Below are 60948 nucleotides of genomic sequence, written 5' to 3' on the forward strand. Positions count from 1 at the left end.
ACAAGTGGCTTTCTGAAAGATGGCATTAGAAAATGCATGAAGTTGCCTGAACTAAGTTTAAGGTAATATTCAGATGTCCCTCTCATCTTTCTGCACAGAATGCTGCAGATTGCTCCGCGTTCTCCTGCAAATAAAGCCAAAGAACCGAATTCAACTGGAGGAAATCCTTTCCCACAAGTGGTTTACGGTACTAAACCTAAGATCACCTTAAAATAATTTGACATATTTAAAATTTTTCTTTTCAAATTTACATTTTCAAACCAAGTTTTCTTGCGTTTATTACTAGATAGGTTGTATGTTTTACCTTATAAAATGTCATTTGTAGTGTATTTTTACACATGTAATAATGGTGAGCGTGATTTCACCAAGTACAACATGTTCCTGGATCAACATCCTTGTTGATTCTGGAACAACATTCCAATCAACCAATCAGAATTGAGATATAACTTTTCAGGAAATATCTGTTTTAGGCTTAAAATCAGGGTTAGGTGCTTCTACACTCTTGTTAATCAGCTATCATTTCCAACTGATTTAAGGAATAAATTATGGGTAGGGTTAGGTTTAGGGGTAGGGATTGGGTTAAAGGTACAATTTGTAAGATATTTGCAGTAAAATATCCAAAAACCAATAGGCTAGTGTTATATATTTTGTCCAGCTGATTACTAACAATATCTCTAATGTTTTCAACTACTTGTAAATCATGAGAAAATTCCCATTTTAAACAGTGACACGGGGCAGTGCAGTCGCCTGTCAATGACATTAGTTACCCTTTGTTACTGCCTTTACTGACGTAGAAACCACATGACAACAGTGTTGTGGACAAATGCGCAAGTAGCTTCACGACAAACTTCAACTAGAAAGAGATGCCGATCACGCTTGTGTTTTACTCGACAGGTGAGTTGGTTTGATTTGTATCTTTACAGAAAACGTATGCTATTATAACGATCAACAAGATTAGTATGATGGGGCATACACGCCAAACGTGGGACATCGCGTTTCTAGACCCGCGCGAGGACGCGTATGTAATCTACTTGCCCAAATCGTTGAACTCGTTTTAAATGCATGATTTATCTTTCCGTCTGATTGATGGCTGTCAGCGGTTGGGTAGAAGACAACAAATCCCATCATTCCAAGCTCCTTCTTAGCGTCAGCAAACCACGCGATTGTTATTGTTTTGATAGTGCGCTCTCTTGTGGCAGGTCCTACAACCGTTACCTTTAAGTCTATATTTTTGGACAATAATGTTGATCCAGGATCAACAAAAGATGTTTAATAATAAAAGACATTTAATAATACTGTATTTATTTCTGTTTTGTTTCAGGTCACCACATAAGACCACCTCAGAAGTTGTTGTATCTTCAGCTCTCCAATGGTTCCTGCAATAGTTGCACCAGTATCAGAGGCCCAGTCTACGACCATGTCTATCCTGTGCAGTTCAAAATGTCCCAGAAAAGTAGTTTAAACCTAGAATATATATTAATTTTAGGGCTGGGCAAGTTAATGCGTTATTAACGCGTTATTATCGTATTATTGCATTAGATGATTAACGCCAACAATTATTTTATCGCCCATTAATAGTTTTTGTTATTATGAAAGTCCATTGCTCACTGGCTCTGAATACACATACAGTCAAAGCATGGGTCACAGGAGGGGTGGGATGTTGATTAGTACTGGCTTGGGATGGGTGTCATCACGCGTCTCAACCAATGAGAGCATTTGTGGTGGGCCTAAGACTGCCGCAGCTCACATGAAGTGCTCAGGACTTCATAAGTGGGAAACACAAAGTTTCCGTTTACATGTAAAGGCAGCAGAGAAGCGCTCTCGCTCAGCTCAGTGGAGTGCATCGATTTGTTTTGAGTCTTTTGTGAAGCGGTAAAACACTGCCCTCTCACAATACACAGAAATCAGCTGAAATCATCCGTGAAGCAGTTTTCTGTGTAGCATATCTGCACATCATCTGAGTAGAAGTTTAATATATTGTGTATATTTATTTTTCTTATTTTTGGCACAGTTTATAAAGAGTATGCCAGACCTACAATTCACTGCTTTTTGTATGTTATATAACTTTTATATGAAAAATAAAATCTTGAATCTTGAATATATTGCTTTACAGATCTATCACATTTGCTGCTCAGAAATGTTCACGCTATCACGCTGCATGTGTTAGAAGTTTTGCGGTCCGCTCACACTACATGTGCACCGCACCCGAGCCCAACTGAACCATGCTCTGACCCACCTCTTCCAACTGAGCCGGGGCCAGCTAAACGAACCGCGGCACAGAGCGATCACACTAGTCAAACGAACCGGGCATGATTAAGATTACCTAGTGTGATACAACCTTATTCTCCCGCATCCCGCAGACACGAGTCTCTACTCGCCCATCAAGTGTCCCGCACTGCACTCGATAGTGCAGGTCTCCAATCTTAAGGCGTCTGTTATAATCATATGATGGAGGCTCTGAACTCTGAGCATAACTTTATTTTCTATAACAAACTATAAAATATTTTTAAATAAAGTAAAAAAAAAAAAACAATAAAGTAAAACCACAGACTGCAACACACTGTAAAATACCATCTGAACATGTTAAAAGCTATAGACACCAGGAGAAATAAACAACTTGATTCATATAATACACTATAGGCTATATCAGATACATAAAGACAGCACACACACACACACACACACACGCACAGAGAGAGAGAGAAAGAAATCCTGATTTGGAAGAAGCCTGCAGACAAATGAAAATGTAAACTAGCCACAAGTTATTAAAGCAAAAGTCATGCCTTTATTAGTATTTTATATAAAATATATTTATTGAATTGTCATTAAACTGGACAATACATACATACTCCTGTGAAAGTAATGCATCGGATTTGTTGTGCATTAAATTTTTGTATATAAAATCGATTGAAACACTGAGACACTGTGTTTATATATGCACTTTATATTAGGGTGACCAGATGTCCCCGTTCAAAACAACCTGCGAATACACTGGAAAAGCTAGACCAATTTAGTCAGCTGGCTATCATATGATTGCAACTATTGCGATTACTTGGTCGCAACATGCAAGCCGTTACTGTAGCCATGAAAAGCTTGGACAAGAGCATAGCGCTATTATCATCAGTTATCAAAAGAGACTGCATTATATACATATTTGTCACAGTGTCTGGGTTGTGTTCTCTGGGGTTCCACTAGATGTCCTCCTTTCTCACAGTGTCTGTCACCTTATCACTTCCTGTTCCCTTATTTGGTCACCTTCCTCCTTGTTGAGTAATTGATTGTTCCCCACCTGTCTCCTGTTCCCTCATTATCCTTCTGTGTATTTATACCCGGTCTGTCTGAGTCTGTGTTATGGAGTCCTTGTTTAATGTCTTATGATTATTCATGTCCGTCAAATCAGTCTTGCCCTTGCCTTGTCTTCTTGTCTTGTTTTCATGTTTGGATTATGTTTGGTTTTAACCCCTGCCTGGACTGTTAACCCCTTTGGATTACCCTGTAATAAATGACTTACCTGCAATTGGTTCCCTCTCCTGTGTTTCCTGTAACACTGTACGTGACAGAAGGACTCCGTCATGCAAGGAACCAGCGGTATGTCTTCTTCCCGCTCCCCAGCCAGGATGGCGGAGCGGAGGGCGAAGTATCTGAGGTTGATCGCCCTCCGCCAAGAGGGCAATGAGGTGGGTGCCCTGGCACAGGTGTTCTGGTCCCTGGCCGAGGGCATGGGATACAATGACGCAGCCCTTAAAGATTATTTTAACAGCGGGCTGGATGATCCAGTTTCTCAGGAGGAGATGGCGCATTTAGAAACTTTGGAGTTCTGGGAGTTTGTGTACTATTTGCAGCTTCGGCTTCTGTGGGATGCCCCAGCCACTCCTGTCTCTTCTGGCGGGGTGGTAGTCAGCCCAGCACCACTGCCCAGGATGGCAACCAGCCAAGCGCCACAACCCAAGATGGCCGCCAGTCCAGCACCACTGCCCAGGATGGCTACCAGCCAAGCGCCACAGCCCAAGATGGCCGTCAGCCCAGCGCCACAGCACAAGATGGCTGTCAGTCCAGCACCAGAGTACAAGATGGCCGCCTGTCCAGAGTCATGGCCCAAGATGGCTACTTGCCCAGCGCCGCTGCACAGGATGAGAGTCTCAGCTGACCCTCCGGAGTCGAGTCAGGTTCCAGTGGACCCTCCAGAGTCGAGTCAGGTTCCAGTGGACCCTCCAGAGTCGAGTCAGGTTCCAGTGGACCCTCCAGAGTCGAGTCAGGTGCCAGTGGACCCTCCAGAGTCGAGTCAGGTGCCAGTGAACTCTCCAGAGTCGAGTCAGGTGCCAGCGAACTCTCCAGAGTCGAGTCAGGTGCCAGTGAACTCTCCAGAGTCGAGTCAGGTGCCAGTGAACTCTCCAGAGTCGAGTCAGGTGCCAGTGAACTCTCCAGAGTTGAGTCAGGTGCCAGTGAACTCTCCAGAGTCGAGTCAGGTGCCAGTGAACTCTCCAGAGTCGAGTCAGGTGCCAGTGAACTCTCCAGAATCGAGTCAGGTGCCAGTGAACTCTCCAGAGTCAGGGCTAGTCACCGCTGATCCTCCAGAGTCAGGGCTAGTCACCGCTGATCCTCCAGAGTCAGGGCTAGTCACCGCTGATCCTCCAGAGTCAGGGCTAGTCACCGGTGATCTTCAAGGACTGAGTCAAGTCACCGGTGATCTTCAAGGACTGAGTCAAGTCATCGGTGATCTTCAAGGACTGAGTCAAGTCCCCGGTGATCTATAAGGACTGAGTCAAGTCACTGATGATCTTCAAGGACTGAGTCAAGTCACCGGTGATCTTCAAGGACTGAGTCAAGTCACCTCTGATCTTCATGAACAAAGGCAAGTCACCTCTGATCTTCATGAGCAAATACAAGTCACCAATGATCTTCATGAGCAGTGTCAGGCCAGCACCAATCTTCTGGAGTCCAGTAAGGACACCAGGGATTTACCAGAGTTTCGTCGTCCCGTTGGTCCAGCCGCACGGAGGTCTGCTCCGCCTTGGGGGGCTCTGGTCCTGACCACATGGCTGTGGTGGTCTTCTGCTCCGCCCTGGGGGCCTTCCGCCCTGACCACACGGCTGTGGGGGTCTTCGGCTCCGCCCTGGAGGACTCTGGCTTCGTCCACAAGGACGTGGTGGTCTTCTGCTCCGCCCTGGGGGGCTTCCGCCCTGACCACACGGCTGTGGTTGTCTTCTGCTCTGCCCTGGTGGGCGCCACATGATGTCCTTCATGGACTTCTGTTTTTTGTTTCTTGGTTTCTGTTATGTTTCTGTCTGTTCCCCTCAGTGAGTCTGGCCCTCCGTCCCTCCCCCTGAGCCTCCACCTGTCCGCCTCCCTCCTGGTCTCTGTTTTGTGTCTGTCATGGAGCGTCTGGGAGCCGCTCCGTAGAGGGGGGGTACTGTCACAGTGTCTGGGTTGTGTTCTCTGGGGTTCCACTAGATGTCCTCCTTTCTCACGGTGTCTGTCACCTTATCACTTCCTGTTCCCTTATTTGGTCACCTTCCTCCTTGTTGAGTAATTGATTGTTCCCCACCTGTCTCCTGTTCCCTCATTATCATTCTGTGTATTTATACCCGGTCTGTCTGAGTCTGTGTTACGGAGTCCTTGTTTAATGTCTTATGATTATTCATGTCCGTCAAATCAGTCTTGCCCTTGCCTTGTCTTCTTGTCTTGTTTTCATGTTTGGATTATGTTTGGTTTTGACCCCTGCCTGGACTGTTTACCCCTTTGGATTACCCTGTAATAAATGACTTACCTGCAATTGGTTCCCTCTCCTGTGTTTCCTGTAACACTGTACGTGACACATATTAAAACAAAGTAATACTGTGGTGCAGTGTATAACAAGACATGTAGGTTGCGGGATTGTTTTGCACAATAGGCCTATTAAACATTCCTGAAACTCTGCGTCACAACTCTGAAGTCTCTTAAAGGAATGATATAAAAAATAATAAACTAATCAGTTACATTTCCACAATTACATTTGCAGAAAGCACATACTTTGTAGTCAATATGAGCCTGAAATGCAAAATATTAACCCTGATTAGGGATAAACAAATAAACAATATTTGAAAGGTTTTCGACAGTTGTGAAAATGTTAAATACAGTTAGAAAATAACATATTTGTTGTTTTATTTATCATATGTTATCATATTTATTTTATTTTAATGTGTTTTTGTAAAGCCATAATTTTGTTATAATACCAGCCTGTTTTGAGATGTTTGCTGTTTGCAGGGGTGTAAAATATGCTACTTGAGTAATTTTACTTGATTACTGTACTTAAAGATTATTTTGGGGGTATTTGGACTTTATTCATGTAAAATGTAAACTGATTACTTGTACTTTTACTTAATTACATATCTGAAGAAAAATACTGTACTTTTTACTCCATTCAATTTTATATTAACTTCAGAAGTACTCATTCATTTTTTTGCATTTTTATTTTATCTCATGTACATTAAATATGGTAAACAGAAATTCAAATGTGCCTTTTGATCTGCAAAATCCAATGAGGTTTGTTTTCACACATCAAGCACACACATTTCAGCTTCAGTTAAACTTTAACCAGGTACATTTCTGGCATCAAAAGTTGTCGAATCTGAGGAAGAATTTCGAGGTAGCAAAGTTGCTGTTTTTTCCCTCAAAAAATAAATAAATAAATAAAATAAAATCTCTCTCTCTCTATATGAATATTGTTCATTTTGATGTATTTTTAAGCTGTATATATTGGCTGAAATACTATCAGTGACAAAAATTTAAATACAATTCATGTTTTGGTATAGAGATGACAGCTTTTTTAAACACATTTCCAAAACGTGTTTAAATGAGCCTTGTATGTTATATTTATTATAAATCATGTGTAGTGATGTTCTTACCAGAGTGGACTTTTTACACCCCAGTATATTTGCGATGGTTATTATTTTTCAGTGTGAATTTTGGTGAATTGTATATATATATATAAATAAAAAAAAACCTGGTATATTAGGTTTGATCCTCAAACACCACTCTATCAATTATGATATTAATGTATGCAACCAACAACAATCAAATAAAAAACACAAAAACATACTGTCGTATGTAAATTAGTAGATAATGACAAGTGAGATTTCAGTGATATTTTGACCACTGAAGTAGGAACTGCCCCCGGTTTTAATTTCAGAAATCTGGTCACCTTACTCTATCTATCTAGACAGATAGGCCTAGATAATTATAAGAGTTGCATTTATATGAAATTTAAATATTTAAATTCATAAAATACATTTAATAGATAGATTTTGTTTCATGGCGGGCAACATGTTTTTCTTTACTACTTAAATTGTGAATTGTTTAACAATTTTTTAATCTGGGTCTTTTAGGTAAGCTATAGTTTACTCTTCTCATTTAATGATAGGACACTGGGATTCATTATGATCCCAGTTTAAAATATTAAAATCAGGGGTCTCATTCACGAAAATCATCTTAAGAAATATGTAAGAAAAATAGCCTACGTTAAGAAATGTCCTAAGATAAATTCCAAGAAGTTCTTAAGAAATGCGATTCTTGTAAAAAAAAATTCTGATGAAGAAAATGACATGCATTATTGAATCAGAGCTGGTTGTTGCTCAAGACTCGCTGAAAAACTCAATGAAAAACACTTAATAATCACAATAAACGCGCATGTTTTTGAATTAAGAGCCTGTCAGGAGATGAAGTGTGCGCGCGCTGCACGTGTGCTTAATACCGCCAAAGATTATTTATTTATTTGTTGGCTAAAATTTAAAATGAACTCCCTGTCTGACTTGTTTTGTAAAAAAAATAAAAATTCGTGGAAATGCAAAAAAATTGCATACCTTTTATCCCCTTTAGTTAGAAGGAGAACATGGCAGTTAAGAAAAAAAAATTCTTACGAATGCTTGGTGAATCAGGCCCCAGCGGCGTCAAAAAAAAGGACGCGCGGGTTATCGTGACGTCACAGAAAGAATTCGATTTCGTAGAACTTATAAGGCCATGAAATCATTTTGTTGGTTTAGTAGCAGCGGTGAGTGGAACTGAGCAGTTATTTTCAGCGATTGTTATCGATTTTGACAACAATGTTTCAGCGACCTTGTCGAGTTCATCCGTTGACGGAGAGTCAGGTGTGTGATCTCAACACCCCCCCAAACCCCAGCAGCAGCACAGAGGAACAACATCATCACGAGAGCACTGCTGATGCTGCTGAGGGAAACGACCAGGAGAGGAAGGTGATGGAGAAAGGGAAGAAGAAAAAGAAGTGGTGGAGGTTGTCTTCTTTGTTTGGAGCTGTGAAGAAACATCTGAAGGGCAGCTCGAACCCAGTTCAGGGTGAAGTAGAGCTGCAGCAAGAGCAAGAGCAGAGTGAGGGAGTGAAGAACCAGAACCAGTGTAAAGACAGATGCAGTGATGGTAAATCAATGATCAGCTCATAAGAATATGTTGCACAGTTTACTGAAGCTCTGTACGTTGCATCAAAAAGTCATCATTTATTCCTGGATATCCATTTGTAGTAAATTAATCTAGAGGATAGATAATAATAGCTTTTTTATTTAGTCTTCAATACCCTTTTCCTATCTTTTTAATGTTTCCTCAATATAGAGAAGTCAAATCAGGGGAATCTTAAATAAAAACATTCACATAAGCACAATAATAAATAAAGAAACTTGTAGACTGATCAAGGGCAAGATCCAGGATATGTTTTAAAATAATTCTATGAGATTATATATGAAATAAAATTGAATAATACAAATATTTGAACTTTTAGGTTAACTGCAGTTGTTTCATCTTTTAACAGACTACACTGTCAGACACAACCTCGTGAGTGATCAGCTGTGTGAAGGTGGATTTGATGCTGAGGCGACACATTTGAAGGATGACCCTGAAGTAAGTAAAAGATGAATGAAAACTTGCCTAGCTAGCAAATACATTTAGTCCTGTCTTATCTTCATCATTTGGTTATATAATTATATTGTTAGCAAGGCCTCTCAGTGTATCTTTTTGTCCAGGTTGGGTTTAAATTAAATCAAACTTTACAAAATGTAGCATAGATTTTATGACAGGAATGATGAGGTCTCTACACATGAGGTAAGTTGTTCATTTTCTTGATCAGGTGTCTGTGAAACATCTTAACAAGACTGATGAAGACGTGGAAGGTTTATACACTGTAAGTAGGATGCACTTCTCCTCTGTTTTAAAACAAACAAACAAACAAACAGTAATTTATTTCAGTAGAGTAGCTAAATCCTCATTTGGAAAACAACTTTCACCTTACCATTGTAAAAACTGTCTCTCTTAAAGTTTGGATCTCCACACCGTCTTCCAGAGGAGAAGGATCTCAACATCCTGGCAAATAGAGGCCCAGATAGCCACGGATGTGATCTCAGCACACCCCCAAAACCCAGCAGCAGCACAGAGGAACAACATCCTCACGAGAGCACTGCTGATGCTGCTGAGGGAAACGACCAGGAGAGGAAGGTGATGGAGAAAGTGAAGAAGAAAAAGAAGTGGTGGAGGGTGGCCTCTTTGTTTGGAGCTGTGAAGAAACATCTGAAGCGCAGCTCGAACCCAGTTCAGGGTGAAGAAGAGCTGCAGCAAGAGCAAGAGCAGAGTGAGGGAGTGAAGAACCAGAAAGAACAGAAAGCCAGATACAGTGATGGTAAATGTCATGACCATGACCAGTCATCATTCATACCTACACATCCATTACTAGGACATTCATTAATCACTCAGTTGAATCATTCTAGTTTTAAATTAAGATAATAATAGCTTTTAAGCATCTTGTTTGGTCTCTAATTGGTCTAATTTGGTCTAATTTTTAAGGTTTCCTCAATGAAGAATTGATAAAATGTGTTAAATCGGAAATTTTAAATAAATAAAATCCACATCAACACATATAAATCAACTTCAAAATGGATTAAGGTCATGATCAGATCTTTCATCTAGGAAATGTAAAAAAAAAATAGTTTTTGTTATTTTATATGCACATAGTTTAGGGGTGACAAATAATAACATGAACATATTCAGTGTCTACTGATGAAAATATTATCACTAAATCTGTAATTTAAGATTGTATATAAAATCAAATGGAATAATAACTATAACAAATGTTTAAAACTGCAGTTGTTTTATCTTGTAACAGACTTCATTTCCAGCCACTACCAGCTGGGTGATCTGCTGGGTGAAGGTGGATTTGGTTCTGTGTATGAGGCGAGACGTTTGGAGGATGACCTTAAAGTAAGTGAAAACTTGATGAAAACTTATCTAGCGAAGTGATTTTGCCCCGTCTCATCTTTATACTTCTGTGATGTCATGCTATTGTTTGCAAGGCCTCTCAGTGTATCTTTTTGTCCTGGTTGGACTTAAATTCAATTCAACTTTACAAAACTTGTCTGTTTAGATTTAATGGTGGCCTCTTCACAAGTTAATTGTTTGTTTTCTTGATCAGGTGGCGGTCAAATATGTTAATAAGACCAAAAACTACAGGGAAAGTTTATACATTGTAAGTAAGATGCACTCTCTCTCTGTTCTCCTCTCACTAACTAGTAGGAAAACTGGACTAAGTGGACTTATTTGGAAAATAACTTCTATCTTACCAACGTCTTTCTTTTAGCCTGGATTTCAGCAACTTGTTCCACTGGAGATCGCCCTCACAATCCTGGCAAATAAAGGCCCCAGAGTGCCAGAGATCATCCAGCTGCTGGACTGGAAGGACTACGATGACCATTTCGTCATGATCCTTGAATGTCCCTCTCCTTGCGAGACTTTGGAAGACTTTGTGGGGCGTCAGGGTGGAAGTCTCAATGAGAGCGTAGCACGGCGAGTCATGATGCAGGTGGCTCAGGCTGCGAACGTGTGCTGCCAGCGCCAAGTGTTCCACCGTGACATCAAACTGAACAACCTTCTCATCAACAACCAGACACTTGAAGTCAAACTAATTGACTTTGGGTGTGGGGATATTCTGAGGACAACAGTCTACATGTCATACTCTGGTATGTACTGTATCTAAAAGCTACAACTCTAGTGACGATTATATTATGAGTTGACCAGGCATGAATCACCAAAACAACAAGAAGCACCCGATATATATACAGTAGAATTACGACACTGTTACAGTCATGGATCTCGTCACCGTTGTGAACCGAACTTGCGCATCTAACAAAATCTTTTTCTTCCAGGCACAGCAACATACTCCCCTCCTGAGTTTCACATAAAGGGAAAGTACCACGGCAAGCCTGCGACGGTTTGGTCACTGGGGGTTCTGTTATTTAAAATAGTGGCTGGATATTATCCAAGTTTCTTAGATCTGCACATACTCAAACTGAACCTCTGGTCCAAAACTGGTCTGTCAAACGGTAAGAGTTCAGTTATCATTTTAAATACAAAACAGAGACAAGTGGCTTTCTGAAAGATGGCATTAGAAAATGCATGAAGTTGCCTGAACTAAGTTTAAGGTAATATTCAGATGTCCCTCTCATCTTTCTGCACAGAATGCTGCAGATTGCTCCGCGTTCTCCTGCAAATAAAGCCAAAGAACCGAATTCAACTGGAGGAAATCCTTTCCCACAAGTGGTTTACGGTACTAAACCTAAGATCACCTTAAAATAATTTGACATATTTAAAATTTTTCTTTTCAAATTTACATTTTCAAACCAAGTTTTCTTGCGTTTATTACTAGATAGGTTGTATGTTTTACCTTATAAAATGTCATTTGTAGTGTATTTTTACACATGTAATAATGGTGAGCGTGATTTCACCAAGTACAACATGTTCCTGGATCAACATCCTTGTTGATTCTGGAACAACATTCCAATCAACCAATCAGAATTGAGATATAACTTTTCAGGAAATATCTGTTTTAGGCTTAAAATCAGGGTTAGGTGCTTCTACACTCTTGTTAATCAGCTATCATTTCCAACTGATTTAAGGAATAAATTATGGGTAGGGTTAGGTTTAGGGGTAGGGATTGGGTTAAAGGTACAATTTGTAAGATATTTGCAGTAAAATATCCAAAAACCAATAGGCTAGTGTTATATATTTTGTCCAGCTGATTACTAACAATATCTCTAATGTTTTCAACTACTTGTAAATCATGAGAAAATTCCCATTTTAAACAGTGACACGGGGCAGTGCAGTCGCCTGTCAATGACATTAGTTACCCTTTGTTACTGCCTTTACTGACGTAGAAACCACATGACAACAGTGTTGTGGACAAATGCGCAAGTAGCTTCACGACAAACTTCAACTAGAAAGAGATGCCGATCACGCTTGTGTTTTACTCGACAGGTGAGTTGGTTTGATTTGTATCTTTACAGAAAACGTATGCTATTATAACGATCAACAAGATTAGTATGATGGGGCATACACGCCAAACGTGGGACATCGCGTTTCTAGACCCGCGCGAGGACGCGTATGTAATCTACTTGCCCAAATCGTTGAACTCGTTTTAAATGCATGATTTATCTTTCCGTCTGATTGATGGCTGTCAGCGGTTGGGTAGAAGACAACAAATCCCATCATTCCAAGCTCCTTCTTAGCGTCAGCAAACCACGCGATTGTTATTGTTTTGATAGTGCGCTCTCTTGTGGCAGGTCCTACAACCGTTACCTTTAAGTCTATATTTTTGGACAATAATGTTGATCCAGGATCAACAAAAGATGTTTAATAATAAAAGACATTTAATAATACTGTATTTATTTCTGTTTTGTTTCAGGTCACCACATAAGACCACCTCAGAAGTTGTTGTATCTTCAGCTCTCCAATGGTTCCTGCAATAGTTGCACCAGTATCAGAGGCCCAGTCTACGACCATGTCTATCCTGTGCAGTTCAAAATGTCCCAGAAAAGTAGTTTAAACCTAGAATATATATTAATTTTAGGGCTGGGCAAGTTAATGCGTTATTAACGCGTTATTATCGTATTATTGCATTAGATGATTAACGCCAACAATTATTTTATCGCCCATTAATAGTTTTTGTTATTATGAAAGTCCATTGCTCACTGGCTCTGAATACACATACAGTCAAAGCATGGGTCACAGGAGGGGTGGGATGTTGATTAGTACTGGCTTGGGATGGGTGTCATCACGCGTCTCAACCAATGAGAGCATTTGTGGTGGGCCTAAGACTGCCGCAGCTCACATGAAGTGCTCAGGACTTCATAAGTGGGAAACACAAAGTTTCCGTTTACATGTAAAGGCAGCAGAGAAGCGCTCTCGCTCAGCTCAGTGGAGTGCATCTATTTGTTTTGAGTCTTTTGTGAAGCGGTAAAACACTGCCCTCTCACAATACACAGAAATCAGCTGAAATCATCCGTGAAGCAGTTTTCTGTGTAGCATATCTGCACATCATCTGAGTAGAAGTTTAATATATTGTGTATATTTATTTTTCTTATTTTTGGCACAGTTTATAAAGAGTATGCCAGACCTACAATTCACTGCTTTTTGTATGTTATATAACTTTTATATGAAAAATAAAATCTTGAATCTTGAATATATTGCTTTACAGATCTATCACATTTGCTGCTCAGAAATGTTCACGCTATCACGCTGCATGTGTTAGAAGTTTTGCGGTCCGCTCACACTACATGTGCACCGCACCCGAGCCCAACTGAACCATGCTCTGACCCACCTCTTCCAACTGAGCCGGGGCCAGCTAAACGAACCGCGGCACAGAGCGATCACACTAGTCAAACGAACCGGGCATGATTAAGATTACCTAGTGTGATACAACCTTATTCTCCCGCATCCCGCAGACACGAGTCTCTACTCGCCCATCAAGTGTCCCGCACTGCACTCGATAGTGCAGGTCTCCAATCTTAAGGCGTCTGTTATAATCATATGATGGAGGCTCTGAACTCTGAGCATAACTTTATTTTCTATAACAAACTATAAAATATTTTTAAATAAAGTAAAAAAAAAAAAACAATAAAGTAAAACCACAGACTGCAACACACTGTAAAATACCATCTGAACATGTTAAAAGCTATAGACACCAGGAGAAATAAACAACTTGATTCATATAATACACTATAGGCTATATCAGATACATAAAGACAGCACACACACACACACACACACACGCACAGAGAGAGAGAGAAAGAAATCCTGATTTGGAAGAAGCCTGCAGACAAATGAAAATGTAAACTAGCCACAAGTTATTAAAGCAAAAGTCATGCCTTTATTAGTATTTTATATAAAATATATTTATTGAATTGTCATTAAACTGGACAATACATACATACTCCTGTGAAAGTAATGCATCGGATTTGTTGTGCATTAAATTTTTGTATATAAAATCGATTGAAACACTGAGACACTGTGTTTATATATGCACTTTATATTAGGGTGACCAGATGTCCCCGTTCAAAACAACCTGCGAATACACTGGAAAAGCTAGACCAATTTAGCCAGCTGTCATATGATTATAAATCATATGATTGCAACTATTGCGATTACTTGGTCGCAACATGCAAGCCGTTACTGTAGCCATGAAAAGCTTGGACAAGAGCATAGCGCTATTATCATCAGTTATCAAAAGAGACTGCATTATATACATATTTGTCACAGTGTCTGGGTTGTGTTCTCTGGGGTTCCACTAGATGTCCTCCTTTCTCACGGTGTCTGTCACCTTATCACTTCCTGTTCCCTTATTTGGTCACCTTCCTCCTTGTTGAGTAATTGATTGTTCCCCCCCTGTCTCCTGTTCCCTCATTATCCTTCTGTGTATTTATACCCGGTCTGTCTGAGTCTGTGTTACGGAGTCCTTGTTTAATGTCTTATGATTATTCATGTCCGTCAAATCAGTCTTGCCCTTCCCTTGTCTTCTTGTCTTGTTTTCATGTTTGGATTATGTTTGGTTTTGACCCCTGCCTGGACTGTTTACCCCTTTGGATTACCCTGTAATAAATGACTTACCTGCAATTGGTTCCCTCTCCTGTGTTTCCTGTAACACTGTACGTGACAGAAGGACTCCGTCATGCAAGGAACCAGCGGTATGTCTTTTTCCCACTCCCCAGCCAGGATGGCGGAGCGGAGGGCGAAGTATCTGAAGTTGATCGCCCTCCGCCAAGAGGGCAATGAGGTGGGTGCCCTGGCACAGGTGTTCTGGTCCCTGGCCGAGGGCATGGGATACAATGACGCAGCCCTTAAAGATTATTTTAACAGTGGGCTGGATGATCCAGTTTCTCAGGAGGAGATGGCGCATTTCGAAACTTTGGAGTTCTGGTAGTTTGTGTACTATTTGCAGCATCGGCTTCTGTGGGATGCCCCAGCCACTCCTGTCTCTTCCGGCGGGGTGGTCGTCAGCCCAGCACCACTGCCCAGGATGGCAACAAGCCAAGCGCCACAACCCAAGATCGCCGCCAGTCCAGCACCACTGCCCAGGATGGCTACCGGCCAAGCGCCACAGCCCAAGATGGCCGTCAGCCCAGCGCCACAGCACAAGATGGCCGTCAGTCCAGCACCAGAGTACAAGCTGGCCGCCTGTCCAGAGTCATGGCCCAAGATGGCTACTTGCCCAGCGCCGCTGCACAGGATGAGAGTCTCAGCTGACCCTCCGGAGTCGAGTCAGGTTCCAGTTGACCCTCCAGAGTCGAGTCAGGTGCCAGTGGACCCTCCAGAGTCGAATCAGGTGCCAGTGGACCCTCCAGAGTCGAGTCAGGTGCCAGTGAACTCTCCAGAGTCGAGTCAGCTGCCAGTGGACTCTCCAGAGTCGAGTCAGGTGCCAGCGAACTCTCCAGAGTCGAGTCAGGTGCCAGCGAACTCTCCAGAGTCGAGTCAGGTGACAGCGAACTCTCCAGAGTCGAGTCAGGTGCCAGCGAACTCTCCAGAGTCGAGTCAGGTGCCAGCGAACTCTCCAGAGTCGAGTCAGGTGCCAGCGAACTCTCCAGAGTCGAGTCAGGTGCCAGTGAACTCTCCAGAGTCGAGTCAGGTGCCAGTGAACTCTCCAGAGTCAGGGCTAGTCACCGCTGATCCTCCAGAGTCAGGGCTAGTCACCGCTGATCCTCCAGAGTCAGGGCTAGTCACCGCTAATCCTCCAGAGTCAGGGCTAGTCACCGCTGATCCTCCAGAGTCAGGGCTAGTCACCGCTGATCCTCCAGAGTCAGGGCTAGTCACCGCTGATCCTCCAGAGTCAGGGCTAGTCACCGGTGATCTTCAAGGACTGAGTCAAGTCACCGGTGATCTTCAAGGACTGAGTCAAGTCACCGGTGATCTTCAAGGACTGAGTCAAGTCCCCGGTGATCTTCAAGGACTGAGTCAAGTCCCCGGTGATCTTCAAGGACTGAGTCAAGTCACCGGTGATCTTCAAGGACTGAGTCAAGTCACCTCTGATCTTCATGAACAAAGGCAAGTCACCTCTGATCTTCATGAGCAAATACAAGTCACCAATGATCTTCATGAGCAGTGTCAGGCCAGCACCAATCTTCTGGAGTCCAGTAAGGACACCAGGGAATTACCAGAGTTTCGTCGTCCCGTTGGTCCAGCCGCACGGAGGTCTGCTCCGCCTTGGGGGGCTCTGGTCCTGACCACATGGCTGTGGTGGTCTTCTGCTCCGCCCTGGGGGCCTTCCGCCCTGACCACACGGCTGTGGGGGTCTTCCGCTCCGCCCTGGAGGACTCTGGCTTCGTCCACAAGGACGTGGTGTTCTTCTGCTCCGCCCTGGGGGGCTTCCGCCCTGATCACACGGCTGTGGTGGTCTTCTGCTCCGCCCTGGTGGGCGCCACATGATGTCCTTCATGGACTTCTGTTTTTTGTTTCTTGGTTTCTGTTATGTTTCTGTCTGTTCCCCTCAGTGAGTCTGGCCCTCCGTCCCTCCCCCTGAACCTCCTCCGGTCCTCCTCCCTCCTGGTCTCCCTGTTTTGTATTTACATTCTGGTGCCTGTTCCCCATGTTTTTCTTTTCTGGCCCTCCGTCCCTCCCCCTGAGCCTCCACCTGTCCGCCTCCCTCCTGGTCTCTGTTTTGTGTCTGTCATGGAGCGTCTGGGAGCCGCTCCGTAGAGGGGGGGTACTGTCACAGTGTCTGGGTTGTGTTCTCTGGGGTTCCACTAGATGTCCTCCTTTCTCACGGTGTCTGTCACCTTATCACTTCCTTTTCCCTTATTTGGTCACCTTCCTCCTTGTTGAGTAATTGATTGTTCCCCACCTGTCTCCTGTTCCCTCATTATCCTTCCGTGTATTTATACCCGGTCTGTCTGAGTCCTTGTTTAATGTCTTATGATTATTCATGTCCGTCAAATCAGTCTTGCCCTTGCCTTGTCTTCTTGTCTTGTTTTCATGTTTGGATTATGTTTGGTTTTGACCCCTGCCTGGACTGTTTACCCCTTTGGATTACCCTGTAATAAATGACTTACCTGCAATTGGTTCCCTCTCCTGTGTTTCCTGTAACACTGTACGTGACACATATTAAAACAAAGTAATACTGTGGTGCAGTGTATAACAAGACATGTAGGTTGCGGGATTGTTTTGCACAATAGGCCTATTAAACATTCCTGAAACTCTGCGTCACAACTCTGAAGTCTTTTAAAGGAATGATATAAAAAATAATAAACTAATCAGTTACATTTGCACAATTACATTTGCAGAAAGCACATACTTTGTAGTCAATATGAGCCTGAAATGCAAAATATTAACCCTGATTAGGGATAAACAAATAAACAATATTCGAAAGGTTTTCGACAGTTGTGAAAATGTTAAATACAGTTAGAAAATAACATATTTGTTGTTTTATTTATCATATGTTATCATATTTATTTTATTTTAAAGCAGGGCTTAAAGTATTCCGGCACCGGATCTCCGGCGCGTGGCCGTGAGGAAAAAAATAATAATATAATATTCGAGAGCCTGCAGATGCAGTTTAATATTTTCGAGCCAATTTATTTCTTATACCAATCATATGAGAGGAACGCAGCTTTAGCTAACGTTACAAGCCTATCAGAAGCAGAGAAGGGCGTGTCCTTGCAACACAGGATGATTGACGCTCATACGTCAATGTCACGTTAGCGTTGTCGGAGAAAACAAAAATGGAGCGTAAGTTTATGAAGCCTTGGGATGATGTCCTAGACTCCTAGCAATAGATAAAGGACTCAAAAATAAATGGCGCTTTTTGGCAGTTGGTGCAAGAAACTGAGAGAGCCCGGGGCTTGTTTCTGCATGATTTGCTCGAGGAAGCTACTGTATGCCAGCAGCGGTAAGAAAGTGCTTGCTCGTTATGATTTATGTCGCGTTCCAGGCAACCCGTAACCCGTGTTTTTCCAACCTTAAACCTGTGAAAGTGCACTGGAACGGCAGTCAAACCCGTGACTTCCCACCCGTGAACTCGTACTAGATCGATGTACTCTGAGTTCTGACGTCACACAGCATGCGAAACAACAGCGCGTACGGATAATACTGCCTACGGATGCAGTGTTTATGCAAGTGGTACACGTTGAAAAATAGATTTTAGGACAATGTAACGTTGCAATAAAATTAATAATCTAGCAAAATTTCCTTTTTGCGCTCAGAAAGTTTGGCGTGACTTGCTTGGAACGGTACAAAGTCGTTAGTCGTGGTTTGAAATAGTGACTTGCGAGCTAAAACCTGCCTGTAACGCAGCACCAGACTCCGGTCATAGAGCCGCTGCCCGTGCACTCAAACTTACCACGACGTTGCCGGGAGTAGAGACCTGCGCGGGAGGGATTTTTCCGTCCTGCTCCCGCAAAAATATGTTATTTTCTCCCACTCCCGGCCGCAAACAATCAAGTTTCGTCCCGCTCCCGCCCGCAAAATCCCGCGGGTAAACGTATAGTAGTTTTTTTTTAATACATTGCATATTCTGCCTGCTACTCTTATTTTTTCACTTGCTCCCCTGTTGAATATAAATTTAAAAAGAAACGGAAAATAAACAAATGTTTAGTTTTATTTGCGTTTAATTAAAAGTATGAACATGAACAAGGCACTTAGAACATATAAATACAGTAAAAAAAAAGTAAGAAATGTAAATAAAAAATATATACCTATAATAATAAGGCTATATAGCCTAATAAATTATATAATAATAATAAACCTGGATTTATTTCAGTTTCAAAGGAAAAGTAGGCTAGCTTATGGGGCCTGAGCAATTCATTCAAACATTTAACAAAAAATATCCTTATTCCTCAATAACAAAATAGACCAATTTTAAATATTAAGCTAAATAAATAAATAAAAATAAACTGAATTGACTATCTCAGTCTGTTTACCATTTTTTAAGCACTTTAAGCTCTTGTTACTGTATTTTTGTTACTATCGTCAATATTTGAATTAAGTCTGTCTGTGGAGTTTCTCTCCAAACACCCCCCCCCCCCCAAAAGTTCAGGCTCAGGATTTGTTTCCAATTTAACCCCTGTTAATGTGTTTTTGTAAAGGCATAATTTTGTTATAATATCAGCCTGTTTTGAGATGTTTGCAGGGGTGTAAAATATGCTACTTGAGTAATTTTACTTGATTACTGTACTTAAAGATTATTTTGGGGGTATTTGGACTTTATTCATGTAAAATGTAAACTGATTACTTGTACTTTTACTTAATTACATATCTGAAGAAAAATAATGTACTTTTTTACTCTATTCAATTTTATATTAACTTCAGAAGTACTCATTCATTTTTTTGCATTTTTATTTTATCTCATGTACATTAAATATGGTAAACAGAAATTCAAATGTGCCTTTGATCTGCAAAATCCAATGAGGTTTGTTTTCACACATCAAGCACACACATTTCAGCTTCAGTTAAACTTTAACCAGGTACATTTCTGGCATCAAAAGTTGTCGAATCTGAGGAAGAATTTCGAGGTAGCAAAGTTGCTGTTTTTTCCCTCAAAAAATAAATAAATAAAATAAAATCTCTCTCTCTCTATATGAATATTGTTCATTTTGATGTATTTTTAAGCTGTATATATTGGCTGAAATACTATCAGTGACAAAAATTTAAATACAATTCATGTTTTGGTATAGATATGACAGCTTTTTTAAACACATTTCCAAAACGTGTTTAAATGAGCCTTGTATGTTATATTTATTATAAATCATGTGTAGTGATGTTCTTACCAGAGTGGACTTTTTACACCCCAGGATATTTGCGATGGTTATTATTTTTCAGTGTGAATTTTGGTGAATTGTATATATATATAAATAAAAAAAACTCTGGTATATTTGGTTTGATCCTCAAACACCACTCTATCAATTATGATATTAATGTATGCAACCAACAACAATCAAATAAAAAACACAAAAACATACTGTCGTATGTAAATTCGTAGATAATGACAAGTGAGATTTCAGTGATATTTTGACCACTGAAGTAGGAACTGCCCCCGGTTTTAATTTCAGAAATCTGGTCACCTTACTCTATCTATCTAGACAGATAGGCCTAGATAATTATAAGAGTTGAATTTATATGAAATGTAAATATTTAAATTAATAAAATACATTTAATAGATAGATTTTGTTTCATGGTGGGCAACATGTTTTTCTTTACTACTTAAATTGTGAATTGTTTAACAATTTTTTAATCTGGGTCTTTTAGGTAAGCTATAGTTTACTCTTGTCATTTAATGATAGGACACTGGGATTCATTATGATCCCAGTTTAAAATATTTAAATCAGGGGTCTCATTCACGAAAATCATCTTAAGAAATATGTAAGAAAAATACGTTAATTAATGTCCTAAGATAAATTCCAAGAAGTTCTTAAGAAATGTGATTCTTGTAAAAAAAATTCTGATGAAGAAAATGACATGCATTATTGAATCAGTGCTGGATGTATCGGGCGCCGTTTGTAAAGCTGCTCATGCTGAAAATAACAGCAACATTTTGTCACATTTAGCTTCAAACAATGTAAAAAAAATGGTATGAATTTTTTGACGGTCACTTTTTAGCACATATACAACAATATTTGTCAACTTAGAGATATTTTAAATAGTTAAATATAAATATCAAATGTTAAACCTAAATGTTAAATCTAAATGCTAAATATAAATATTAAATCTAAATCTAAATGTTAAATCTAAATCTAAATCTAAAATCTAAATGTTGAATATAAATCTAAATGTTAAATATAAATGTTAAATCTAAATCTTAAATCTAAATCTAAATATAAATGTTAAATCTAAATATTAAATCTACATCTAAATGTTAAATCTAAATGTTAAATCTAAATGTTGAATCTAAATGTTGAATCTAAATGTTAAATCTAAATCTAAATGTTAAATCTAAATCTAAATCTAAATGTTGAATCTAAATGTTTCGGTTGAAACTAAATATTTAGCTAATATGCAAATTCAAAATGCGGAAGTGACAAAATAAAAGCTCGATGAGGTCAGTGTGTGTTTATAGCATTGTGTTAAATAAGGAACGAATAAAAATCATCTCATCCGAGGAAATTGACTCTTGGACATGGATTATCTTGATAATGACTACCGTTTTTTCCGGACTATAAATCGCACTTTTTTCATAGTTTGGCTGGTCCTGCAACTTATTTATCAAAATTAATTTGACATGAACCAAGAGAAAACATGACCGTCTACAGCCACGAGAGGGCGATCTATGCTGCTCAATGCTCCTGTAGTTTTTATATTTTTAACTCCACTAATGTGATTTTTTTTTAATAGAATTAGAAAACCCCAAATCATTATCTCTCTAATATTTTTTCAATTATATTATGTGATTTTATTTTTCTTGTATAGGATCTCATATGATGAATACGTTAAATTTTTATTTACTGTTTTATGGCGTTATGATTGTTATTGTTAAATACAACCGTCTTACCCTGATCTTTTATGTTATAAGTTTGGCAATAATAATAAAAAGAGGTACAGGTGCACTACCACTTCACAGCATCACTAACTCCACAGTCCAGTACAGTTTCTCTCAGCGACTCTGCAATGTCTGCACACGTCGAACAGCTGCTCGAAGATCTCACCTTTGGAGAAGACTGATGATTTTATACTCTAAAAATGTAAGTATTACTACTCAACAATGAAGATTACCCCATAATGAACTGCATCCTTTGCCCACCCCAACACTTACTTGCAATAATAATGATAAATGCCAACCAATAATTATATACATTTTTTTCCCTTAAAATTACATTTTAGTAAAAGAAGCCAAATGTATTTTCTGTCGTGACATAGCTATCTATACATGAATATACACTAATGCAGTTGATGTGAATGCATCAGTTTTCAGTCAAGCAAATTAATACACGAATAGATAAAATATTTATATTTTATTTACTGACAACAAGAAACATGTTTAAATGATTAAAATAATGTATAAATGTTAGCATCACAATAAATGCATACATGTTCAAATCAACAACACATGAAACAAAGCTTCATTCAAACTTACTGTTCTAACAATCATGTATTTACAGATGGTGAACCCCACATCTTACTATCATCTCAACACAGCTGTTCTGATTCTGCTGCTGCGCTGTGCTTCACAGTCTCACTCTTCTCAACGGGGATGTCGTTGAGCAACAGGATGAGGAAGACCATGATGTCGGCTCTCTGAACCACACAACCTTGAAGCGAGAGCAGAAGAACACGTGCAGGACAATCTGACTGCTGCTGTGTCTGCTCCAAAACAATCGTGTGCCTGCTCTCCACGAGCACCACTACCTTTAAAACATTTACACATAGTTTACAAGTACATGCATTAATTTATTACTTTTGTAGTGGGCTAAACCACTGAACTGGTTCAAAACCACCAGTAAGTCTGTGAGCTCGGCTCTTTTCTCCAGGTGGATCAGAGGATTGTAGGCCCCTGTAATAAGAGCACTGTCAATGACTTCAGATAAAAGCTTTTGAAGCTTCTGAAAGTCATCCTTCATTGTATAAACAGAAACCAGCAGAACAAACTTTACCAAAATCAAATCCTCAGTGTCTTTTGGTCTTTCTCTAGATGCTCTCGCTGCTCTGGGGCCACCGATGAGGAAGAGACCACAGCAGCATCTGGTCCTGGTGAGAGCTGGTGAGAGCTGGAGTGATGGAGCGTCTCATCTATATCTCTGGACCATATCCGGATGCTGCAGTGGACTTCTCCATCCTCAGTGCACACACCAGTCTGCAGACATTTTCATAACCTACACAAATACACACACACACAATACAAAAAGTCATTCCTTTATTCTTTTGTTTCAGGTATTTCCTTTTTTCCCCTTTCCTTGCAGGTATTGCTCCACCACAAAAGATCTGCAGCAAATGCACAGAAATCAACAATAAGAAAAGTGCTGTTATAACTCTTTGAAATTACACTAATTAAAATGTTTCATTTATTTTTGTAGTGTTCTTACACAAATCCTTTAATGGCAGCATTCCTTCATCAGTCACTCTACAGCAGATAAACATAATCTGTTCCTGTAACATCCAGACAAGAGTCAGTCTCCTCTGTGATTTATCTGTGATATACTGCATCTGCATGTTGAGTTAGTAAATGATGTAACTCGCTTTTTATCCAACACAAATGTTCCTAAAATTATCAATATTGCAAATGGACAAATAAAATAGATAACCTGTGTTTAGTTACTGTATGTAGGTTTGTTTGATTACATGACTTACACTCATCTAAAGCAGTGTTGACAACAATGAGTGAACTCAGATGCCTGTTTCATGTCTGTTAAATGTGCTCATCTACAATACTTATCAAAGACTATCCTGTCAGATGATAGACATTTAGTAATAGTCTTCAAGATGTATATATGGTTTATGTAAATCCACTTTTGAGTCGTGTACTTAATGGAGCTCCCCTGTTAGTTATTCATTATAAAACGTGTTTTTACAGCACAATCACAAATATGCTATATTATGTAAGTAACAAACAGGGTTTAGATTAAGCCTGGATCAGGCCATGGCTCAATTAGTCTTGCCTGTGAAACCGGAGAATAGCGTCTTTACACCTTTTGCTTATATGTTGCTGACTTTACACCTCAGATTTAATAGATTATTAACTCCAAAATCAATACCACTGTATGAAAATAACTTGTACTCTTAAATTTAAATAATTATTTCGTGAAAAAAATATATTCTCACCATTGTAACACACAGCAAGCCGTCATATTCGTCTTCTTCCCAGTTTAACGGCGGTTGGCATCCAGCTTATTGGCGCAATACCGCCCTCTTCTGTTCCGGAGTGTGGATCAGATAATAAAACTAAACGTACACATCTCTCACATTGTTCCCTAACATTAATATCTACATACACTAGCGTACTCTTCAAATACAGTTTCTCCAAACGTGTTTATTACTTTAGGTAGTATTTATCAAGATAATCCATGTCCAAGAGTCAATTTCCTCGGATGAGATGATTTTTATTTGTTCCTTATTTAACACAATGCTATAAACACACACTGACCTCATCTAGCTTTTATTTAGGCACTTCCGGCATTTTGAATTTGCATATTAGCTAAATATTTAGTTTCAACCGAAACATTTAGATTCAACATTTAGATTTAGATTTAACATTTAGATTGAACATTTATATTTATATTTATATTTAACATTTATATTTATATTTAACATTTAGATTTAACATTTAGATTTAAATTTAACATTTAGATTTAAATTTAACATTTAGATTTAAATTTAACATTTAGATTTTATATTTAGATTTAACATTTAGATTTAACATTTAGATTTAGCATTTAGATTTAACATTTAACATTTAGGTGTAACATTTTATATTTATATTTAACTATTTAAAATATCTCTAAGTTGATAAATATTGTTGTAAATGTGCTAAAAAGTGTCCGTCAAAAATTCATACCAGTTTTTTAAACATTGTTTGAAGCTAAATGTGACAAAATGTTGCTGTTATTTTCAGCATGAGCAGCTTTACAAACGGCACCCGATAAGAAAATTTATAATTTTAAGAGAAAAATAGGTTGATTTAAAATTTCATGGCATCGATACATCTAAAAAAAGTTGTGACAAGGCCATTTTTACCACTGTATGGCATCCCCTCTTCTTTTTAAACAGTCTGCGAACGTCTGGGGACTGAGGAGACAAGTTGCCTTAAGTTTAGGAATAGGAATGTTGTCCCATTCTTGTCTAATACAAGTTTCTAGTTGCTCAACTGTCTTAGGTCTTCTTTGTTGCATCTTCCTCTTTATTGGCAGCCATATCACCCTGGAGCCCAAGACCGGTTTCCCACTGAAGCTAAGCAGGGCTGAGCCTGGTCAGTACCTGGATGGGAGACCTCCTGAGAAAACTAGGTTGCTGCTGGAAGAGGTGCTAGTGAGGCCAGCAGGGGGTGCTCACCCTGTGGTCTGTGTGGGTCCTAGCGCCCCAGTGTAGTGATGGGGACACTATACTGTCAACAAGCACCGTCCTTCGGATGAGACGTTAAACCGAGGTCCTGACTCTCTGTGGTCATTAAAAATCCCAGGATGTCTTTCGAAAAGAGTAGAGGTGTGTCCTCGGCATCCTGGCTAAATTCGCCCAGTGGCCTCTGACCATCATGGCCTCCTAACAATCCCCATATCTGCTGATCGGCTTCATCACTCTGTCTCCTCTCCACCAGTAAGCTGGTGTGTGGTGGGCGTTCTGGCGCACTATGTCTGCCGTTGCATCATCCAGGTGGATGCTGCACACTGGTGGTGGACGAGGAGATACCCCCTGACAATGTAAGTGCTTTGAGTGCCTAGAAAAGCGCTATATAAATGTAATGAATTATTATTATTATTATTATTATGATGCACCAAATATTTTAAATGGGTGAAAGATCTGGACTGCAGGCTGGCTGGCCATTTCAGTACCTGGATCAGAGGTGGGTAGTAACGAGTTACATTTACTTCGTTACATTTACTTGAGTAATTTTTTGGGGTAACTAATACTTTTCGGAGTATATTTAAAGATGGGTATTTCTACTCTTACTTGAGTAAATTTTTGGGGAAAAATCTGTAATTTTACTTCGTTACTGTGGGCGACGCTCCTCTCATTACTTTATCTTAATGCAATAAATGTTATAACTGCTTCAGTTTATTCCAAACGTGCCGTCTACTTTTCTCTGGACAATGAGCGATGCCCATTCGCGAATGATTCATTCTTTTGAGTCAATTCTGTTCAAAGGCTTGATCAAACCAATTGGCAAACGAGTAAATTGGTTCATGACTCAGTTTGAATGATTCGTTTAGTTCCCTGTCGCACGTCTGCACGTCTGAGCATCTGAAGTGGTTCACTCAGAGTTGTAACGTTTAACATCATCAGCGTTGAAAACGTGGCTATGGAACTGCACTGAATTGAAAGCAAATCTGCAAAGGCTATTATTTGCTAGCGATGGAGATCCTTATTAGATGAACACCGCGTGTGCTGTCTACTGTTTAACAGGTAATAACTTGGGCTACATTAGATTACAGTACACGATACCACTGTGTATTTTATCTCATGTACATTAAATATGGTAAACAGAAATTCAAATGTGCCTTTGATCTGCAAAATCCAATGAGGTTTGTTTTCACACATCAAGCACACACATTTCAGCTTCAGTTAAACTTTAACCAGGTACATTTCTGGCATCAAAAGTTGTCGAATCTGAGGAAGAATTTCGAGGTAGCAAAGTTGCTGTTTTTTCCCTCAAAAAATAAATAAAATAAAATCTCTCTCTCTCTATATGAATATTGTTCATTTTGATGTATTTTTAAGCTGTATATATTGGCTGAAATACTATCAGTGACAAAAATTTAAATACAATTCATGTTTTGGTATAGATATGACAGCTTTTTTAAACACATTTCCAAAACGTGTTTAAATGAGCCTTGTATGTTATATTTATTATAAATCATGTGTAGTGATGTTCTTACCAGAGTGCACTTTTTACACCCCAGGATATTTGCGATGGTTACTATTTTTCAGTGTGAATTTTGGTGAATTGTATATATATATAAATAAAAAAAACTCTGGTATATTAGGTTTGATCCTCAAACACCACTCTATCAATTATGATATTAATGTATGCAACCAACAACAATCAAATAAAAAACACAAAAACATACTGTTGTATGTAAATTCGTAGATAATGACAAGTGAGATTTCAGTGATATTTTGACCACTGAAGTAGGAACTGCCCCCGGTTTTAATTTCAGAAATCTGGTCACCTTACTCTATCTATCTAGACAGATAGGCCTAGATAATTATAAGAGTTGCATTTATATGAAATTTAAATATTTAAATTCATAAAATACATTTAATAGATAGATTTTGTTTCATGGTGGGCAACATGTTTTTCTTTACTACTTAAATTGTGAATTGTTTAACAATTTTTTAATCTGGGTCTTTTAGGTAAGCTATAGTTTACTCTTCTCATTTAATGATAGGATACTGGGATTCATTATGATCCCAGTTTAAAATATTAAAATCAGGGGTCTCATTCACGAAAATCATCTTAAGAAATATGTAAGAAAAATACGTTAAGAAATGTCCTAAGATAAATTCCAAGAAGTTCTTAAGAAATGCGATTTTTGTAAAAAAAAAATTCTGATGAAGAAAATGACATGCATTATTGAATCAGTGCTGATTGTTGCTGAAGACTCGCTGATAAACTCAATGAATAACACTTAATAATGTAAACGCGCATGTTTTTGAATTAAGAGCCTGTCAGGAGATGAAGTGTGCGCGCGCTGCACGTGTGCTTAATACCGCCAAAGATTATTTATTTATTTGTTGGCTAAAATTTAAAATGAACTCCCTGTCTGACTTGTTTTGTAAAAAAAAAAAAAAATTCGTGGAAATGCAAAAAAAATTGCATACCTTTTATCCCCTTTAGTTAGAAGGAGAACATGGCAGTTAAGAAAAAAAATTCTTACGAATGCTTGGTGAATCAGGCCCCAGCGGCGTCAAAAAAAAAGGCCGCGCGGGTTATCGTGACGTCACAGAAAGAATTCGATTTCGTAGAACTTATAAGGCCATGAAATCATTTTGTGGGTTTAGTAGCAGCGGTGAGTGAAACTGAGCAGTTATTTTCAGCGATTGCTATCGATTTTGACAACAATGTTTCAGCGACCTTGTCGAGTTCATCCGTTGACGGAGAGTCAGGTGTGTGATCTCAACACCGCCCCAAACCCCAGCAGCAGCACAGAGGAACAACATCCTCACGAGAGCACTGCTGATGCTGCTGAGGGAAACGACCAGGAGAGGAAGGTGATGGAGAAAGGGAAGAAGAAAAAGAAGTGGTGGAGGTTGTCTTCTTTGTTTGGAGCTGTGAAGAAACATCTGAAGCGCAGCTCGAACCCAGTTCAGGGTGAAGTAGAGCTGCAGCAAGAGCAAGAGCAGAGTGAGGGAGTGAAGAACCAGAACCAGTGTAAAGACAGATGCAGTGATGGTAAATCAATGATCAGCTCATAAGAATATGTTGCACAGTTTACTGAAGCTCTGTACGTTGCATCAAAAAGTCATCATTTATTCCTGGATATCCATTTGTAGTAAATTAATCTAGAGGATAGATAATAATAGCTTTTTTATTTAGTCTTCAATACCCTTTTCCTATCTTTTTAATGTTTCCTCAATATAGAGAAGTCAAATCAGGGGAATCTTAAATAAAAACATTCACATAAGCACAATAATAAATAAAGAAACTTGTAGACTGATCAAGGGCAAGATCCAGGATATGTTTTAAAATAATTCTATGAGATTATATATGAAATAAAATTGAATAATACAAATATTTGAACTTTTAGGTTAACTGCAGTTGTTTCATCTTTTAACAGACTACACTGTCAGACACAACCTCGTGAGTGATCAGCTGTGTGAAGGTGGATTTGATGCTGAGGCGACACATTTGAAGGATGACCCTGAAGTAAGTAAAAGATGAATGAAAACTTGCCTAGCTAGCAAATACATTTAGTCCTGTCTTATCTTCATCATTTGGTTATATAATTATATTGTTAGCAAGGCCTCTCAGTGTATCTTTTTGTCCAGGTTGGGTTTAAATTAAATCAAACTTTACAAAATGTAGCATAGATTTTATGACAGGAATGATGAGGTCTCTACACATGAGGTAAGTTGTTCATTTTCTTGATCAGGTGTCTGTGAAACATCTTAACAAGACTGATGAAGGCGTGGAAGGTTTATACACTGTTAGTAGGATGCACTTCTCCTCTGTTTTAAAACAAACAAACAAACAGTAATTTATTTCAGTAGAGTAACTAAATCCTCATTTGGAAAACAACTTTCACCTTACCATTGTAAAAACTGTCTCTCTTATAGTTTGGATCTCCACACCGTCTTCCAGAGGAGAAGGATCTCAACATCCTGGCAAATAGAGGCCCAGATAGCCACGGATGTGATCTCAGCACACCCCCAAAACCCAGCAGCAGCACAGAGGAACAACATCCTCACGAGAGCACTGCTGAGGGAAACGACCAGGAGAGGAAGGTGATGGAGAAAGTGAAGATGAAAAAGAAGTGGTGGAGGGTGGCCTCTTTGTTTGGAGCTGTGAAGAAACATCTGAAGCGCAGCTCGAACCCAGTTCAGGGTGAAGAAGAGCTGCAGCAAGAGCAAGAGCAGAGTGAGGGAGTGAAGAACCAGAAAGAACAGAAAGCCAGATACAGTGATGGTAAATGACATGACCATGACCAGTCATCATTCATACCTACACATCCATTACTAGGACATTCATTAATCACTCAGTTGAATCATTCTAGTTTTAAATTAAGATAATAATAGCTTTTAAGCATCTTGTTTGGTCTCTAATTGGTCTAATTTGGTCTAATTTTTAAGGTTTCCTCAATGAAGAATTGATAAAATGTGTTAAATCGGAAATTTTAAATAAATAAAATCCACATCAACACATATAAATCAACTTCAAAATGGATTAAGGTCATGATCAGATCTTTAATCCAGGAAATGTAAAAATAAATAGTTTTTGTTATTTTATATGCACATAGTTTAGGGGTGACAAATAATAACATGAACATATTCAGTGTCTACTGATGAAAATATTATCACTAAATCTGTAATTTAAGATTGTATATAAAATCAAATGGAATAATAACTATAACAAATGTTTAAAACTGCAGTTGTTTTATCTTGTAACAGACTTCATTTCCAGCCACTACCAGCTGGGTGATCTGCTGGGTGAAGGTGGATTTGGTTCTGTGTATGAGGCGAGACGTTTGGAGGATGACCTTAAAGTAAGTGAAAACTTGATGAAAACTTATCTAGCGAAGTGATTTTGCCCCGTCTCATCTTTATACTTCTGTGATGTCATGCTATTGTTTGCAAGGCCTCTCAGTGTATCTTTTTGTCCTGGTTGGACTTAAATTCAATTCAACTTTACAAAACTTGTCTGTTTAGATTTAATGGTGGCCTCTTCACAAGTTAATTGTTTGTTTTCTTGATCAGGTGGCGGTCAAATACGTTAATAAGACCAAAAACTACAGGGAAAGTTTATACATTGTAAGTAAGATGCACTCTCTCTCTGTTCTCCTCTCACTAACTAGTAGGAAAACTGGACTAAGTGGACTTATTTGGAAAATAACTTCTATCTTACCAACGTCTTTCTTTTAGCCTGGATATCAGCAACTTGTTCCACTGGAGATCGCCCTCACAATCCTGGCAAATAAAGGCCCCAGAGTGCCAGAGATCATCCAGCTGCTGGACTGGAAGGACTACGATGACCATTTCCTCATGATCCTTGAATGTCCCTCTCCTTGCGAGACTTTGGAAGACTTTGTGGGGCGTCAGGGTGGAAGTCTCAACGAGAGCGTAGCACGGCGAGTCATGATGCAGGTGGCTCAGGCTGCGAACGTGTGCTGCCAGCGCCAAGTGTTCCACCGTGACATCAAACTGAACAACCTTCTCATCAACAACCAGACACTTGAAGTCAAACTAATTGACTTTGGGTGTGGGGATATTCTGAGGACAACAGTCTACATGTCATACTCTGGTATGTACTGTATCTAAAAGCTACAACTCTAGTGACGATTATATTATGAGTTGACCAGGCATGAGTCACCAAAACAACAAGAAGCACCCGATATATATACAGTAGAATTACGACACTGTTACAGTCATGGATCTCGTCACCGTTGTGAACCGAACTTGCGCATCTAACAAAATCTTTTTCTTCCAGGCACAGCAACATACTCCCCTCCTGAGTTTCACATAAAGGGAAAGTACCACGGCAAGCCTGCGACGGTTTGGTCACTGGGGGTTCTGTTATTTAAAATAGTGGCTGGATATTATCCAAGTTTCTTAGATCTGCACATACTCAAACTGAACCTCTGGTCCAAAACTGGTCTGTCAAACGGTAAGAGTTCAGTTATCATTTTAAATACAAAACAGGGACAAGTGGCTTTCTGAAAGATGGCATTAGAAAATGCATGAAGTTGCCTGAACTAAGTTTAAGGTAATATTCAGATGTCCCTCTCATCTTTCTGCACAGAATGCTGCAGATTGCTCCGCGTTCTCCTGCAAATAAAGCCAAAGAACCGAATTCAACTGGAGGAAATCCTTTCCCACAAGTGGTTTACGGCAGGGGCGATTCTAGGGTCAGAGCTTTAGGGGTGCTGAGCACCCAATGAGCCCCAATGCCTCCACCCACCCTCTTTTCACACGAAAACAAAAAATATGTCTATTGAAAAATAACTATAATTTTAACATTGATTCAACTAACTCCAAAATCCAGTTTTATTTTTATTTTTTTTGAGACCTTTTCAAAACAACAGCTTAATTGTGAGAGTTCACACAGACAGCCCTCTGTAACAAACACAAAACCTTCTTCACTCAGCTGGTTTTCCTGACCGTTAACTCCATGTGCCTCCTTTTGTATCAACAGTCATCAGATTGGTTACATTAGATTCAACTTTATTGTCATTGAACAAAGTAACAGGTACTTGGACAACAAAATGTAATTCATCTTCTGTAAATTATTTACAAATGGCCATCTCTAACATATCTGGATGCACGCCTGTCTGAACTTTCATAAACCAATATGTCATCAATAAATAATAATAAAACAAGCTTCATATCAAGAGTCATTTTAAATGTCTTTATTAGTATTATTATTGGGCTTAGAAACACACACACACACACACACACACACACACAGACAGAGAGAGAGAGAGTAATGCTAGGAGTTCAGGAGTTAAGCCTGGTTCAGGTTAAATCCTGTGTGTGATGAATGAATAAATACAGCAAAAGAAAAACATGAAACTTTCTTTTATTGTCTAGTTTGATTGTCAGCCACAACTGAAAAATAACAGATATAAATCTAGGAATTAATAACAATTCTTTTAAAAAGCCACAGTGAGTGTGTTTCGCGCTGGATGACGGTCGTGCTGAGCGGTGCAGGTACACAGAAGTAGAAGAAGAGAAGAAGATGACACCATTTGCTATGCGGGAATGTTTTCATTTTCCTCCTTAACACATACATTTTAAACCACAAACTACGGAGTATGTTTTGGACAATATTTAACCGTGTAAAAGACGAACAAAAATTTTAGAATTACAAAATTTCTTACTCCAAGTTTTAGGGGTGCTGAGCTCCTTTTTTGGGGTGCTCCAGCACCCCTAAAAAGGGGCTAGCCTCGCCCATGGTTTACGGTACTAAACCTAAGATCACCTTAAAATAATTTGACATATTTAAAATTTTTCTTTTCAAATTTACATTTTCAAATCGAGTTTTCTTGCGTTTATTACTAGATAGGTTGTATGTTTTACCTTATAAAATGTCATTTGTAGTGTATTTTTACACATGTAATAATGGTGAGCGTGATTTCACCAAGTACAACATGTTCCTGGATCAACATCCTTGTTGATTCTGGAACAACATTCCAATCAACCAATCAGAATTGAGATATAACTTTTCAGGAAATATCTGTTTTAGGCTTAAAATCAGGGTTAGGTGCTTCTACACTCTTGTTAATCAGCTATCATTTCCAACTGATTTAAGGAATAAATTATGGGTAGGGTTAGGTTTAGGGGTAGGGATTGGGTTAAAGGTACAATTTGTAAGATATTTGCAGTAAAATATCCAAAAAGTGTTATATATTTTGTCCAGCTGATTACTAACAATATCTCTAATGTTTTCAACTACTTCATGTTGAAATACTTCGTAAATCATGAGTAAATTCCCATTTTAAACAGTGACACGGGGCAGTGCAGTCGCCTGTCAATGACATTAGTTACCCTTTGTTACTGCCTTTACTGACGTAGAAACCACATGACAACAGTGTTGTGGACAAATGCGCAAGTAGCTTCACGACAAACTTCAACTAGAAAGAGATGCCGATCTCGCTTGTGTTTTACTCGACAGGTGAGTTGGTTTGATTTGTATCTTTACAGAAAACGTATGCTATTATAACGATCAACAAGATTAGTATGATGGGGCATACACGCCAAACGTGGGACATCGCGTTTCTAGACCCGCGCGAGGACGCGTATGTAATCTACTTGCCCGAATCGTTAAACTCGTTTTAAATGCATGATTTATCTTTCCGTCTGATTGATGGCCGTCAGCGGATGGGTAGAAGACAACAAATCCCATCATTCCACGCTCCTTCTTAGCGTCAGCAAACCACGCGATTGTTATTGTTTTGATAGTGCGCCCTCTTGTGGCAGGTCCTACAATCGTTACCTTTAAGTCTATAGTTTTGGAAAATAATGTTGATCCAGGATCAACAAAAGATGTTGATCCAGGAACATGTCTTGGCAAAATCACGGTGACCATTTAATAATACTGTATTTATTTCTGTTTTGTTTCAGGTCACCACATAAGACCACCTCAGAAGTTGTTGTATCTTCAGCTCTCCAATGGTTCCTGCAATAGTTGCACCAGTATCAGAGGCCCAGTCTACGACCATGTCTATCCTGTGCAGTTCAAAATGTCCCAGAAAAGTAGTTTAAACCTAGAATATATATTAATTTTAGGGCTGGGCAAGTTAATGCGTTATTAACGCGTTATTATCGTATTATTGCATTAGATGATTAACGCCAACAATTATTTTATCGCCCATTAATAGTTTTTGTTATTATGAAAGTCCTCTCCAAAGTCCTTTGTTATTATGAAAGCGCTCTCGCTCAGCTCAGTGGAGTGCATCGATTTGTTTTGAGTCTTTTGTGAAGCGGTAAAACACGGCCCTCTCACAATACACAGAAATCAGCTGAAATCATCCGTGAAGCAGTTTTCTGTGTAGCATATCTGCACATCATCTGAGTAGAAGTTTAATATATTGTGTATATTTATTTTTCTTATTTTTGGCACAGTTTATAAAGAGTATGCCAGACCTACAATTCACTGCTTTTTGTATGTTATATAACTTTTATATGAAAAATAAAATCTTGAATCTTGAATATATTGCTTTACAGATCTATCACATTTGCTGCTCAGAAATGTTCACGCTATCACGCTGCATGTGTTAGAAGTTTTGCGGTCCGCTCACACTACATGTGCACCGCACCCGAGCCCAACTGAACCATGCTCTGACCCACCTCTTCCAACTGAGCCGGGGCCAGCTAAACGAACTATAAAATATTTTTAAATAAAGTAAAAAAACAAAACAATAAAGTAAAACCACAGACTGCAACACACTGTAAAATACCATCTGAACATCTTAAAAGCTATAGACACCAGGAGAAATAAACAACTTGATTCATATAATACACTATAGGCTATATCAGATACATAAAGACAGCACACACACACGCACAGAGCCTGCAGACAAATGAAAATGTAAACTAGCCACAAGTTATTAAAGCAAAAGTCATGCCTTTATTAGTATTTTATATAAAATATATTTATTGAATTGTCATTAAACTGGACAATACATACATACTCCTGTGAAAGTAATGCATCGGATTTGTTGTGCAATACATTTTTGTATATAAAATCGATTGAAACACTGAGACAAAGTGTTTATATATGCACTTTATATTAGGGTGACCAGATGTCCCCGTTCAAAACAACCTGCGAATACACTGGAAAAGCTAGACCAATTTAGCCAGTTGGCTATCATATGATTGCAACTATTGCGATTACTTGGTCGCAACATGCAAGCCGTTACTGTAGCTGTTAGTGAGGTAATCTATCAGGGCTAGTTCACCAAGGTTTTCAGCCAGTAAACAGGATGGTGTATCGGTCAGGATACAGGAATAAAAAACGAGGAGATGTAATTTCTTCTATTGACTGTATTGAGATCCAGCAGTACTCATCAGAACATTCCAATATTCAATATTGTCATAGTCTGATAAAGAAACAAATAAATCACCATTAGGTACTTAAATTACTATGCAACGTAAATAATAAATCCACACAAATAATACAAATCAGGATCATCAAACATAAATATATCAATAAACATTGCTATGTCCCTTTAAACATAATCAACAATTACATGAGGATATTACTTCCTTCACATAATAGCTTCACCTCCTATATCACTGACCAGTTTACATTAAACTATATTAAAAAGGGGTTTACAGAAGGAGAAATGGCGACATCCTCTGGCGAGAAAAGGTTACTGCACAACAGCGTCTGCACATGGTCTCCTGAGCACGATATTAACTCTTCCTAATTAAATGTTACAAACGTACTACATAATTTAGAAATCAGAAAGCTCACATCAGTTAAATTATTATTTCCTACAGTGTTTTACAGCTTAAACATTGTTCTATCGCTATAAATCTCACTCATCACGCTGGGCACGTTAATGCATTGTAATTCTACAGTATAGAAACACAAACACAACGGAGTGACAGTCACTTACTTTTTGTCATGAACTCAACACATTAATATTGGAAGCTGGATCCTTCAGAACAGATTAAGGAAACTACACAACACAGGTACATATGCTGCTGAACTTGAATACATTTCCGAACTCACTATAACCAAAACCAACACACTAGCTACACACTTCCTCTGCCGTAACCACCGAAGAAGAGTCTTAAAGCGGCAGGCACCGAGAAACGTCAGAGCCTTTTATACAGTAGCCATGAAAAGCTTGGACAAGAGCATAGCGCTGTTATCATCAGTTATCAAAAGAGACTGCATTATATACATATTTGTCACAGTGTCTGGGTTGTGTTCTCTGGGGTTCCACTAGATGTCCTCCTTTCTCACAGTGTCTGTCACCTTATCACTTCCTGTTCCCTTATTTGGTCACCTTCCTCCTTGTTGAGTAATTGATTGTTCCCCACCTGTCTCCTGTTCCCTCATTATCCTTCTGTGTATTTATACCCGGTCTGTCTGAGTCTGTGTTACGGAGTCCTTGTTTAATGTCTTATGATTATTCATGTCCGTCAAATCAGTCTTGCCCTTCCCTTGTCTTCTTGTCATGTTTGGATTATGTTTTGACCCCTGCCTGGACTGTTTACCCCTTTGGATTACCCTGTAATAAATGACTTACCTGCAATTGGTTCCCTCTCCTGTGTTTCCTGTAACACTGTACGTGACAGAAGGACTCCGTCATGCAAGGAACCAGTGGTATGTCTTTTTCCTGCTCCCCAGCCAGGATGGCGGAGCGGAGGGCGAAGTATCTGAAGTTGATCGCCCTCCGCCAAGAGGGCAATGAGGTGGGTGCCCTGGCACAGGTGTTCTGGTCCCTGGCCGAGGGCATGGGATACAATGACGCAGCCCTTAAAGATTATTTTAACAGTGGGCTGGATGATCCAGTTTCTCAGGAGGAGATGGCGCATTTAGAAACTTTGGAGTTCTGGGAGTTTGTGTACTATTTGCAGCATCGGCTTCTGTGGGATGCCCCAGCCACTCCTGTCTCTTCCGGCGGGGTGGTCGTCAGCCCATCACCACTGCCCAGGATGGCAACCAGCCAAGCGCCACAACCCAAGATGGCCACCAGTCCAGCACCACTGCCCAGGATGGCTACCAGCCAAGCGCCACAGCCCAAGATGGCCGTCAGCCCAGCGCCACAGCACAAGATGGCCATCAGTCCAGCGCCACAGCACAAGATGGCCGCTAACCCAGCGCGTTCCTCGTTCCATCGGCACTCCGCCGCCAGGGTGCGAAACTCGATAGAAAAGTCTGAGACGGATCTCTCCCCCTGTTTGAGATCCGTCAAACGCCGCGCGGCCTCTCTTCCAGTGGCCGCGCGGTCAAACATCGCTTCATCTCGGCGGAGAGCGCCGAGAACGAGGCACAACACGGATCTTGGTTCTCCCATACCGCCGTGCCCCACAGTGCCGCCTTCCCCGTTAACAGTGTGAGCGCGAACGCCACTTTGCTTACCTCACTGGTAAACGTGCGAGGTTGCAATGAAAAGTGCATGGAGCATCTAGTGAGGAAAGCCCGGCAGAAGTTTGGCTCACCGCTGTAAAGCTCTGGTGGGGGAAGGCGGGGTTCGGGTGACTGGGCAGCCCCGGATGGTTCCTGGTGGGCGGGCGGCATGGGTGGTGGGGTTGGCGCAGTGGGTTGTTGCCAGTTCTGCATCCGCTGGGTGAGCTCAGATACCTGCGCCACAAGAGCTCGGATCGCTGTTCCCGAGCCGAGAGATGCAGGAACGTAAAGCCTCCTCAGCCGTGAGTGGGGTGGAGCCTGCTGCTTCCATAAGTGGTCTGATAGTTCTGTGATGGTAATGAATGTGATAGGAAGCAAAAGCAGTGTGAACATATATTTATTGACGACAAATACGATGAACACAAACTCCGTGAAGACAATGATGAACTCCGTGGGTGATGATGTTATCTCTCGGCTGGGTGGCGCAGTGGCTTAATGGCTGGTGATGACGTGGCGTGAATCTCCCGTGATGAATACAATCCAGTGACGATCAACGGCGAAATAAACAATCCAACACGAACAAGACCAAGACAACCCAACAAGACAGTCCAACATCCGGAACAACTATCAGACAAGGAAGGAGAGAATGAGGTGAGTATATGTAGCTGACGGTAATGTGAGACACCTGGTGCGGGGACTGATTAGCAGCTGATTCCAATGAGCATGATGTAACCACATGAAAGACACCAAATCACAGGACCTGAGAACACAGCCGATCCATGCACCGTGACAATGTTCTCCTGACAATTGTGACTATGCTGAGGAGATTTTGAAACTCTTTGTAACAGATTTTGCTGCAATTTATGGCGCTGAATTTGTCAGCTATAACATGCATTCATTGATCCACCTAGCTCAAGATGCACGAAAATTTGGCCCGTTAGATAGTGTTTCAGCTTTTCCCTTTGAGACATTTTTAGGTAAACTGAAAAAACTTGTCCGTCGGCCTCAAAACCCTGTCCAACAACTCGTCAGGCGAATCCATGAGAAGCAGAAAGTGGCAAGCCAAAAGACCACATCAGTTTTCAGCCCACTTAAACAGCTCCACTTTTCTGGACCATTGATTAATTCAATTGCAACATGGGAACAATACAGGCATTACAATGATGGACAGACACTGATCTCCTCCTCTCGTGGCGATAACTGTTTTTCTGTAGGGGGAAGGATTCTTATTGTGCGGAACATTTTGTCACATTCTGGAACTGTTAAAGTCCTGTGTAATTTCTTTGAAACTGCCAAATCCTTTTTCACCTATCCAATGGACTCATCATGTCTTGGAATTCTTTTTGTTTTTAATTTATCTGAAGACTTGCAGCTGTTACCTGTTGAGGAGTTAAAAACAAAAATGGTGTTATTGTCACTCAAGACTGGATACGTGGCATTGCCACTCCTGCACTAGTGTGCTATTTATTATTATTATTTTTTATTATTTGTTTTAATTTTTTTTTTTTGTATGTATTTGTTTTTCTTTAAGCATGTTACCTTTCGCGATAGTTGAATTTATAAATAGTGGAGGAGTGGCAGTTATACCGACCAAGTGGTTTATCGGGCCTGAGGAGGATGAATGCTACTGGCCACCAGCAAGGATGAACATGGCAAAGGCGGTCATAGAGCAACAGGACCCTCACACTGACTGGGCGACATACAAGTTGACTGTCAAGAGAAAAGTCGGTAAGGTGTCCATTTGTATGAGATTATCTGACATGATGAGTTCACTGTTGGTTCGGTTTAAATTAGCTCTGAATGAAACTAATTGCCACTCATTTGTCTGTCTCCCAAAACAACATATGAAATTGCCCGCACAAAATTAGTCGAGTATGAACAGAACTTATATATGTTTTTTTCCTCGTCATGAAATATTTTTGGACTGATGCGACTTATACTTAGGTGCGACTAATAGTCCCGAAAAATATGGTATTTGGCTCAAAGCTGTCAAAACGAGGGAGGTAGACAACATATATACAATTAACCAATAAATAAAATTAAATGTAATCAATTAATAAAAGTAATAATCACATGTTTAGAGGGTTAAAAGAGATGTATACAAAAGGATGTGTGCATGCCTGAAGGGGGAATGGGGTGTTGGAACAGATGCTAAGGATCCATGTGAGTGTCTCTCTGGTACCCAGAGTGTTGTCATACTGTATATAGATCAGTCATGGAAATTCTCTGGTGGAAATGTATACGAACCCTGTGTATAGTGGTATCATCTGTTGTCCAAAATGTATATATATATTTTTTTTAACCAACTGTTTTTTAAAGTGCTTTAACTCATTGATGGTGCTTGTATGTTATAAATTTCTAGACGAGTGATTTTGTCCAGTGAGGATGAGGATGATGACAATTGGTCCGGCAGCCAAATCAGGCCTACACCTCCATCCACCCTCAGGTAATCACCTCCACACTGTAAATTTTTTTACCATTTTGGTGATGATCATTTCCTTTGGTTGGGTGGTTTGATTCTTGGCTTTTTTTTCTGCGAGTTTGGGTCTTTGAACAGTGTTTAGCAAAACACATAATTTGTTGCTTAGAAAGAAAGAAACCAAGATGATCAAGTTTTCAGCCCCATAAACTAGAATAAATCACTAATCTTATTTTTGATAAAAACGATTAGAACATCTGAACCTGTTTGTTCTTAATAATAACTTTTGTTTCGAATAGACACAAAATGTTGAATTGCCTCAACTTCAAAGGATTTGTTAGAGAATAGTTGCACATCTCCAGAAAACAAATAATGTCAAGTTGACTCAACTAAACTTTTTTTTTTGTATCACAGACAACTTATTTTCAGTTCGTACTGTTATTTACAAAAGTTGAGTCAAAAAGAAAAAGCTAGGGGAAATTAGTACTAAGATTTTTTGTTGTTGTTGTACGAGATTTTTACAGTGTTGATTTTTGTACAGTGCATCCACCCTCAGGTCTGTGCTGACACCGCCACTGCCTCCATCCACCCTCAGGTCTGTGCTGACACCTGCACCGCCTCCATCCACCCTCAGGTCTGTGCTGACACCTGCACCGCCTCCATCCACCCTCAGGTCTGTGCTGACACCTGCACTGCCTCCATCCACCCTCAGGTCTGTGCTGACACCTGCACCGCCTCCATCCACCCTCAGTTTTTCACCATCATCTGCTAGGCCGACACTTCCACCACCTCTGGGTAACCTTAGATGGCCTGATGTTTCAACCCATCACCACGTCACCATGTCACCAGAAACCTCTCAAAGACAAATCAGGGGCAACATGTTTGTTCGCATTTTAACACTGATTGAGGAGATGAAAGAGACACAAAAAATCCAGGGGAGGATGTTACAAACGCTTCTACAACAGCGTGGCAACATCGGCACCACCTTCTCTTCTACCCCCGAGGGTTTCCCCCTAAAGACAGTTAGGGATGTGGAAATCATGGAAGAAAAACTGGCAAACCCAAACTTCATGTCCGAGTTGGTATGTATGTTAAGTCTAGGGTAGTGCAACTAAATTACATTTTATTGGGGGGCTTGCAGTGAATTTGATCTGAAACTTCCCAAGTGTGCTCACACTAGGGGTGGAACGGAACACAGAAGTCACGGCTCGGTTCATACCTTGGTTCAGGCATCACGGTTCAGTACGAGCTCGGTACAATGGAGGGAAAAGCAAAAATAAAAAATGTACAAGGCATTTATTTTTATTTTGCATGTCTCAGGCTGTACCACCGAAGTAAAATAAATGTCTTAAACCTTGTATTTTTTAAATAAGTTTTATTAATAAAGGCATAGAACCAGTTTATTTGTAGTGCACTGACAATTTTTGACAAGTTTTAGATAATTAGTTTATTAAATTAATAAAGAGACAAAAAATACCTTGAGATATGTTTGGTAATTGTATCTGAATGAATTTAAAATTAATTTGCTACATTTCAGATCAATATATTTGTTTTTTCTTCATTTTAATTAACACTAACTTTATTCTCATCTGAATTATAAATACTTTATTCCTGTATAAAATAATACTACCATTAAAAACATTTTATTTTTATTTTTTAATCAATGTAGTGATGCCCCTACCATTTCGATTCAATACGAATACATGTAACGTTCCACGCCTAGCTCACACCCATGCTTCTGGCAGTTCTTTCATGTTGAGTGGTTTACTCCAGTGAGCAATATACTGTAGATAAATTTGCTTTGTTTTGCCTTTGTTCCCCCTCAGGTTGCAGCTGTGACTGACATAGGTGGGGGGACTGTTGACGAGGCCACAAAAAGGATGATGACTTTTCTCCTAGACCATGGCCTATCCAGGCAGTATAACTTTGTGGGCCGAAATGGGAAGAGAGAGTTCAAGGCCTTAAAACTGTATGAAGTAATATATGGTAGGTGTGCATGTGGATAAAGTTTTAAGTTGTACCCATAATAGAAATGTGTCACAATACCCTAACGTTATAAACATGTCGATTTTAAATATTGTGAATGAAGCGTTTGTTGTCCTGGCTGAGCAGTGTGTTCGCACATGTCTCTCAGTTGCTTAGCTTGTGTGTTCAAGAGAATGTGTTATTTCTAATAATAATCTTAATTTATATAGCTCTTTTTTAACATAGTTGTCTTTACAGTCCTGGCTGAGAGTTGTGTAGTAAGTCACCGTTTTATTTGTTTCTTGAAGGAGGCTTAAAGAAAAACGCCATGACCAGCCAAATCACCCGTAAAGATGCCGAGAAGGCGGTCTCCAAGTGGCTCATTGGTGCTAGGGACCGGGGGGGTAATAGACAGGCCCGACAGGCAACCCCTCAACAAGGACTTCAGGCTTCAGGCTCGTTTGAGGTGGAAAGAAACTAATTCTGTTTGTGACAGTGAGGGAACACTGTGCAAAAGCATGTTGTCATAAATTTAAAATAAATAAAATGTAATTAATTGTATTACTGGTATCCTTGTTATTTTAGCTTGTTTAACCCAAGGTGTTCGGGTCTGTGAGACCCAGTTTCAATGTTTGCTAAAAGAAAAAGTTACGCTATTTATTAACTGTGTCCTCCTCCTAACTGGGCCTGCTGTGTCTTGTCTGTGTGCGAATGTTTTTTTTCTGCACCTGCTATTCACACACAAAGTTACAAAATTGTTACATTTCAAGCACTTTCACCTATTCTTAATAAAGTTCTAAGAAATGAGCACCAATAATGATAAAAAATCTTGTTTCTATTTTTTTATTTTTTACATTTTTTATAATTGAATTTCCATGTTTTCTCACAAAAAAAAAACTATCATATGATCATAATTGTTATCTCATAGGGGTAAATGGCGAATAAGAACCATAAATTATGTATATACCATTGGTAATATTGAGCTAAAGTAAACATCTGTTAAGTATTTTTACATAAATTGTTATGGCTGTATTGATTTAAAAGCCTAATAATGTGGTGGGTCCACCAGACTCGGGGATATTGGCTGTGTAACAAAAATATTAACATCTTACAATTGTTAAAGAACTGTATGGGCTGACTGTAAAATAAGAATGAAAATTTGAATTTGTTCAAATTCCCCAAAAATGAATTTGTTAGCCCATAATAATAATGGTTATTACCCATATGGGTATAATAGCAGGGACCCATAATCAGCCCACATGGGGCCCAGCTAGTCTGGGCCCCAGATGGGAGAAACCTGGGTTGCCCAAGTGGGTTTTAGCTAGGGCCCATGTGAAGCCCACCTTCAGCCCATCTGGGCTTGCCCACATGGGGCCACCATGGAACCCCCGGACAAAATTAACTGGGCCCCTGGGGCCCACTCACCAGCCCATATCCATCCCTTATGGGCCCCACATGGGTGTGTTGACAGGGTGGTACACGTTGAAACATAGATTTTAGGACAATGTAACGTTGCAATAAAATTAATAATCAAGCAAAATTTCCTTGCGCTCAGAAATGGCGTGACTTGCTTGGAACGGTACAAAGTCGTTAGTCGTGGTTTGAAATAGTGACTTGCGAGCTAAAACCTGCCTGTAACGCAGCACCAGACTCCGGTCATAGAGCCGCTGCCCGTGCGTGCACTCAAACTTACCACGATGTTGCCGGGAGTAGAGACCTGCGCGGGAGGGATTTTTCCGTCCCGCTCCCGCAAAAATATGTTATTTTCTCCCACTCCCGGCCGCAAACAATCAAGTTTCGTCCCGCTCCCGCCCGCAAAATCCCGCGGGTAAACGTATAGTAGTTTTTTTTAATACATTGCATATTCTGCCTGCTACTCTTATTTTTTCACTTGCTCCCCTGTTGAATATAAATTTAAAAAGAAACGGAAAATAAACAAATGTTTAGTTTTATTTGCGTTTAATTAAAAGTATGAACATGAACAAGGCACTTAGAACATATAAATACAGTAAAAAAAAAAGTAAGAAATGTAAATAAAAAATATATACCTATAATAATAAGGCTATATAGCCTAATAAATTATATAATAATAATAAACCTGGATTTATTTCAGTTTCAAAGGAAAAGTAGGCTAGTTTATGGGGCCTGAGCAATTCATTCAAACATTTAACAAAAAATATCCTTATTCCTCAATAACAAAATAGACCAATTTTAAATATTAAGCTAAATAAATAAATAAAAATAAACTGAATTGACTAAAAAAAACCACTACTTGTGCCCATGCAGGAATATCATGTCGTTCTCTGTTGAGGGCTTCAGTTTAATCCTTCTCTGCTCCAGTATGCGACCGCAAATACTGAAAGCCCTCTCCGATGGTGCGCTAGCTGGAATACAAAGTACATGGCGTGTTTAATCTCGGAAATTCGTCTTTTCCACCACTGGAGGACATCATCCGGTCTGTGTGCTTCTAATCCATCCAATTTGACATTTAAATATATCGCTATTTCGGAATCGAATTACGCGTCGCTGTCTATGGTATCATCCCCATCCTCCCATTCCGCAAAGTATATTATTTTATTATATATAAAGGTCTATTTGTTTGTAGTTCCTTTATTTTGTTAGATATTTACACTTTGCGGAAGTCCCGCAAATAATTTTATTTTCCCTCAACCCACACACAATAATATCTTGCCGCCCGCGTCCGCATTCACCCGTCAAATATTGTCCCGCGCCGCACTCGGTGGCGCTGGGTCCCGCGCCGCACTCCCGCGGGAGTGCAGGTCTCTATAGCCGGGAGCAACTATTAGCTGACACACCGTTGTCTATAACTGACCATGTCTGCGATTAAAAAATACGTGTGTGCACATTTATAGCAGAAAATGATTTGTCATTCAGAATTTCGCAGCCACTGGTCACCCTGTGTAGAAAACTGGCAGAAGACAAAAAAAGCGTTCACTAGCCTGTTGGTTTCAAATCAACATGCGAGTTACATCCCAGAAAAAAAAGTGATAATAGCCTTGATTTCACTTCTAATCTTCAGTTTAGCAGTTCAGTTCTTTAAGCACGTTGAGCACTTAATTATTTAAGCACTTGTTATTGTTTAGAAGTTTATTTGACATAGTACTTTTAAATAAATGATGCCAAACATAATCATTGAAGAGATTCACGTCTATCTCAGTCTGTTTACCATTTTTTAAGCACTTTAAGCTCTTGTTACTGTATTTTTGTTACTATCGTCAATATTTGAATTAAGTCTGTCTGTGGAGTTTCTCTCCAAACACCCCCCCCCCCCCCAAAAAAAAGTTCAGGCTCAGGATTTTTTTCCACTTTAACCCCTGTTAATGTGTTTTTGTAAAGCCATAATTTTGTTATAATACCAGCCTGTTTTGAGATGTTTGCTGTTTGCAGGGGTGTAAAATATGCTACTTGAGTAATTTTACTTGATTACTGTACTTAAAGATTATTTTGGGGGTATTTGGACTTTATTCATGTAAAATGTAAACTGATTACTTGTACTTTTACTTAATTACATATCTGAAGAAAAATAATGTACTTTTTTACTCCATTCAATTTTATATTAACTTCAGAAGTACTCATTCATTTTTTTGCATTTTTATTTTATCTCATGTACATTAAATATGGTAAACAGAAATTCAAATGTGCCTTTGATCTGCAAAATCCAATGAGGTTTGTTTTCACACATCAAGCACACACATTTCAGCTTCAGTTAAACTTTAACCAGGTACATTTCTGGCATCAAAAGTTGTCGAATCTGAGGAAGAATTTCGAGGTAGCAAAGTTGCTGTTTTTTCCCTCAAAAAAAAAAAAAAATAAATAAAATAAAATCTCTCTCTCTCTATATGAATATTGTTCATTTTGATGTATTTTTAAGCTGTATATATTGGCTGAAATACTATCAGTGACAAAAATTTAAATACAATTCATGTTTTGGTATAGAGATGACAGCTTTTTTAAACACATTTCCAAAACGTGTTTAAATGAGCCTTGTATGTTATATTTATTATAAATCATGTGTAGTGATGTTCTTACCAGAGTGGACTTTTTACACCCCAGGATATTTGCGATGGTTATTATTTTTCAGTGTGAATTTTGGTGAATTGTGTATATATATATAAATAAAAAAAACTGGTATATTAGGTTTGATCCTCAAACACCACTCTATCAATTATGATATTAATGTATGCAACCAACAACAATCAAATAAAAAACACAAAAACATACTGTCGTATGTAAATTCGTAGATAATGACAAGTGAGATTTCAGTGATATTTTGACCACTGAAGTAGGAACTGCCCCCGGTTTTAATTTCAGAAATCTGGTCACCTTACTCTATCTATCTAGACAGATAGGCCTAGATAATTATAAGAGTTGCATTTATATGAAATGTAAATATTTAAATTCATAAAATACATTTAATAGATAGATTTTGTTTCATGGTGGGCAACATGTTTTTCTTTACTACTTAAATTGTGAATTGTTTAACAATTTTTTAATCTGGGTCTTTTAGGTAAGCTATAGTTTACTCTTCTCATTTAATGATAGGACACTGGGATTCATTATGATCCCAGTTTAAAATATTAAAATCAGGGGTCTCATTCACGAAAATCATCTTAAGAAATATGTAAGAAAAATACGTTAAGAAATGTCCTAAGATAAATTCCAAGAAGTTCTTAAGAAATGTGATTCTTGTAAAAAAAATTCTGATGAAGAAAATGACATGCATTATTGAATTAGTGCTGGATGTATCGGGCGCCGTTTGTAAAGCTGCTCATGCTGAAAATAACAGCAACATTTTGTCACATTTAGCTTCAAACAATGTAAAAAAAATGGTATGAATTTTTTGACGGTCACTTTTTAGCACATTTACAACAATATTTGTCAACTTAGAGATATTTTAAATAGTTAAATATAAATATAAAATGTTAAACCTAAATGTTAAATGTTAAATCTAAATGCTAAATCTAAATCTAAATATTAAATCTAAATATAAATGTTAAATCTAAATCTAAATATAAAATCTAAATGTTAAATATAAATCTAAATGTTAAATATAAATCTAAATATAAATGTTAAATCTAAATATTAAATCTACATCTAAATGTTAAATCTAAATGTTAAATCTAAATGTTAAATCTAAATCTAAATCTAAATGTTGAATCTAAATGTTAAATCTAAATCTAAATCTAAATCTAAATGTTAAATCTAAATCTAAATCTAAATGTTGAATCTAAATGTTTCGGTTGAAACTAAATATTTAGCTAATATGCAAATTCAAAATGCCGGAAGTGCCAAAATAAAAGCTCGATGAGGTCAGTGTGTGTTTATAGCATTGTGTTAAATAAGGAACGAATAAAAATCATCTCATCCGAGGAAATTGACTCTTGGACATGGATTATCGTGATAATGACTACCGTTTTTTCCGGACTATAAATCACACTTTTTTCATAGTTTGGCTGGTCCTGCAACTTATTTATCAAAATTAATTTGACATGAACCAAGAGAAAACATGACCGTCTACAGCCACGAGAGGGCGATCTATGCTGCTCAATGCTCCTGTAGTTTTTATATTTTTAACTCCACTAATGTGATTTTTTTTTTATAGAATTAGAAAACCCCAAATCATTATCTCTATAATATTTTTTCAATTATATTATGTGATTTTATTTTTCTTGTATAGGATCTCATATGATGAACACGTTAAATTTTTATTTACTGTTTTATGGCGTTATGATTGTTATTGTTAAATACAACCGTCTTACCCTGATCTTTTATGTTATAAGTTTGGCAATAATAATAAAAAGAGGTACAGGTGCACTACCACTTCACAGTATCACTAACTCCAGTCCAGTAGTTTCTCTCAGCGACTCTGCAATGTCTGCACACGTCGAACAGCTGCTCGAAGATCTCACCTTTGGAGAAGACTGATGATTTTATACTCTAAAAATGTAAGTATTACTACTCAACAATGAAGATTACCCCATAATGAACTGCATCCTTTGCCCACCCCAACACTTACTTGCAATAATAATGATAAATGCCAACCAATAATTATATACATTTTTTTCCCTTAAAATTACATTTTAGTAAAAGAAGCCAAATGTATTTTCTGTCGTGACATAGCTATCTATACATGAATATACACTAATGCAGTTGATGTGAATGCATCAGTTTTCAGTCAAGCAAATTAATACACGAATAGATAAAATATTTATATTTTATTTACTGACAACAAGAAACATGTTTAAATGATTAAAATAATGTATAAATGTTAGCATCACAATAAATGCATACATGTTCAAATCAACAACACATGAAACAAAGCTTCATTCAAACTTACTGTTCTAACAATCATGTATTTACAGATGGTGAACCCCACATCTTACTATCATCTCAACACAGCTGTTCTGATTCTGCTGCTGCGCTGTGCTTCACAGTCTCACTCTTCTCAACGGGGATGTCGTTGAGCAACAGGATGAGGAAGACCATGATGTCGGCTCTCTGAACCACACAACCTTGAAGCGAGAGCAGAAGAACACGTGCAGGACAATCTGACTGCTGCTGTGTCTGCTCCAAAACAATCGTGTGCCTGCTCTCCACGAGCACCACTACCTTTAAAACATTTACACATAGTTTACAAGTACATGCATTAATTTTTTACTTTTGTAGTGGGCTAAACCACTGAACTGGTTCAAAACCACCAGTAAGTCTGTGAGCACGGCTCTTTTCTCCAGGTGGATCAGAGGATTGTAGGCCCCTGTAATAAGAGCACTGTCAATGACTTCAGATAAAAGCTTTTGAAGCTTCTGAAAGTCATCCTTCATTGTATAAACAGAAACCAGCAGAACAAACTTTACCAAAATCAAATCCTCAGTGTCTTTTGGTCTTTCTCTAGATGCTCTCGCTGCTCTGGGGCCACCGATGAGGAAGAGACCACAGCAGCATCTGGTCCTGGTGAGAGCTGGTGAGAGCTGGAGTGATGGAGCGTCTCATCTATATCTCTGGACCATATCCGGATGCTGCAGTGGACTTCTCCATCCTCAGTGCACACACCAGTCTGCAGACATTTTCATAACCTACACAAATACACACACACACAATACAAAAAGTCATTCCTTTATTCTTTTGTTTCAGGTATTTCCTTTTTTCCCCTTTCCTTGCAGGTATTGCTCCACCACAAAAGATCTGCAGCAAATGCACAGAAATCAACAATAAGAAAAGTGCTGTTATAACTCTTTGAAATTACACTAATTAAAATGTTTCATTTATTTTTGTAGTGTTCTTACACAAATCATTTAATGGCAGCATTCCTTCATCAGTCACTCTACAGCAGATAAACATAATCTGTTCCTGTAACATCCAGACAAGAGTCAGTCTCCTCTGTGATTTATCTGTGATATACTGCATCTGCATGTTGAGTTAGTAAATGATGTAACTCGCTTTTTATCCAACACAAATGTTCCTAAAATGATCAATATTGCAAATGGACAAATAAAATAGATAACCTGTGTTTAGTTACTGTATGTAGGTTTGTTTGATTACATGACTTACACTCATCTAAAGCAGTGTTGACAACAATGAGTGAACTCAGATGCCTGTTTCATGTCTGTTAAATGTGCTCATCTACAATACTTATCAAAGACTATCCTGCCAGATGATAGACATTTAGTAATAGTCTTCAAGATGTATATATGGTTTATGTAAATCCACTTTTGAGTCGTGTACTTAATGGAGCTCCCCTGTTAGTTATTCATTATAAAACGTGTTTTTACAGCACAATCACAAATATGCTATATTATGTAAGTAACAAACAGGGTTTAGATTAAGCCTGGATCAGGCCATGGCTCAATTAGTCTTGCCTGTGAAACCGGAGAATAGCGTCTTTACACCTTTTGCTTATATGTTGCTGACTTTACACCTCAGATTTAATAGATTATTAACTCCAAAATCAATACCACTGTATGAAAATAACTTGTACTCTTAAATTTAAATAATTATTTCGTGAAAAAAATATATTCTCACCATTGTAACACACAGCAAGCCGTCATATTCGTCTTCTTCCCAGTTTAACGGCGGTTGGCATCCAGCTTATTGGCGCAATACCGCCCTCTTCTGTTCCGGAGTGTGGATCAGATAATAAAACTAAACGTACACATCTCTCACATTGTTCCCTAACATTAATATCTACATACACTAGCGTACTCTTCAAATACAGTTTCTCCAAACGTGTTTATTACTTTAGGTAGTATTTATCAAGATAATCCATGTCCAAGAGTCAATTTCCTCGGATGAGATGATTTTTATTTGTTCCTTATTTAACACAATGCTATAAACACACACTGACCTCATCTAGCTTTTATTTAGGCACTTCCGGCATTTTGAATTTGCATATTAGCTAAATATTTAGTTTCAACCGAAACATTTAGATTCAACATTTAGATTTAGATTTAACATTTAGATTGAACATTTATATTTATATTTAACATTTATATTTATATTTAACATTTAGATTTATATTTATATTTATATTTAACATTTAGATTTAACATTTAGATTTAAATTTAACATTTAGATTTAAATTTAACATTTAGATTTAAATTTAACATTTAGATTTTATATTTAGATTTAACATTTAGATTTAACATTTAGATTTAGATTTAGCATTTAGATTTAACATTTAACATTTAGGTGTAACATTTAATATTTATATTTAACTATTTAAAATATCTCTAAGTTGATAAATATTGTTGTAAATGTGCTAAAAAGTGACCGTCAAAAATTCATACCAGTTTTTTAAACATTGTTTGAAGCTAAATGTGACAAAATGTTGCTGTTATTTTCAGCATGAGCAGCTTTACAAACGGCACCCGATAAGAAAATTTATAATTTTAAGAGAAAAATAGGTTGATTTAAAATTTCATGGCATCGATACATCTAAAAAAAGTTGTGACAAGGCCATTTTTACCACTGTATGGCATCCCCTCTTCTTTTTAAAACAGTCTGCGAACGTCTGGGGACTGAGGAGACAAGTTGCCTTAAGTTTAGGAATAGGAATGTTGTCCCATTCTTGTCTAATACAAGTTTCTAGTTGCTCAACTGTCTTAGGTCTTCTTTGTTGCATCTTCCTCTTTATTGGCAGCCATATCACCCTGGAGCCCAAGACCGGTTTCCCACTGAAGCTAAGCAGGGCTGAGCCTGGTCAGTACCTGGATGGGAGACCTCCTGAGAAAACTAGGTTGCTGCTGGAAGAGGTGCTAGTGAGGCCAGCAGGGGGTGCTCACCCTGTGGTCTGTGTGGGTCCTAGCGCCCCAGTGTAGTGATGGGGACACTATACTGTCAACAAGCACCGTCCTTCGGATGAGACGTTAAACCGAGGTCCTGACTCTCTGTGGTCATTAAAAATCCCAGGATGTCTTTCGAAAAGAGTAGAGGTGTGTCCTCGGCATCCTGGCTAAATTCGCCCAGTGGCCTCTGACCATCATGGCCTCCTAACAATCCCCATATCTGCTGATCGGCTTCATCACTCTGTCTCCTCTCCACCCGTAAGCTGGTGTGTGGTGGGCGTTCTGGCGCACTATGGCTGCCGTTGCATCATCCAGGTGGATGCTGCACACTGGTGGTGGACGAGAAGATACCCCCTGACAATGTAAGTGCTTTGAGTGCCTAGAAAAGCGCTATATAAATGTAATGAATTATTATTATTATTATTATTATGATGCACCAAATATTTTAAATGGGTAAAAGATCTGGACTGCAGGCTGGCTGGCCATTTCAGTACCTGGATCAGAGGTGGGTAGTAACGAGTTACATTTACTTCGTTACATTTACTTGAGTAATTTTTTGGGGTAACTAATACTTTTTGGAGTATATTTAAAGATGGGTATTTATACTCTTACTTGAGTAAATTTTTGGGGAAAAATCTGTAATTTTACTTCGTTACTGTGGGCGACGCTCCTCTCATTACTTTATCTTAATGCAATAAATGTTATAACTGCTTCAGTTTATTCCAAACGTGCCGTCTACTTTTCTCTGGACAATGAGCGATGCCCATTCGCGAGTGATTCATTCTTTGAGTCAATTCTGTTCAAAGGCTTGATCAAACCAATTGGCAAACGAGTAAATTGGTTCATGACTCAGTTTGAATGATTCGTTTAGTTCCCTGTCGCACGTCTGCACGTCTGAGCATCTGAAGTGGTTCACTCAGAGTTGTAACGTTTAACATCATCAGCGTTGAAAACGTGGCTATGGAACTGCACTGAATTGAAAGCAAATCTGCAAAGGCTATTATTTGCTAGCGATGGAGATCCTTATTAGATGAACACCGCGTGTGCTGTCTACTGTTTAACAGGTAATAACTTGGGCTACATTAGATTACAGTACACGATACCACTGTGTATTTTATCTCATGTACATTAAATATGGTAAACAGAAATTCAAATGTGCCTTTGATCTGCAAAATCCAATGAGGTTTGTTTTCACACATCAAGCACACAAATTTCAGCTTCAGTTAAACTTTAACCAGGTACATTTCTGGCATCAAAAGTTGTCGAATCTGAGGAAGAATTTCGAGGTAGCAAAGTTGCTGTTTTTTCCCTCAAAAAATAAATAAATAAATAAAATAAAATCTCTCTCTCTCTGTATGAATATTGTTCATTTTGATGTATTTTTAAGCTGTATATATTGGCTGAAATACTATCAGTGACAAAAATTTAAATACAATTCATGTTTTGGTATAGAGATGACACCTTTTTTAAACACATTTCCAAAACGTGTTTAAATGAGCCTTGTATGTTATATTTATTATAAATCATGTGTAGTGATGTTCTTACCAGAGTGGACTTTTTACACCCCAGGATATTTGCGATGGTTATTATTTTTCAGTGTGAATTTTGGTGAATATATATATATATAAATAAAAAAAACCCTGGTATATTTGGTTTGATCCTCAAACACCACTCTATCAATTATGATATTAATGTATGCAACCAACAACAATCAAATAAAAAACACAAAAACATACTGTCGTATGTAAATTAGTAGATAATGACAAGTGAGATTTCAGTGATATTTTGACCACAGAAGTAGGAACTGCCCCCGGTTTTAATTTCAGAAATCTGGTCACCTTACTCTATCTATCTAGACAGATAGGCCTAGATAATTATAAGAGTTGCATTTATATGAAATTTAAATATTTAAATTCATAAAATACATTTAATAGATAGATTTTGTTTCATGGTGGGCAACATGTTTTTCTTTACTACTTAAATTGTGAATTGTTTAACAATTTTTTAATCTGGGTCTTTTAGGTAAGCTATAGTTTACTCTTCTCATTTAATGACAGGATACTGGGATTCATTATGATCCCAGTTTAAAATATTAAAATCAGGGGTCTCATTCACGAAAATCATCTTAAGAAATATGTAAGAAAAATACGTTAAGAAATGTCCTAAGATAAATTCCAAGAAGTTCTTAAGAAATGCGATTTTTGTAAAAAAAATTCTGATGAAGAAAATGACATGCATTATTGAATCAGTGCTGGTTGTTGCTGAAGACTCGCTGATAAACTCAATGAAAAAACACTTAATAATCACAATAAACGCGCATGTTTTTGAATTAAGAGCCTGTCAGGAGATGAAGTGTGCGCGCGCTGCACGTGTGCTTAATAACGCCAAAGATTATTTATTTATTTGTTGGCTAAAATTTAAAATGAACTCCCTGTCTGACTTGTTTTGTAAAAAAAAAAAAAAAATTCGTGGAAATGCAAAAAAAAATTGCATACCTTTTATCCCCTTTAGTTAGAAGGAGAACATGGCAGTTAAGAAAAAAAATTCTTACGAATGCTTGGTGAATCAGGCCCCAGCGGCGTCAAAAAAAAAGGACGCGCGGGTTATCGTGACGTCACAGAAAGAATTCGATTTCGTAGAACTTATAAGGCCATGAAATCATTTTGTTGGTTTAGTAGCAGCGGTGAGTGGAACTGAGCAGTTATTTTCAGCGATTGTTATCGATTTTGACAACAATGTTTCAGCGACCTTGTCGAGTTCATCCGTTGACGGAGAGTCAGGTGTGTGATCTCAACACCCCCCCAAACCCCAGCAGCAGCACAGAGGAACAACATCCTCACGAGAGCACTGCTGATGCTGCTGAGGGAAACGACCAGGAGAGGAAGGTGATGGAGAAAGGGAAGAAGAAAAAGAAGTGGTGGAGGTTGTCTTCTTTGTTTGGAGCTGTGAAGAAACATCTGAAGCGCAGCTCGAACCCAGTTCAGGGTGAAGTAGAGCTGCAGCAAGAGCAAGAGCAGAGTGAGGGAGTGAAGAACCAGAACCAGTGTAAAGACAGATGCAGTGATGGTAAATCAATGATCAGCTCATAAGAATATGTTGCACAGTTTACTGAAGCTCTGTACGTTGCATCAAAAAGTCATCATTTATTCCTGGATATCCATTTGTAGTAAATTAATCTAGAGGATAGATAATAATAGCTTTTTTATTTAGTCTTCAATACCCTTTTCCTATCTTTTTAATGTTTCCTCAATATAGAGAAGTCAAATCAGGGGAATCTTAAATAAAAACATTCACATAAGCACAATAATAAATAAAGAAACTTGTAGACTGATCAAGGGCAAGATCCAGGATATGTTTTAAAATAATTCTATGAGATTATATATGAAATAAAATTGAATAATACAAATATTTGAACTTTTAGGTTAACTGCAGTTGTTTCATCTTTTAACAGACTACACTGTCAGACACAACCTCGTGAGTGATCAGCTGTGTGAAGGTGGATTTGATGCTGAGGCGACACATTTGAAGGATGACCCTGAAGTAAGTAAAAGATGAATGAAAACTTGCCTAGCTAGCAAATACATTTAGTCCTGTCTTATCTTCATCATTTGGTTATATAATTATATTCAGTGTTGGGGAGTAACTAGTTACATGTAACGGCGTTACGTAATTTAATTACAAAATTATTGTAACTGTAATTAGTTACAGTTACAAAGAAAAAATGAGTAATTAAATTACAGTTACTTATGAAATTTTTAACGATTACAAAGGGGATTACATTTGAATATTTACACACATCCACATACAGATTTAACTGATTTCTTTCCCAAATTGCACTGACTATTCTGAGACATATGCCCTAATAATTTCTGGGATGCGGAAACACAGTCTGGTTCGTAGAATCCAGTCATAAAAACGGAATGCCTAACGCGGACGGAATATGCCACATTTTGGATGACTAAATCAAAAGTAGGTCAGTACACTTGAATCAAAACATGACATGGACTAGTGTCTGCGAATATAAAGCCCCAGAAATGCAATATATGACTTGCACATTCTGCGTGTCTGTGGAAATCAGGCGCGGACTGGACACCGGGAGAACCGGGACAATTCCCGGTGGCCTGGCAGCCGATTTTGCCCCACTGTTTAATATCATTATTGTATAATTGCCTGCCAAATGTACTAAAGCGATCATTTGCGAATCCGCCATTTGATAATTAAATCTCTAATAAGTCATGAAGTGTTAGTCATGACTCGCGCGCTCTCCGCGCCTCCGCCAAACGGTTTGGATCAGAGAGAGAGAGAGAGAGAGAGAGAGAGAGAGAGAGAGAGAGAGAGAGAGAGAGAGAGAGAGAGAGAGAGAGAGAGAGAGAGAGAGAGAGAGAGAGAGAGAGAGAGAGAGAGAGAGAGAGAGAGAGAGAGAGAGAGAGAGAGAGAGAGAGAGAGAGAGAGAGAGAGAGAGAGAGAGAGAGAGAGAGAGAGAGAGAGAGAGAGAATACAGTGGACTGCTGGAGAAGAGAAGCAGAACTCCTGTTCAGGGTTTCAGGTCAGTTTCATCTGCAAAGATGCTTTTTTGTCTTTGTTTTTTTATTTAATCACGCAGCAGCACGTTGCTCATCAGTCATCACTATAAATACTATATAAAGGACATCATTATTATCTGTTGTAATGTTACAGTAGGAATTTAGTTGAAAAAAAATCAGATTTTTTTATAGGTTTAGGTGGAGCTACGACAGACAACAACACAACCCTTACGAAAATTAACATTTTAATATTTAACTATAAATCCAGAGAAAATGTTTACTATTGTTTAACTGTGATAACCAAAAATGTAAAATTATTTTACAAATGTATTTATTAAAAAATAAATACAAATCCATTTGCAAAAAAAAAACAAAAAAACAAAACAAAACAAGGTTATTTTACTTTTATATAGGCTAATAAAAGCAAGGTTAATTTCTGTAAGGGAAAAACATGATTTGTGTACAGTATTAGGATTTTTCTATAAAGATATTGTAGTATTGTAGAGTATTGTATTGTAAAGTATAGTTTTGTTCAATCTTGAGTATTAAAGTCATGAGAGAGATGGATAACAGGGCAAAATAAAGAGACTGAAGAGAAAAATGGAAGTGAAGGTGCAGTTAAGGAGAAAACTTTTAATTATTTTGCATGTCCCCAAATTAAAGATTTAAACCTTTTTTATGTCAGGTCCACAAAAAAAATAGTTTTGTCCATGAATTTGTTTGTATGAGTTTGAATTTTCCAGTCTGAATTTTTTTCCCAGTCCGCCCCTGCTGTAAATTAATGGCAAAGACATGGTTTCATTTACTACACATAGGCCTACTGAAGCTCGCAGTGTATTCAACCTCTGCTGCCTCAATATAGGAGTACACGAGCACATAAACATAATTTCTAGAACTGCTCTGTGTCACTTCATGTGCATTTTACTTATTTTGACAAAACTATCATCATATACATAGACAGCAGTTTAAAAAAAACACCAATGTTTCAGGAGTTTAGTACACAGAATACGTCACATGCTTATTAGATAACTGTATTTAAGTTGATGCATATGCTTTTATTTATTATTCTTTCATTTTCACAAATTTAGAAAAGTAATCAAAAAGTACTCAAAAGTAATTAGTTACATTACTTTAATAAAGTAATTGAAAAAGTTACACTACTATTACATTTTAAACAGGGTAACTTGTAATCTGTAACCTATTACATTTCCAAAGTAACCTTCCCAACACTGATTATATTGTTAGCAAGGCCTCTCAGTGTATCTTTTTGTCCAGGTTGGGTTTAAATTAAATCAAACTTTACAAAATGTAGCATAGATTTTATGACAGGAATGATGAGGTCTCTAGACATGAGGTAAGTTGTTCATTTTCTTGATCAGGTGTCTGTGAAACATCTTAACAAGACTGATGAAGACGTGGAAGGTTTATACACTGTTAGTAGGATGCACTTCTCCTCTGTTTTAAAACAAACAAACAAACAGTTATTTATTTCAGTAGAGTAACTAAATCCTCATTTGGAAAACAACTTTCACCTTACCATTGTAAAAACTGTCTCTCTTAAAGTTTGGATCTCCACACCGTCTTCCAGAGGAGAAGGATCTCAACATCCTGGCAAATAGAGGCCCAGATAGCCACGGATGTGATCTCAGCACACCCCCAAAACCCAGCAGCAGCACAGAGGAACAACATCCTCACGAGAGCACTGCTGATGCTGCTGAGGGAAACGACCAGGAGAGGAAGGTGATGGAGAAAGTGAAGAAGAAAAAGAAATGGTGGAGGGTGGCCTCTTTGTTTGGAGCTGTGAAGAAACATCTGAAGCGCAGCTTGAACCCAGTTCAGGGTGAAGAAGAGCTGCAGCAAGAGCAGAGTGAGGGAGTGAAGAACCAGAAAGAACAGAAAGCCAGATACAGTGATGGTAAATGACATGACCATGACCAGTCATCATTCATACCTACACATCCATTACTAGGACATTCATTAATCACTCAGTTGAATCATTCTAGTTTTAAATTAAGATAATAATAGCTTTTAAGCATCTTGTTTGGTCTCTAATTGGTCTAATTTGGTCTAATTTTTAAGGTTTCCTCAATGAAGAATTGATAAAATGTGTTAAATCTGAAATTTTATATAAATAAAATCCACATCAACACATATAAATCAACTTCAAAATGGATTAAGGTCATGATCAGATCTTTCATCCAGGAAATGTAAAAAAAAATAGTTTTTGTTATTTTATATGCACATAGTTTAGGGGTGACAAATAATAACATGAACATATTCAGTGTAGTCTCTACTGATGAAAATATTATCACTAAATCTGTAATTTAAGATTGTATATAAAATCAAATGGAATAATAACTATAACAAATGTTTAAAACTGCAGTTGTTTTATCTTGTAACAGACTTCATTTCCAGCCACTACCAGCTGGGTGATCTGCTGGGTGAAGGTGGATTTGGTTCTGTGTATGAGGCGAGACGTTTGGAGGATGACCTTAAAGTAAGTGAAAACTTGATGAAAACTTATCTAGCGAAGTGATTTTGCCCCGTCTCATCTTTATACTTCTGTGATGTCATGCTATTGTTTGCAAGGCCTCTCAGTGTATCTTTTTGTCCTGGTTGGACTTAAATTCAATTCAACTTTACAAAACTTGTCTGTTTAGATTTAATGGTGGCCTCTTCACAAGTTAATTGTTTGTTTTCTTGATCAGGTGGCGGTCAAATATGTTAATAAGACCAAAAACTACAGGGAAAGTTTATACATTGTAAGTAAGATGCACTCTCTCTCTGTTCTCCTCTCACTAACTAGTAGGAAAACTGGACTAAGTGGACTTATTTGGAAAATAACTTCTATCTTACCAATGTCTTTCTTTTAGCCTGGATATCAGCAACTTGTTCCACTGGAGATCGCCCTCACAATCCTGGCAAATAAAGGCCCCAGAGTGCCAGAGATCATCCAGCTAATGGACTGGAAGGACTACGATGACCATTTCGTCATGATCCTTGAATGTCCCTCTCCTTGCGAGACTTTGGAAGACTTTGTGGGGCGTCAGGGTGGAAGTCTCAACGAGAGCGTAGCACGGCGAGTCATGATGCAGGTGGCTCAGGCTGCTAACGTGTGCTGCCAGCGCCAAGTGTTCCACCGTGACATCAAACTGAACAACCTTCTCATCAACAACCAGACACTTGAAGTCAAACTAATTGACTTTGGGTGTGGGGATATTCTGAGGACAACAGTCTACATGTCATACTCTGGTATGTACTGTATCTAAAAGCTACAACTCTAGTGACGATTATATTATGAGTTGACCAGGCATGAGTCACCAAAACAACAAGAAGCACCCGATATATATACAGTAGAATTACGACACTGTTACAGTCATGGATCTCGTCACTGTTGTGAACCGAACTTGCGCATCTAACAAAATCTTTTTCTTCCAGGCACAGCAACATACTCCCCTCCTGAGTTTCACATAAAGGGAAAGTACCACGGCAAGCCTGCGACGGTTTGGTCACTGGGGGTTCTGTTATTTAAAATAGTGGCTGGATATTATCCAAGTTTCTTAGATCTGCACATACTCAAACTGAACCTCTGGTCCAAAACTGGTCTGTCAAACGGTAAGAGTTCAGTTATCATTTTAAATACAAAACAGAGACAAGTGGCTTTCTGAAAGATGGCATTAGAAAATGCATGAAGTTGCCTGAACTAAGTTTAAGGTAATATTCAGATGTCCCTCTCATCTTTCTGCACAGAATGCTGCAGATTGCTCCGCGTTCTCCTGCAAATAAAGCCAAGGAACCGAATTCAACTGGAGGAAATCCTTTCCCACAAGTGGTTTACGGTACTAAACCTAAGATCACCTTAAAATAATTTGACATATTTAAAATTTTTCTTTTCAAATTTACATTTTCAAACCAAGTTTTCTTGCGTTTATTACTAGATAGGTTGTATGTTTTACCTTATAAAATGTCATTTGTAGTGTATTTTTACACATGTAATAATGGTGAGCGTGATTTCACCAAGTACAACATGTTCCTGGATCAACATCCTTGTTGATTCTGGAACAACATTCCAATCAACCAATCAGAATTGAGATATAACTTTTCAGGAAATATCTGTTTTAGGCTTAAAATCAGGGTTAGGTGCTTCTACACTCTTGTTAATCAGCTATCATTTCCAACTGATTTAAGGAATAAATTATGGGTAGGGTTAGGGGTAGGGATTGGGTTAAAGGTACAATTTGTAAGATATTTGCAGTAAAATATCCAAAAACCAATAGGCTAGTGTTATATATTTTGTCCAGCTGATTACTAACAATATCTCTAATGTTTTCAACTACTTGTAAATCATGAGAAAATTCCCATTTTAAACAGTGACACGGGGCAGTGCAGTCGCCTGTCAATGACAATAGTTACCCTTTGTTACTGCCTTTACTGACGTAGAAACCACATGACAACAGTGTTGTGGACAAATGCGCAAGTAGCTTCACGACAAACTTCAACTAGAAAGAGATGCCGATCTCGCTTGTGTTTTACTCGACAGGTGAGTTGGTTTGATTTGTATCTTTACAGAAAACGTATGCTATTATAACGATCAACAAGATTAGTATGATGGGGCATACACGTCAAACGTGGGACATCGCGTTTCTAGACCCGCGCGAGGACGCGTATGTAATCTACTTGCCCAAATCGTTGAACTCGTTTTAAATGCATGATTTATCTTTCCGTCTGATTGATGGCCGTCAGCGGTTGGGTAGAAGACAACAAATCCCATCATTCCACGCTCCTTCTTAGCGTCAGCAAACCACGCGATTGTTATTGTTTTGATAGTGCGCCCTCTTGTGGCAGGTCCTACAAACGTTACCTTTAAGTCTATATTTTTGGACAATAATGTTGATCCAGTATCAACAAAAGATGTTGATCCAGGAACATGTCTTGGCAAAATCACGGTGACCATTTAATAATACTGTATTTATTTCTGTTTTGTTTCAGGTCACCACATAAGACCACCTCAGAAGTTGTTGTATCTTCAGCTCTCCAATGGTTCCTGCAATAGTTGCACCAGTATCAGAGGCCCAGTCTATGACCATGTCTATCCTGTGCAGTTCAAAATGTCCCAGAAAAGTAGTTTAAACCTAGAATATATATTAATTTTTGTTAAAACGCGTTATTATCGTATTATTGCATTAGATGATTAACGCCAACAATTATTTTATCGCCCATTAATAGTTTTTGTTATTATGAAAGTCCATTGCTCACTGGCTCTGAATACACATACAGTCAAAGCATGGGTCACAGGAGGGGTGGGATGTTGATTAGTACTGGCTTGGGATGGGTGTCATCACGCGTCTCAACCAATGAGAGCATTTGTGGTGGGCCTAAGACTGCCGCAGCTCACATGAAGTGCTCAGGACTTCATAAGTGGGAAACACAAAGTTTCCGTTTACATGTAAAGGCAGCAGAGAAGCGCTCTCGCTCAGCTCAGTGGAGTGCATCGATTTGTTTTGAGTCTTTTGTGAAGCGGTAAAACATGGCCCTCTCACAATACACAGAAATCTGCTGAAATCATCC

The 60948-nt window shown here is 38.6% G+C and overlaps 2 protein-coding genes and 1 long non-coding RNA gene across 3 annotated transcripts; all 3 read left to right on the forward strand.

Annotated features, from left to right (window-relative positions):
- Positions 1 to 9572: 9572 nt before the first annotated feature.
- On the forward strand, positions 9573 to 10498 carry LOC132155558 (uncharacterized). The gene is made up of 3 exons (XR_009437275.1): positions 9573 to 9655; positions 10139 to 10233; positions 10445 to 10498. It is a non-coding gene; the product is annotated as an uncharacterized LOC132155558 (long non-coding RNA).
- A 17495-nt stretch (positions 10499 to 27993) lies between these two features.
- LOC132155499 (aurora kinase-like) lies at positions 27994 to 33772 on the forward strand. The gene is made up of 10 exons (XM_059564297.1): positions 27994 to 28324; positions 28710 to 28798; positions 29209 to 29557; positions 29676 to 29697; positions 30053 to 30134; positions 30346 to 30399; positions 30511 to 30889; positions 31076 to 31252; positions 31388 to 31493; positions 33709 to 33772. The coding sequence occupies exons 1-10, from the start codon at positions 27994 to 27996 to the stop codon at positions 33770 to 33772; spliced, it is 1653 nt and encodes a 550-aa protein (XP_059420280.1).
- A 22957-nt stretch (positions 33773 to 56729) lies between these two features.
- LOC132155500 (serine/threonine-protein kinase pim-1-like) lies at positions 56730 to 60381 on the forward strand. Its single transcript, XM_059564298.1, has 8 exons — positions 56730 to 56734; positions 57048 to 57295; positions 57783 to 57877; positions 58089 to 58142; positions 58254 to 58632; positions 58819 to 58995; positions 59131 to 59219; positions 60370 to 60381. Exons 1-8 carry the CDS (start codon positions 56730 to 56732, stop codon positions 60379 to 60381), a joined length of 1059 nt encoding a protein of 352 aa, XP_059420281.1.
- Positions 60382 to 60948: the final 567 nt, after the last annotated feature.

Source organism: Carassius carassius, chromosome 13 (assembly GCF_963082965.1).
Source record: "Carassius carassius chromosome 13, fCarCar2.1, whole genome shotgun sequence".
Taxonomy (NCBI): domain Eukaryota; kingdom Metazoa; phylum Chordata; class Actinopteri; order Cypriniformes; family Cyprinidae; genus Carassius; species Carassius carassius.

What these genes read in the sequence shown, in the direction of transcription:
- LOC132155499 (XM_059564297.1), top strand. Translation starts at nt 27,994, where the DNA reads ATGTTTCAGCGACCTTGTCGAGTTCATCCGTTGACGGAGAGTCAGGTG. An exon ending in GTTTGGAGGATGACCTTAAA is followed by an intron (nt 30,135 to 30,345) that starts GTAAGTGAAAAC and finishes TTTCTTGATCAG; the next exon opens with GTGGCGGTCAAATACGTTAA. An exon ending in CAAAACTGGTCTGTCAAACG is followed by an intron (nt 31,253 to 31,387) that starts GTAAGAGTTCAG and finishes CTTTCTGCACAG; the next exon opens with AATGCTGCAGATTGCTCCGC.
- LOC132155500 (XM_059564298.1), top strand. An exon ending in GAAAGCCAGATACAGTGATG is followed by an intron (nt 57,296 to 57,782) that starts GTAAATGACATG and finishes ATCTTGTAACAG; the next exon opens with ACTTCATTTCCAGCCACTAC. An exon ending in ACAGGGAAAGTTTATACATT is followed by an intron (nt 58,143 to 58,253) that starts GTAAGTAAGATG and finishes TCTTTCTTTTAG; the next exon opens with CCTGGATATCAGCAACTTGT.